Here is a 71,185-nt window from a genome sequence, read left to right on the forward strand (position 1 = left end):
ACGGACGGCACCTCCGCGTTCAACACACGTACGGAGCGATGACGTCTCCCACGCCTTGATCTAGCAAGGAGGAGGGAGAGGTTGCGGAAGAAGGCTCCAACAGCAGCACGACGGCGTGGTGGTGGTGGAGTGACAGTTCTCCGGCAGGGCTTCGCCAAGCACACGCGGAGGAGGAGAGGTGTTGGGAAGGGGAGGGGTTGCGCCTTGGATGTGGTGCTGCAGCCCTCCCCTCACCCCTCTATTTATAGGGAGAAGGGGGAAGGGGGACGGCCCCTCTAGATGAGATCTAGAGGGGGGCGGCGGCCAAAGGGGGGGAGGGAGCTTGCCCCCCAAGCAAGGGGGGCGCCCCCCCTTTAGGGTTCCCCCAAACCCTAGGCGCATGGGCCCTAGGGGGGTTGGCGCCCAGCCCACTAAGGGCTGGTTCCCTTCCACCTACAGCCCATAAGGCCCTCCGGGGCAGGTGGACCCTCCCGCTGGACCCCCGGAACCCCTCCGGTGGTCCCGGTACAATACCGGTATACCCCCGAATATTTCCAGTGACCGTATGGTGACTTCCCATATATAAATCTTTACCTCCGGACCATTCCGGAACTCCTCGTGACGTCCGGGATCTCATCCGGGACTCTGAACAACATTCGGTAATCACATACAAACCTTCCTTATAACCCTAGCGTCATCGAACCTTAAGTGTGTAGACCCTACAGGTTCGGGAATCATGCATACATGACCGAGACACCTCTCTAGCCAATAACCAACAGCGGGATCTGGATACCCATGTTGGCTCCCACATGTTCCACGATGATCTCATCGGATGAACCACGATGTCGAGGATTCAAGCAATCCCGTATACAATTCCCTTTATCAATCGGTACGTTACTTGCCCGAGATTCGATCGTCGGTATCCCAATACCTCGTTCAATCTCGTTACCGGCAAGTCACTTTACTCGTTCCGTAATGCATGATCCCGTGACTAACTAATTAGTCACATTGAGCTCATTATGATGATGCAATACCGAGTGGGCCCAGAGATACCTCTCCGTCATACGGAGTGACAAATCCCAGTCTCGATCCGAGCCAACCCAACAGACACTTTCGGAGATACCTGCAGTGCACCTTTATAGACACCCAGTTACGTTGTGACATTTGGTACACCCAAAGCATTCCTACGGTATCCGGGAGTTGCACGATCTCATGGTCTAAGGAAATGATACTTGACATTAGAAAAGCTTTAGCAAACGAACTACACGATCTAGTGCTATGCTTAGGATTGGGTCTTGTCCATCACATCATTCTCCTAATGATGTGATCCCGTCATCAATGACATCCAATGTCCATGGTCAGGAAACCGTAACCATCTATTGATCAACGAGCTAGTCAACTAGAGGCTCACTAGGGACATGTTATGGTCTATGTATTCACACATGTATTACGATTTCCGGATAACACAATTAAAGCATGAATAATAGACAATTATCATGAACAAGGAAATATAATAATAACCATTTTATTATTGCCTCTAGGGCATATTTCCAACAAAAGGCACATCTTCGGCCGTAAGGGCAGCTGCCTCTACGGCCAGGGCTTGAGGCCCTGCCGGGGGTTGTTGATCTCTGGCAGGCTTGGGACATCCGGCAACGTCCTTGCCGGCGGCTCCTGGGAGCTCGGCGGGAAAGTACTTGCCAGGGCCCGCCTTCCTTCGATTGTTCTGTCCTGCTGATGGCTCGACGGATGATTGAGTTAATTGAATCACAAAGGTACCTGGTTCCACAGGCAACTTCAGGGCAGCGTGCTTCGACAGGTCGTCAACAATGCTGTTCTCCGCTTGGGGGACATGCACTGCTTGCAATCCGTCAAAACGCTCTTCCAACTTCCTCACTTCATCCACGTAGGCTTCCATCAACGGGCTCTGGTAATCCTTGTTGACTTGCTTGACGACGAGCTGTGAATCACCTCTGACGATGAGCTTCCTGATTCCAAGGTCTGCCGCGATCCTGAGACCGGCAAGCAGTCCCTCATACTCCGCCGTGTTGTTCGTCGATTTTTCCCGGGGAAAGTGCATCTCGACTACGTACTTGAGGTGCTCTCCGGTGGGCGCGACGAGTAGTACGCCGACACCAGCACCTTGCAATGAGCAAGCTCCATCAAAGTACATAATCCAATCGCGGCACGTTTCCTTGCCGGGAAGGATGGTCTCTTGAACTTCTTCGTCGGGCGTTGCGGTCCATTCTGCTATGAACTTTGCCAAGGATCGGCTCTTGATCGTTGAAGTACTTTCAAACTTGAGGCCAAAGCTCGACAGCTCCAATGCCCACTCCACAATCCTCCCAGTTGCATCTGGGTTGTGCAAGATTCGTTGCAACGGGAGGCGGGTGACAACGGTGATCTCATGTGCTTGGAAATAGTGGCGCAGCTTTCTCGAGGCCATGAGGAGGCCGAAAAGTAGCTTCTGCATACCAGAATACCTTGACCTAGCCCCCTGCAAGAGGGAACTGGCAAAATAAACTGGGTGCTGCACCATCTTCTTCTTATGTTCAACTTCGCCCATCTGCGCAGACTTCGCCTCGCCGGGACCGGGCCTTGCCGGGGGTTCTGCCTTGCCGGCGTCAAGCCCCGCAGGGGAGGGCCCCGACCCATCATCTGACGGCTCCGCTGCTACTGCCGCTTCTCCCTCGAGTTCCCTCTGCACCACTAGCGCAGCACTGACCACTTGATTCGTTGCCGCTAAGTATAGCAGCAACGGCTCTTGTGGTTTAGGTGCGACTAGTATCGGCGTGGAGGAAAGGTACCTCTTCAAATCTTGCAGCGCTGCCTCTGCCTCCGGAGTCCATTTTACTGGACCCGCCTTTTCAAAACTTTGAAAAAGGGGAGGGTGCGCTCAGCAGATTTGGAGATGAACCTACTCAGGGCGGCAACGCAACCGGCAAGCCTACGGACGTCCCTGACTCGTTTCGGCGCCTCAATCTGCTCAATGGCCTTGATCTTGCCAGGATTTGCTTCGATTCCGCGTTGGGACACAAAGAACCAAGAAGTTTGCCAGACGGGACACCGAACACACACTTCTCTGGGTTAAGCTTGAGGTTGATCTTGCGCAGATTTGCAAATGTTTCTTCTAATCTTGTACGAGCGTGGCCCTGTCCTTGGTTTTGACCACTGTATCATCCATATAGGCTTCCATATTTGCATGCAGCCGGGGCTCAAAACCAATTTGGACCGCCCGGGCAAACGTCGAACCAGCGCTCTTCAACCCGAAAGGCATTCGTACAAAACAGTATGTACCACATGGGGTGATGAACGCGGTCTTCTCTTCGTCTTCCTTCATCATGAAGATCTGGTGGTATCCTGAATAGGCGTCGAGGAATGACAACATGTCACACCCGGCAGTGGAGTCTACAATCTGGTCGATGCGTGGCAGAGGGAAAGGATCCTTTGGACAGGCTTTATTGATATCTGTGTAGTCAATACATAGCCTCCACTTCCCATTCGCCTTGAGCACCACCATCCTTGATTGGCCAACCACGTGGGGTGGAGTACTCCTCTAACCAGGCATGTCGCCTCCAACTTCCCGATCTGTTCAGTGATGAACACTTGTCGCTCCAAAGCTTGCTTCCTGACCTTTTGCTTGATGGGCCGCGCGTGAGGACAGACAGCAAGATGGTGTTCAATCACCTCCCTGGGAACGCCGGGGATGTCAAATGCTTGCCATGCAAATACATCGACATTCGCCCGTAGGAAGGCGACGAGCGCGCTTTCCTATTTGCTGTCGAGGGTGGAGCTTATAGTGAAAGCCCCGCCCGTGTCGTCCTCCTTGACGGACACCTTCTTGGTTTCTGGTGGTGCAGCCTTGGACTTCTTGCTCTTGCCGGTAGAGCTCTCTGGCACATCCTCAATGGGAGCACAGCACTCCGAAGAGGTGCGCTTGCCGGAGTGGGTGCAAGAGGTCTTGTTGGCCTTCTTCCTTCCCGGGGCTCCAGCGGCACGAGCAAGTGCCTTGGCGGCAATTGCTGCAATGCCTCTCGGTAGAGTTGGTCGGCACAGATGAGCGCGTCTTTCTTTTCAGAGGGGACGGTGATGATGGTCAGCGGCCCCGGCATATTCAATGTGTTGTAGGCGTAGTGTGACGCCGCCATGAACTTGGCCAGCGTTGGGCGGCCAAGGATCTTGTTGTACGGCAAGGGGATCTCGGTGACATAAAAAACGATCTTCTCCGTCCTATAGTTCAGCTCGCTCCCAAACGTAACGGGTAGCGTGATTTTACCTTTCGGCTGACTCATTCCCGGGTTGACCCCTTGAAACGCGCCCGTCTCCTCGAGATCTCCATCAGGAATCTGTAACTTCTTGATCACAGCAGGCGAGATCAAATTCAGACCGGCCCCACCGTCAACCAACACTTTGGTCACCTTGAGGTTGCGTATTGTTGGTGAAACCGACAATGGCAAACACCCGACCGCAGTTGTGCGATCAGGGTGATCCTCGGTGTAAAAAATGATGGGCGTGCGGGACCACTTCAGTGGCTTCTGGGCATCGAACGATGGCTCTGCCGAAGTGACCTCACGCGCCCACTGCTTCAGTTGGCGGTGAGAGGTGTGTAGCGAGGCGCCACCGTCGACGCACATGGCCTCTGTAGCTTTCTGGAATTCGTGCTCGCCGGACTCGTCATCCTTGTCATGATCATCATCTTCTTCCTTCTTGTCGCGGCCCCGAGTAGGCCTCTCTTGTTGATTATCTTTACCGGGCGACCTCCTTGGCCGCCACGCTTCTTGCCGGACCCCTCAGCACCATCCTGACCCTTCTCCTTGTCCCGCCTTTCATATTCAGCTTTGTGCTCCTCTGCAAGCAGCTCAACCTGCCGGCAGTTCTGGAGGTCATGGCCCTTGGTGCGGTGGATCTTGCAGTACTGCTTGTTGGAGCCTCCTGGCTTGTCGGCGGCCGCCAAGGCCCGGCAGGCGGCGCACCCGGCAACCTCCTTGCCGGGGTCGTTAGCTTTGGCCTTCTTGGCGGCGCCGGGGTCGCCGGATCCCTCAACGGCAAGCACAGTCTTGCCCTTATGCTTCCTGTTGCGGCGCCGACCCTTCTTCGTCGGGGCGGCGGCGTCTTCGTTTGTTGAGTCGGTTTCCGCGCCGGCGTCCTCGCCGGGGTACTTCCTTCCTTCCTCAGCCCGAGCACATCTATCAGCCAGAACATAAAGTTCGGCTACATCCTTGACCTTGTTCATCGCCAGCTCTTCACGCATCTTGCGGTTGCATACGTTCTGATGGAACACACTGATGATAGCAGCAGGATGAACATCTGGGATGGTGTACTGCACGCGGCTTAATCTTTGTATGTACTTACATAGGGACTCACCATCCTTATGGGGGATGACATGCAAGTCACTTGCCTGGCTAGGAGCTTGGTGGCCTCCGGTAAAGGCGCCAACAAACTCGTGGCACAGATCCGACCAGGAAGAGATGGAATCCACTGGCAGGTGCATCAACCACGACATGACGTTGGGCTTAAGTGCCAACGGAAAGTAGTTGGCGAGCACCTTGTCGTCGTGAGCCCCAGCGGTTTGCATCGCGATGGTGTAGATGCTGAGGAATTCCGACGGGTAATTCTTGCCGTTGTACTTTTCCCCAACATCAGGCTTGAACGTGCGGTGGGAGGGCCACTGGAACTGCCGCAGCTCTCAGGTAAAGGCCGGACAACCCACCTCGTAAGGCAGGTCGCCAGGGCCCCCCGGCGCTGGGTGCTCCATAGCAGGCCCCGCACGCCGATCTGACGGATGGCGCGCCTCCCGCCATCGCTCGATGGTAGTTCGAGCGTCTTCCTGAGCTTGCTCTCGAAGAACTCGACGTTGGTCGCAGCGGGTTCGCGGGTCGGACGACGTTGTGGAAACGTTGTCACAGGCGTCAGCCCGACGGGTCGGTGGCTGCTGTCGTGGCCACGGGGGAGGAGAGTGCACCATGGTCGCAGCGTCTCCGGTCCCCCCACCGCCGGCATGCACCGGCTCGACAGAACGCCAGCGTGAGGGTCCCGCTGGGAGCTGCTCGTCTTTGTTGGCAAAGCTGACAAGGCTTCGGATGGTGGCCCTCCACTCGTCGAGCTTCTCCGCGACAGGGGGAAAGTCGAGGAGCAGTTGCACGCACGCCAGTGCTTCTGCTGGCATGAGCGGCGGCGAGAGCTGCGTAGACCGTGACGCGCTCCGACTTCTAACCAGGTTAGAAGGGGCTCTGTCACGGTCTCGCGGTCGCACGCCGCTTCCGCCGGCGTCCGGGCGCGCACGCCGGCCTGGTGTGTCCTGCGAGTGGCGCATAGGGCTCTTTCCACGGCGGTGCCCGAGGGCTCCGGCATCGCGGTGTCGCTCATCTCACGGGGGCTGGGAAGGCCGCGGCGCGGGTGCCAGCTGGGGTGCCGTAGAGGCTGCCGCGCCGCCCGTGGGTAGCACGGCTCCGCCCCCGGACCTAGCGGCGTGCGGCTCGTCGTCTCGGATTCGAACAACGCCGCTCGCCTGGCTCCGATCACCAGAGTGTCGTGGATGCTCGCGGGCCATGTCTCCGGCCCCATCCGTGGCCACCCGGTCACCTGCCCGCGCTGGCGCGGACGAGCCGGCTCCGGACGACCCGATCGCTGTGATCCCCTTTCTCTTGGGGGCCATGGTGATGATGAAGTCGATGCGCTGACCTTCAAACCGATTTTCACAGCTTGCGCCCCCTACCTGGCGCGCCAAAGATGTCGGTGGAAACGACACCTATGGGATCACGGGGAATCCCTTCTACGGTCGGCGGGCATGGGACTGTGGAAAGAACGGGTTTAAGAGATCAACACGGGAAATTTATCCAGGTTCGGGCCGCAAGTGATGCGTAATACCCTACTCCTGCTGGTTTGTGTTTATCTGGTGTTCTTGGACTAGCTACAAAGCATGCAGGGTCCAAAAAAGTCTGAATCCTCTCTCAGTACGCCGCGGGCCTCCTCTTATAGTCAAAGGGGTTGCCACAGTGGCACACAGGAGGTGGAAAGTTGTATAGTAGTCGAGTTTATCTCTGGCACCATAGGACAAAATGCATTAAATGCGCTACTTAGGTGTCCTCTTGCTTTGTCGGGGATGGCAACGAAGCCCGTCCTGTCCGTCGCCGCTTCGCCTTGCTCCGACACACGTCCAGGCCGACGAGGCATGCGGCGCCATGTAGGTTGGCAGGCTGGTGAGCTGGTGTGGTGGCAGGGTCTTCACGAAGATCTGCATGCCACCACGTAGGTGCTTGACTAGTTGGCTTAGGAGCCACGTACTGCCACGTGGGTACCTGCTTAGTTGGTGGGTCGGCCGCTGAGCTGGGGCGGTGACGGGGCGGCAAGGCCTTGCCGCAGTCTTGCTAATATTCCTGGCAAGGGTCTTGCTGGGGCCTTGTGGGCGCCCTCGGCAAGAGTCTTACCGGGGCCTCGTGGGTATCTTCGGCAGGAGCCTCGCCGGGGCCTCCTGGGCATCCTCGGCAAGGAGCCTCGCTGTTGTCTTGTTTTCTAGTACCTATCTAGGCCTCGCAGGCCCTTTGTCTTCACAAAGATCTGCATGCCACCATGGAGGCGCCTCCCGAGCCTTGGTTCCAATGTGGTTGATGGCGCCGGAACTTTTAGGCTCAAGGGTGGCGGCCTCGCTGGTGTTGGGCAAGTTGCCTTGGCAAGGCTCTTGCCGGGGCCGTGAAGGCCGCCCCGGCAAGGGCCTTGCCGAGGGAGTTTCACCTCGGCCCTCTGCTCTTCATGCTTCTGGTCTTGAGCACGGCTCTGGTAGTCTTGTGTCTTTGCTTCCTCTTCTGTCCCGCCAAGCGCGCCTGCGAGCGTGTGGCTACGACTGCCCGCGCACAAGTAAAGGGGTACAAAAAGGACCCATATTTTTGCACACCGACAAAGGTGATCCTATGTTTGAATTAAAACAACTGCCAGACTATGAAGAAGATATATCCTATTATTATTAGTGCTAACCTTTCAGAATATGAAGAAGAAAGATTATTGAAAGTTCTAAAGAAGCACCGGGCTGATATTGGATATACTCTTGATGATTTAAAGGGCATTGGTCCCACTCTATGTTAGCACAAAATTAATATGGAAACTGATGCTAAACCCGTTGTTGATCACCAACGTCGGTTGAATCCAAAAATGAAGGAAGTGGTAAGAACGTAAATCTTAAAACTTCTGGAAGCAGGTATGATCTATCCTATAGCTGATAGTAGATGGGTAAGTCCTCTTCATTGTGTTCCTAAGAAAGGAGGTATTACTGTTGTTCCTAATGATAAGAATGAACTCATTCCACAAAGAATTGTTACAAGCTATAGAATGGTAATTGACTTTAGAAAATTAAATAAAGCAACTAGAAAAGATCATTACCCTTTGCCTTGTATTGATCAAATGCTTGAAAGATTATCTAAGCGCACACACTTTTGCTTCCTTGATGGATATTCTGGCTTTTCACAAATACCTGTTTTTCAACCTGATCAAGAAAAGACCACTTTTACTTGTCCCTTTGGAACCTATGCTTATAGACGCATGCCTTTTGGTTTATGTAATGCACCTACTACCTTTCAAAGATGTATGACTGCTATATTCTCTGACTTTTGTGAAAAGATTGTTGAGGTTTTCATGAATGACTTTTCTGTTTATGGGAAGTCTTTTGATGATTGTTTAAGCAATCTTGAGCGAGTTTTGCAGAGATGTGAACAAACAAATCTTGTTTTGAATTGGGAGAAGTGCCACTTTATGGTTAATGAAGGCATTGTCCTGGGTCATAAAATTTCTGAAAGAGGTATCGAAGTGGACCATGCTAAGGTTGATGCCATTGAGAAAATGCCATGTCCTAAAGATATAAAAGGTATTCGTAGTTTCCTAGGTCATGCTGGTTTCTATAGGAGATTTATCAAAGACCTTTCTAAAATTTCTAGACCTCTTACTAATCTCTTGCAAAAGGATATTCCTTTTGTTTTTGATGATGATTGTTTAGAAGCCTTTGAAACACTCAAGAAAGCCTTAATTTCTTCACCTATTGTTCAACCACCTGATTGGAACTTGCCTTTTAAAATTATGTGTGATGCTAGTGATTATGCTGTTGGTGCTGTTCTAGGACAAAAAGTTGATTAGTAGTTGAATGCTATTCATTATGCTAGTAAAACTCTAGACAGTGATCAAAGAAATTATGCTACTACTGAAAAAGAATTCTTAACAATGGTGTTTGCTTGTGATAAATTTAGACCTTATATTGTTGATTCAAAAGTAACTGTTCACACAGACCATGCTGCTATTAAATATCTTATGGAAAAGAAAGATGCTAAACCTAGACTTATTTGATGGGTTCTCTTGTTGCAAGAATTTGATTTACATATCATCTATTTATATATAAAAAGTATTTGACGGGTTAACAAGAAAAAAGAAAATTACGCTATAAATTACCACAAAAATCAGAAACATCCAACCATTAATTCAATAGACAAACAAAACTATAGCCACTAGATTAGATTTAACTTAAAAATTACCCACCATTGCCATTATAATAGAACAATGCGTCCTTCCTCACCTCTAGGTTTTTTTTCCCTCAAACATAATCTATCCTATCGCGGCGAACGACCAAACTGAAGAAACAGGCTAAAATAAAATAACATGAAACCCTAGCTTGGCTGCACCATGGCTGCCAGCTCCTCTCAAGTCTAAAATCACGATGAAGGATTGGTAGGCACATGTCGTCCTCTCCGAGGTGGATCACGCAGCAGGGCTGGAAGGCACATGACGTCCCCTACATGGTGCACGTAGCAATATACATCACCGACAACGGCCCCGCGCGGAAATATGCATCGCCAGCAATGCCCCGAGCAATGGACGCGCGTTGATTGATAATCCCAATCTATCAAAGCCTATACTGATCATTTGCATGCACACCCTTTTGTTTTCATTCCCATGTCCTATGCACCGCTGATGGTCAATCTAATGACCCTTCCCATATTCTACACACCAATCTCACGATCCCAAAAAAAATACTCATGATAGGTTACTGACACCCATCACAGGGCAAGTCTCCAGCTTTTCTTTACTGATTCTTGTGGATTATGTAGATATTATTCCAAATTGATATGCACAGCCACAATGGCTTTCCCTAAAAAAAACTCTACGAGTGCCCCAATCTCCTCGACTGCGCCATCGGCTCCATCGAGCAAGCAGACCATCTCCAGTAAGTACCATCTGCAGAGATCATATAGAACTGATTTAAAGTTTAATCTTTTGCCAACAACAAGAACAGAAGCGAGAGTACAAATTTCTAGATGGTATTGATGTTTGTGCAGGGCAAATCAACAGAGAAAGCTACATGTAAGACTATACGAAAAGAAAAAAAATACAAAGGAAGAGCAATGCAGAACCAGCAGCACAAAAAAATCAGTAAGGTTGGTAAGACTACGAGGTAAGTAACAAGAAAACTCAATGACAGTATACCATTTGGACATTCATCAACCTGGTCTTCCTATTATGCCCGTGCACATGACTAAAAGTAACAGAAAGTGTACAACATAGAAAATTGAGGACACAGGAAAGGGCACCAGATATGTAAGTTCTATTAAGACAGTATGAATATGTAAATTGATGCTGAATTCAGAAAATTGAACAGGACACTGGAAAGGATGAATATGGAAATTCAGAATGTCGAAAACCCAAGCTACAAGTGTGAGTGGTGTGATGCAATTTTCTGGTAGAGCAAAACTTTAGGTAGAGCGAGAAGCATGTCATCTTTCGTACTATGCTGCCAACAAGGCAAGGTTGACTTGCCACCACTGAGAGAGCCGCCAGCTTACCCTACAAAATTGCTAAGGAAAAAAACTACATGCAAATATCATGTTGTACATCTCCATGTTTGTTTTCACATCAGTGGGAGAAAAGGTAGACACAAAAATAAACAATGGATGCAGACCTTATGTATTCAGAACGAATGGCCAAAAAGACCACCGAATATGTACTCTACGATCTTGAAGGTAAGGACAAACCACACAACGCGTTGTTGTACACCTATGCCACTACAAATGAGGTGAAAAAATAGGATTAATGATCAACATTAGAAGATAAAATGGAGCCAGCAGATCCTAAGGCTTAAAACTATGTTGGATAGAGATAATAGACTAGCAAAAAAACTCAAAATGGCAAGGGATAAATTCGAAGAAGGTGACTATCACAACATGAGATTAATATCACGCAACATGACATCTTCAATTGAAGTTGCAGCCTTGATTGTGAATGATACAACAGAGAATAGAAAATGATGGGATATCATTGTTCAGTATAGAGACACGTGGCCAAGAAGAATACCATAGAACCATTCAAAATTCATGGCTCTGCAGTGCCATTAATGCGCTCCTATGGAGAAGATGGGTACATAGGAAATGTACATTACATATGAAAGAAGGTGCAAAGGGCAAGAGAAAGCATGCAACAATGTTAGAATAATATGAGAATCATACACAACAACATACTAACCAATTGGAACACTTGATGGTGGGTGAAAAGCTTAAATTACAGTTAAATGTGGATGAGCTTGCATGAATTTTGCAGTACAGACTAGGTTCGATCAAAAGACATCAAGTAAACCTAAGAACGGAATTATGTGCTCGCTTGCAAGAGGCAATAGAAAGAGGAGATACAAGGGCTGAACAGGTGCGAAGGAGAATACTGTTAGGTTGATCTCTCCACCAATGGGCCCAACGGCTCATTGGGCCCTTGACCCATGCCCTGATCGGGGGCGTCCAGCCCAAGCAAGGCTGGTGGGCCCCTGTCGCACAGTGCTATAAAGAGGAGGTGGGGACCAAGGGCACGGGGTACGAGGATCGTCACCGCCACTGTTCCCCACTCCTAACCCTATCCGATCCAGAGGGAGGCACTGAAGCGATGGGAAGCTCCACCGCTGCCACTGCCCACACATCCCCCGTCGCCACCACCTCACCTCACTCTGCCATCACCGGCCACCGTCACCATGGTCGGCACCGGGAGCTCCTCGAGCCACAAGGAAAAGGTAATACCTATCATCACTGTTGCCGGAATCCTAGCCTACACGATCTCGTGATTCTATCAATGGTATCAGCCAGAGATTGGTTTAGGATTTTTGGCACAGAAAAGAAAAGGAAATCCCCTCCTCCCCAAGAACCCTAAAAAGGCAGAGAAAAGCAAACAAAAGAACACAAAAGTACACCAGAGAAGGCCTTGGGCGGCCGGCAAAGTGCGCCGCCACTCGGCCGCGCCTGTTCCTCTTGATCCCCACACGCATCGGCAAGCCGAGGTGCAGGGACGAAGAACCAACCCCACACGGGGCAAAGGGCACCACCACCAAGCCGTTTGACGGCGGCGCGTTCACCCTCGAGGTGCTCGCGCACGCCGGCAAAGGGGTCAGCGGGGGCGCCGCATCGAAAGGCCGCGACACCTCTCTGCTCTCCCTCTCTCGCGCATATAGGAGGTTAGTGGATGGGTAAAATCAAGAAGAGGGAAAGAAAGAATCGCGACAGCGGTGGCCGTCGCCGGCGACTGCGCGTGGCGCGGTGGCCCGACGACCCGTACAGAGGCCGCCGTCGCGAGCGAGAGGGAGAGGCGAGGGGGAGCAGAGGAGGCGCAGCCGTCGCTCTCTCTCTCTCTCTCTGCGGAAGAAAGAACAAGAAAGGGAAAAAGGGGTGAGGAGCTCGTGGCGGTGGCGTCGCGCGCCGTCGCGCCGTCATCGGCGGGCCGCTCCACTCGCGCCGTTTTCGGGAGAGAAAGACAGGAGGGCAACAGAGTGAGGGGAGCTAGGGTTCGCGAGGCCCGTGCGGGCGGTTTTTGTTCGCGCGAGAGCCGCGGAGAACCGATCGATCGAATCGGACGGCCGGGAGCAAGTGAGCACGCGCTAACGGGCCGTGGGCCGGTTTCTCACCGCGGTTGACAGGCGGCGCTCGCCAGCCGGCTGTGGGCCAAGAGCAGCAGGCCGCAGAGCGACGCGCTGAGCGGGCTGTGGGCCGCCGGCGTGAAAGAAACGGCCCACGCAGAGTTTTCTCTGATAATTTTTACAGAGCACAATTTTGATGTTTTTTGTTCAGTTTTTGGGCAAATTTTCACCCAGTTTTTCTATTCAAATTGATCCAACGAAAGATTTGCTTAGAAAATAAGAAAGTGACAGAAGTGCTTCTGAAAAGTAAAAAGTTCATGGATTTTTTATTCATGTTTGTTCGCTGCAAATAAAAAAATATATAATAAAAGCGCTCTTTTAAAAGTGAATAGAACTAAAGTAAAAGATTAAATTGTTACTTCTCTAATGCAATTTTGAATCAACTGGTTAAAATTGCTTAGAGAGTAAAAGAGTACAGAATTATTTCTGAATAGAATATTGTAAAGTTTCCGCTGCAAAGTAAAAGTTTTATCCTCCAATTAAATTGGAACCAACGAGAAAATTTTTAATTGGAAGAACAGTTTTTTGAGAGAAGTTTTTTCACTTGTGGGTGAAATCAGATGCAAATAGCTCTGCTATGACAGTAGAAAGATATTAGATTAAAGTTTAATTATGGTACTGTTATTTTCTGACCAACGTTGATGATGACAATATTATAATTCAATGAGTCTTATAGTTAAAAGTTCAAATCTCTGATATGTTTTGTATCAAAGTGACAAATTTTCAAAAGCATTTGATAAAGACTGAGAAATGTATATTGTTAGTTTTCCGCTGCAATAAAGTTGATAATGATGACTATTTTCTTAGCAAAGTTGCTTAATAGAAATTTTATCATCACATTATTTACGAGTTATATGTGTTATTTCCATTTCTGCCCAACGGTGATATGGAATTAATGTAGAAGGATGATGTTTTGTTCTAATTCTGCCCAACGGTGATTTAGAATATAAAAGAAAGTTTTAAAAGTTTAATGTGCATATTTTTTTAACCAGATCAACATGGGGTTATTTGTATGCTCATTATTGTTGATTATTGGCTAATTTTTTCTCAGACTAAAAGTTTTCCATGCCTTCATTCGTGAAAGCAAATGCCTGGGTACTTGTGACCCGAAAGATGACCAAGAAAGGTCATAATGTGAGGGAGTATGTTCTCTCGAAAGAATGGCTTCAAAAGAATAATTCTTGGATATTAATATCCAAGAAAAGAAAAGAGATAGATCATTGAGAGTCTTGGTTGACGAATGTCTTTCATGTACTCTCTATGAAGAAGATTTTTCAGTCAACATGATTTGAGATGAAACAAGCAACATGCGTGTTTAATTTGACCAACGTCGGATCAAGCATGTGTGTCAAAGAGCATTCGGATTTATTTATAAATTTGATGATTGAATATGCAGTCAAAAGAGCCAATTCTGGCATTTATGTCCCTTACAGGGAATTATCCGCATGGCGGGAAAAAATGATTATGATAAAACCTGCATGGCAGGAAAAGTCTGGGAAAATCCCTGCGTAACCCGTATGGCGGCAGAAATTTTCTCAGAATTATCCTGTATGACAGGAGAAAGACATGATGACTCATGTGATTTTAATGTGTCCCACTCTGGAAGAAAAGTATGGAGTAGCTATTATGCTTTCCTAGTATCGACCATACATCTTATGTGTAACGGTCATTAAGCACTCAATAACTCCGAAGAGAATAAAAGTTACAGACGAACCTAAAGATAAGAATGATATGCAAGTGTGACTTGCAAAAGTACTAATGATAAAGAACTGTGTTGAGTTTCTGAAATGGAATAAGGAAAAAGTACTCCCATACCAGTTAACAGATAACTTCAGTACATATGAAGTAATCAGATAAATGAAGTAGATACTCAAAGTTTCCTCAATTCACAAGAGTTGTGAATGGTTTTTCGAAATAGTGGCAGAAAAGTTCTTGCCACATTCCGAGGGGGAGAAAGAAATATGAGATATCCATTAATGAAGAATGTGATCGTCTGGGGGAGTACGATGATCATCATAATACCCCTCAAGGAAAGAAAACTAAGGAATACTAAGACAGTGCTTAAAGTGCCATAAAAAGAAAGTTTTAACAGAATAAACCCAAATAATAAAGTTTAAAGATACGACATTCTTAGTGAAGATGGAGTAATCTGGGGGAGCATGGTATGAAGATACCTAAGACTCAAATAGATTGTATCTGGGGGAGCATGTTGTATGACCTATACAACACCCGTTGTTAGCTCTATAAAGGAGGAATAATTAAACATGGATCTTGTGATAAAGGTCCCTGTAAAACCTATTGCCTCTTGGAAGTGAAAGACTACAATTAATTTGCCTCTTGGCAATGACAGAGCAACAACAACCCCATATGAAAGAAGTGCCAGTACCTGAGACACAGATGGTCTCAAGGAATGAGAAAATCAGATACTTCTGATTACTATAAAGTCTATGTTAGTGAAATTCAAATGGAGGTTGATCCCACCTCATTTAAAGCGCTCAATCGAGTTTTGAGAAGTGTCTGCTTATCTAAATGATAAGAGACTATGTGAGATGAAATGAAATTGGTGAATTCTGACGATGTTCGGGACTCATGAGTAATTTCCAATGGAGCCAAAACAGTAGGCTGTAAAGAGTCTACAAGGACAATGTGACTCCAAAGGAAATATGTAAAGGTGTAAAACACGACTAAAATCGAAAGGTTTTTTGCGCATTTTACACTGAATAGATTACAATGAGTGTTGGTAGCACATCATGATCTGAGTTACATCAGATGAAAGATATTATGATCTGAGTTACATCAGATGAAAGTAAAGAACACAGGGGATACTGCCTGAAGAAGTCTTTTATGGACTAAAGCAATCAAATGTTGTTTTGGGTTAAAGAAAATGAGAGGACAATTGTGTTTGTATAAAGTTATAGAATGGGAATTTCATTTCCTATATCTTGTACATGCGGATAACATTCTGCTTGTTAGTAGTGATGTTAATTCGACTGCAGGAGGAAAAGAAGTTCTTGTCCTTAAAGTTTAAAAGAATGTCTCTCGTTATAAGGATCGAGATTCACCGAGAAAAGAATAAAAGGGGTATTAGGTGTGTCGCATGGGCATGCTAAGGAAAGTTTCTAAAGTATGCATGCGAGAAAACCTACGCCTGTTCTTATAGTAAAGGGTAATGATTTTGGGAACTTTAGTGTTCCAAAAGTCAATACGAAATAGACCAAATGAATATGGTACCATATGCTTCAGCTGTTGGAAGCTTAATGAATGCAAAAGTATAACATTATCGTGACACAGTTCACGTAACCGGGTTGTGTTGGTAATGTCCAGTCCAGATATAGATCACTGGAATGGATTCAAGGATATCGTCCTCATGCTGAAAGAAATAAGTGCTCTCAAAAGATTGTGAGTACAAAGACAGGACTTGTTGAGGATATAGACCTTAGAGTCACCCGCGAGGAGGGGCCGGGTTACTCATATGGTCATTGCCAGAAGCCTGGCGCCAAGCTTGAAGACGGTGGGCTAAAGATGGGCTTAAGACCCGGATATGGCTTAAGGCCCGTAGTTGCAATCATTGTTATGGTAGAACTTGTAGTGTAAGGCAAGAATAGTTGAGAGTCCGAGCCGGACACTCTTATGAGCCGGCCAGGACTCTGAGAGCTGCAGGGCGTCAGCCTCCGTATATAAAGGGACGACCCGGCAGCGGTTTAAGGCAGAGAACAATCTCATCGAGAGCCGGGCATAACAGTTTAGCTCCCTGGTGATCGTAACCCTAATCAATACCACCTCAAACTGGAAGTAGGCTTTTACCTTCACCGTAAGGGGCCGAACCAGTATAAACCCTCGTGTTCCTTGTCCCGCATTAACCCCTTCAAGCTTCCTAGCTGCGATGGCTCCACGACTAAGTCCTAACTCAAGGACATCTGTCGTGACAATTCCACGACAGTTGGTGCCCACCGTGGGGCCAGCGCACGGTGGATTTGAGTTCTTGAAGGGCAGCTTCGAAGGGCTCAAGGGATACGCTGTGGGCCGGATGACCAAGAGTCGTCGCAGCAAGCTCTATATCGACGATGCAAACTGGGGCCCCGACGCCGGCTCAATTGAGTACGGGTACCGGGTCCCCTTCGGCGGAATTCATGTTTTCTTTGGCAAGATTGGTGAGCCGGGCCCTGAGCCGGATCTTTGTGCCGATCTTATCGAGACGGCTCAACGTGCACGACCCGCCCAGGCCCGGCCTGCCTTACGGCACGCTTTTGTGGGATGTATCCATGGAGGGCCCTCTGATCAATCTGGATCTGGTGATGAGGCGGCCGCCGGCTCTGACGGCGAGTCGTCCACCGATGAGTCAAACTCGTTGTATCAACTCCAAGATGGCAGGCTCATGGGTTGTTCCGATGGTGACAGTATTCCGGACCCGTTTGAGCCGCCAAGTCAGGTTGGAGTCTTTATGGCCGGTGCGCAGCCTGTTCAGAACCCCGCTGCTGGAGCGGGAAACCCGGTGCCTTCTCCGGATCAGGTACTAATGGATCTTACGGACAAGATGACGGCGCTGTTAACCGCTACGGTTGACCCGGCAGATCAAGCTCAGCATGATGCGGCGGTGGCGCAGTTAAAATTGGATCTAGTGAAAGCCAAGGAGGATCTGGCAGTAGAGGGGATCAGGATGGCTGCGGAAAGGGCGGCTCTCGACGCCCAAACCCAGTTGATTCAAGCGCAGTCCTTCCGGCTAACGATGGATCAAAACGCGTCCAATGAGGTCCTGAGAAGGAGGCATCAAAAGGCCCAATCTCGACTCCCTCCGGTTTACAATCCGCGAAACCTCTTCAACACGCCAGGTGCAGGGTCTAGTAACCCGCCAGGGGTCATAGTGCCCGGGTCTGGGACCCCTATTCAGCCACAAGTGATGGGGCCTCCCCAGGTGCCCCCTGCCCCGCCTCAGTACGTACCAACACCCTCGGGTCATTATAATAACCCGCTGGAGAACATGGTCGCCGCGGCGGCACGGCTGGCGGCTCTCCCAGTTGACGGCGACTCTCCGACGGCTATTGAAACCCGTCGGGTCAGGGAACTCCTTCAGACAGCACTGGCGCAGCAAGAGGCGTATTCCTACAGCCGAGACAGGATCCACTCGACCCCTCGTCCAGGCCGGAGCCCGAGTTACAGCAGACACATGGTCTCAGCGACCGGTTCAAGTAACGTCCGACGCCATGACCCGCCCCCTGGCCATGGCCCGGTTCATAACGGAGCCTTTCACGCAGCAGACCAGGACAGAGCGCGGCAAGAGGCGGAGCAGGTGCCTCAATTGACGGCTTACCCCCGGCTTATCCGACGACTTCCGTCGACGTGGGTATCCCTACCATGACTGGGGGTGTCCCTTGTTTAGTACCAGCTATCCGCAATGAGCGTCTACCCAAGGACTTCAAAGGCCCTAGGAAGGTGCCTAATTACACAGCAGACTTACAGACTGCAGCCTGGATCGAGAGTTATGAGATGGCTATGGAGCTGCTGGAGGTCAGTGAGGCGGCCATGGCTAAGTATTTCACCATGATGTTAGATGGGACTGCCCGCACTTGGTTGAAAGGGCTACCACCAAATTCCATTGGGTCTTGGGCTGAGCTGAAAGCCCGGTTCATCCAAAACTTCAAGGACACCTGTAGGTAGTCTATGTCAATTGTGGATTTAACTAACTGCAAGCAGCAGGAGGGTGAGTCCATGACACATTGGGTTCGCCGGGTTAAGGAGATAATACATTCCTCGGATAAGATGGACGCCGGCTCTGCAGTCTTAATGTTGGAGCAGAATTGTCGTTTTGTGCCCCTAAAGATGAAACTCGGGCGGCTTAAGCGCGACTGCAATGATATGGGTACACTGATGGCGGCTCTTGTCAAGTACGCCGATTCTGATGGTACCAAGGACCCCGCTTCAGATGATGAAAGGACAGGGAAGGAAAAGAAGAACGGCAATGGCAAGGGTCCTCAGCATAACCCGGGGAACCAAGGAGGAGGCAAGCGCAAGGCCGACGGCGGCCTAGAGTTCGTGGCCAACGCCAGCTCACAAGGGAATAACCAGCGACGTAAGGGGAGGCCCCCCTCCCCGAGGCGGCGGGTCAGGCCCGACGCTGGAGCAGCTGTTGAATGAGCCTTGTCCAAGGCATGGCTCTAGAGAGAAGCCAGCGACTCATCTATGGAAGGACTGTGCAAAATAATGAAGGCCTTTAAGAATTACAATGGCCCGGGCGGCGGCTCAGGCGCCGGCGGTTTTCATGGCCCGGGCGGCGGCTCAAATTCCAATCCTCCGAACGGTCAAGGGGGCTTTAATCAGCAGTCTGGCCAGGGTCACCAACAGCAGCAGGGGGGTTATCAGACCAATCCCAAGCAGCTTAGCGGTGGACAGTACCATGTATTCACCACCAGTCTGTGTAAGCGAGACCAGAAGCTTCATAAGAGGGCCGTGAATGCTGTCGAGCCGGCGGTTCCACGCTACTTGCGGTGGTCTGAGCAGCCTATAGTGTGGAGTAGAGAGGATCACCCACCCCGGGTAGACAATCCAGGTCACTTGGCCTTAGTGGTGGCTCCTTAGGTGGGAGGATATAAGTTCACTAAGGTGCTCATAGATGGAGGCAGCAGCATCAACATCCTCTATTATGAGACTTTTCGCCGTATGGGATTGGTTGATAAGAACCTCAGCCAGTCAAACACTATCTTCCATGGTGTGGTACCTGGTTGGCTTATCCAGTCGGCAAGATCGAGTTGGAAGTGGCCTTCGGAGATGAAAACAACTACAGGGTGGAAAAATTGACCTTTGAGGTGGTCAAGATAAGAAGTCCGTACCACGCTATATTTGGGCGGCCGGCTTACGCCAAATTCATGGCACGGCCGTGTTATGTTTACTTGCAGCTCAAGATGCCGGGTCATAATGGGACCATTACGGTTCACGGCAGCCGGAAGGTGGCCTTGGAATGTGAGGAAGGCGATGCAGCTTATGCAGAATCTGTTTGCGCAACAGAGGAGTTGAAGTTTTACAAGGACAATGTTGACCCCACTGATATGACCTCTTTGAAAAAGCCGACTACGGAGCATGAGCCGGCAATGAAATTTAAGTCGGCTGATGAGACTAAACTCGTTGATTTCACTCCAGGAGATTCATCTCAGCAGTTTAGCATCAGTGCCAACCTGGATCCAAAATAGGAAAGCACGCTCATCGAGTTCATCCGTGAGAATAGGGACATCTTCGCATGGAAACCTTCGGACATGCCAGGTGTACCTAGAGAACTCGCTGAGCACACTCTCAATGTTGATCCGAAATTTAAGCCGGTCAGGCAGTTCCTTCGGCGGTTCAATGAGGAGCGGCGGAAAGCTATTGGTGAAGAGGTGGCCCGGCTCTTGGCGGCCGGGTTTATTGTTGAAGTCTTTCACCCGGAGTGGTTGGCAACCCGGTGCTCGTGCTCAAGAAGAACGGCACTTGGCGGATGTGTGTGGATTATACGGACTTAAACAAGGCATGTCCGGCTGATCCTTTTGCCCTTCCCCGTATTGATCAAATTATTGATGCTACGGCAGGTTGTGCGCGCCTAAGTTTCTTGGATGCTTATTCCGGATATCATCAGATTAAAATGGCAGTTAAGGACCAGGAGAAGACGGCGTTCATCACTCCCTTTGGAGCCTTCTGCTATGTGTCTATGCCCTTTGGACTCAAGTGTGCACAGGCGACTTACCAGCGTTGTGTACAGAACTGCCTTCATAAACAGATTGGGCGCAATGTTCACGCTTATGTGGACGATATTGTGGTCAAGTCCATAAAGGAGGAAACCCTGATAGATGATTTAAGGGAAACCTTTGATAATCTCCGGGTCTACAAGATGATGCTTAACCCGGCCAAGTGTGTTTTTGGTGTTCCTGCGGGCAAACTTTTGGGTTTCTTGGTTTCTGACAGAGGCATTGAAGCTAACCCGGAGAAGATCAAAGCCATCACCTCCCTAGCTAAGCCGGCGTGTATAAATGATGTTCAGCGCTTGGCGGGTCGCATCGCTGCTTTAAGCCGGTTTATAAGCCGTTTGGGTGAGAAGGCCATGCCATTATATTAGTTGATGAAGAAAACTGATAACTTTGTCTGGAATGATGCAGCTAATACCGCTTTTGAGGATTTGAAGAAGCAGTTGGCAGAGCCCCCAGTCCTTGCTGCTCCGGTTGATAAGGAGCCCTTATTACTGTACGTGGCGGCGAACACATGAGCCGTCAGTGTGGCTGTGGTGGTGGAACGCAAGGAAGAGGGTAAGGAGCATCCGGTTCAGCGGCCGGTTTATTATGTCAGCGAAGTGCTTATCGAGTCCAAACAGCGGTATCCGCATTGGCAGAAGCTTGTTTATGGTGTGTTCATGGCAAGCCGGAAGCTTAAGCATTATTTCCAGGGCCATCCCATAACCGTGGTCAGTTCTGCCCCTCTTGGTGATATCATTCAAAATAGAGAGGCCACAGGGAGAGTGGCTAAGTGGGCTATCGAGCTCGGACCTCATGGTCTCAAATATGTGCCACGCACTGCTGTTAAATCTCAGGCCTTGGTGGATTTCATCAATGATTGGACAGAGTCACAAGTGCCCGAGCAAAAGCCGGATAACACATATTGGACTATTCACTTCGATGGGTCCAGGCAGTTGGAGGGCTCGGGGGCTGGAGTTGTATTGGCTTCCCCTCAAGGTGACAAGTTCCATTATGTGCTACAATTGATGTTTCCTTGCACTAACAATGCGGCTGAGTACGAGGCCTTGCTCCACGGTCTTCGGATGGCTAAGGAGATGAGCTTGAGCCGGGTCAGGTGTTTCGGTGACTCAGACTTGGTGGCTCAACAAGTATTAGGCAAGTGGGACTCTAAGGACCCTCTCATGGCGGCTTATCGCCGCGAAGTTGATGCCATTGCTGGGCACTTTCAGGGCTACCAAGTAGAGCACATTGATCGCAGGAAGAACGAGGCGTCTGATGCTTTAAGCCGGCTAGGCTCTCAGCGAAAGCCGGTGCCGCCTAATACTTTCTTGGATGTCCTGTATAATCCTTCTGTTAAGCTGCCTACAGAGGAAAACTTGGCTGTCCCCGACCCGGAGGCACGACTGGTGGCGGCTCTCCATATCATACCAGACTGGACAATGCCCTATCTGGCTTACATGACCCGGGGCGAGTTACCTGCGGATGAAACTTTGGCCAGGCAAATAACCCGGCGGGCTAAGTCAATGATCGTTATTAATGGTGAGTTGCACCACCGCAGTGTTACGGGAGCGTTTCAGCGTTGTGTTTCCCCTGAGGAAGGTCAAGAGATCTTGCGTGAGATCCATGAAGGGGATTGCGGCCATCACGCCGGCTCAAAGTCTCTTGTGGCCAAGGCTTTTCGTCATGGTTTTTATTGGTTGACGGCTCATGCTGATGCAGAGGACTTGGTCAGTAAGTGTGACGGTTGCCAAAGGTTCTCGCGACGAGTTCATGTACCGGCTCAAGAGCTGAGGATGATCCCAATTACTTGGCCCTTTGCGGTCTGGGGGCTTGATATGGTTGGGCCTTTCAAAAGGTCCAAGGATAAGAAGACCCACCTTTTGGTGGCAGTTGACAAGTTTACCAAGTGGGTTGAAGCGGAGCCAGTTAGCAAGTGCGATGCAGCCACGGCGGTTCAGTTTATGAAAAAGGTGATCTTTCGTTTTGGTTTTCCGCACAGCATTATCACTGACAATGGCACCAATCTCTCCAAAGGCACCATGGACGAGTTTTGTCAACGAGAGCATATCTGACTTGATGTTTCCTCAGTGGCTCATCCTCAATCCAATGGTCAAGCTGAGAGAGCTAATCAGGAGATTCTGAAGGGTATCAAGCCCCGGCTTTTGGTCTCTTTGCAACGGACGCCGGGTTGTTGGGTGGAGGAGTTGCCCTCCGTGTTATGGAGCATCAACACTACTCCTAACAGGTCTACAGGTTTTACGCCTTTTTTCATGGTTTATGGGGCAGAAGCAGTCCTCCCCAGTGACATCCGTCATGACTCACCTCGAGTGGCGGCTTATGTTGAGACGGATAATGAACAGGCACACCAAGATGCTCTTGACTTGTTGGACGAACAGCGTGATGTGGCAGCAGCCCGTTCGGCAATTTACCAACAAGACCTGCGCCGTTATCATAGCCGCCGGGTTAAATCCCGGGTCTTCCAGGAAGGCGATCTCGTGCTCCGGCTCGTCCAGGATCAAACAGATACACACAAGCTGTCCCCGCCTTGGGAAGGGCCCTTTGTGGTCAGCAAGAACTTGCACAACGGGTCATATTACCTCATTGACATACGGGAGCGCAAAGATTCACGTAAGTCGGAGGAAGAGACCCGTCGGCCGTGGAACATAGCTCAGCTTCGGCCTTACTACACTTGAGCAACCGGCTCTCGTAATGTACATATTTCTCTCAGTCATGTATATATTATGATAAGCAATAAAGCAGGACTTCTGTCCTTTTTCCTCCTCCAAAGATGTACGTGTTGTTTTTCATTACAAGATTACATGATAACTTAAAGGAGGATCCAGCTTATGATCGTGTTCGAATCTAGCTATGAGCAATAAGGTCACTTGGGGGCTTCCTGTTCAAACATGGGTCGTATTCGAACCAAAGAGAACATAGCTGTCGATACCCATTTGATTGGCAAAGTGCCGAGCTCATTGGGAGGTTTCCTTTGGTCATATTTGAATCATAGTTTAACCCCTCTGAGAACTGACGTGGATCGTATTCGAATCAGCGTCGTTAAACAATTCTTAAAATCACTTGGGGGCTTCCTGTTCAAACATGGGTCGTATTCGAACCGAAGAGAACATAGCTGTCGGTACCCTCTTGATTGGCATCGCCACACCCACTGGGGGCTATATGATCGCATTCGAATCCTAGCATAACCCCTTTGGGCCGGGTCTCTGGTCGTATTCGAACCAGAAGCCCCTAAGTTCCTCTGCTTTATAGCAAGTTCCGTCTGTTTATTTCCAAGTGTGTACGGCCGGGTCTCATTTTGCTGGCTTAACTTTGGTTTACAGTATTAGCTGAACACACTGGGTGTTTTAAAGCTAGGTAAACCGGAATTGCGGTGTCAACCTTCCTACCCGGGTTATCTAAGCCGGCAGTATGCTTGCAGGCCGCTGAGTATGTTATTACGGCTGTATTTAGGATATTATTGAAGACCAGTCCTTTTTTGATTCATATTCCGGGTCATCTAAAAAACCTATGCTTCTCAGGGTGGTAAGCCACCTCAAGGCTTGTGATTTGTCTTTCTCTGCAGGATAGTTACAGGCAACTATTTTGAGAGTAAGGAAAACAAATGATTAATTGTGACCCGGAGAAACATAAAGGAGACAATTTCAGCAGACTTCAGCATTCAAGGCGTGCACGATGGCATGACAAAGATAAAGTACTGGTTCTACTCTATTACAAGACTCATTGAGTCCAAAAGGATGAGGCATTGTTTGCTAAGCCGCCAGCCGAGTTACGACGCTTGTTGAGTTGAAGTCTCCGGCTCGTTCCTATCTTCTCCTCCGGCTGATCCCAAGACCTGGAAGGTTGATGACTTCTAGTCGATGCCGCTGAGAGCTTCGAATTGGGCTTCCTCGTCAATTAACCCCGCCGGGTCAATCTCCGGGGCGAAGGTGTGCTGACGAGCCGGCGGGATCAAGTTGAGGGCTTCATAGCGCGGAGTAGGGATCCTCTGATTTTCTGTATCGTAGCCCGGCTGGTACTTAGTCAGATCTGTATCATTGCCAATCAGAGTGGCCACCGGGCGTACGGCCTTCACGCAAGCTGCGAAGTCTTTCTGATCGAAAGCGGAGCCGTCTTCCTTCAGGCTTGGATAGCCAAGGGCGATGTCCGCCGGGTCTAACTCCGGCAGGAACGCCTTGGCCCGGCTCAGCGCGGCGATCGCTCCGGCTCTTGCAGAGGCCCGTCGCAGCTCTTTGATCCGTTGAGGCAGTACAGCGAGCCGGCGAAGGACTTCTGCCAGGTGAGTCGGCACCTCGTTGGATAGGGCCACCACAGCTAAGGCACGCTGTGACCCGGTGTAGAGCTGCTCCACCAGGGTATACACGGCCTTCAGCTTGGTTACCACGCTCTGGTTGAGGTTGGCACTTCTGGGACCTGTTTAACAGAATCAGATAAGCCGCCGACAAGGATGAATTATGAGATATAACATTTCTAAACTTGATGAAAGCCGGTGAGGCGACTTACCGAAGATTGCGGCCACCATCTGGGACACCTGGCGCTTTAGGCCAGAGAGCTCGGCGGTCTTCTCGGAGAGAGTCTTCTCCGCCTGTTCAGCCCGGTTCACCAATGCGGCCTTCTCTTCGGCCCACGCCTTTCGCTCAGCGTCAAACTCCGTCTTCAGCTTCTCTTGAGCGGCGATGCTAGACACAAATTTGGCATTTGCCTTCCGGGTCTCCATCTCTTGCATCTTCAGCCGATTCTTGAGATCAGCCATGTCAGCCTCTAGCTTCTTGCCAGCAGCCTGCATACATTTCCGGGTTATGACATGAACAGTTACTATATAAATTTCAAGTCCCAAGCGTTTTCCAAGCAAAGACACTTGGCACTTGGGGGCTAATGCATATTGAATGTTTTTATCTACAAATGGCCGGTTCAATTGGGTAAGCCGGAACCTAAGTCTACAACATATTCAGTCATAAGTCGTCGACTTGGGGGCTAGCATGGTAAAGGTAACTATGCAGTAAGTACTAGGACAGCAGAATGATACCTCAGATTTCTGCTGGATCTGGTTCACCATGGCAACCTCTGCGTCCCGGCTCTTGTGCACTTGGATGATGTAGCCAGAGACGAGCTCTCCAATGCTCAGGTTGGTGTGGTCGGAGAGGTCCAGGTTCACCCGGTGGGCCTGCAGCAACTCCCCCTTAGCGGAGCACTTAGCCAGTGCGGTAGGTCTCCCCGGCTCAACAAATTCTGTCCAGGTGATTACCACGTCCGGATCATTTGCTGGTTGAGCCGAGCCGGAGGCCTCCGGGTTAGCAGACGTTTCGGCAGCTGCCTTGTTAGTTGGAGCGGCGGCTTCGGGAGCGGAGGCAGCTGGCGGTTCTTGATCTGCTGCCTCCGGCTCAGGCAACTCCGGCTCTTCGATTGGCTTGGCTTTCTTCGCCCTCTTGGTGAGTTTGGCTTGGGCACTGAAAGGACAGAAGCGTTAAGCACAAAAAGGGTAAGTAAAGACAAGTATAACATGAGATGGTTGTCATTACCCGGGCGCGGTCTTGAAAGCCGGAAGACTCGACTGCATAGAGTCGCCCGAAGAGGGGGGGTCTCCTGATAATTTGAGTCAGAAGAATTGAGTGGCTGACGGATAACACCCGCCAACGGATGAAAAGGGTACAAGTGGGAAATAACCTCAGTTCGGCGCTTCCTCGATGCGTCAGGTAGCCCGAAGGAGAGGTCGATGTCCTTGTTGGTCCGGGTGTGACGCCGGCTCTCATGAACCTGTCGCTTCAAAATAAATTGAGGATCTTGATAAGCTAAAGGATGTGAAAAGCTTACTTTCCGGGTTACCCTTCGGACTTTCAGCCTTGGCAAGGGCTCCGAGTCGGAGGAAAGTGACATTACCTCTTCAACAACCGGGTTACTGGCTCCGGTGTCATCCTGTTGATGAACAAGTGTTGGTAAGGCGGACAAGAAATAAACAATAAACACAACAAAGAGCTTACAGGTTCAGGGGTTACCTCTGACTCGGAGCTGTCGCTTAATTGCATCAGCTCCGAAGCAGTTGGCCTACTCCCCTTCTTGCGGGGAGCGGTTTTCTTGGCGGCTTTCTTCGCCTTTCTGGCCTTCTTGGCCGCTTCGTGGTCATATTTGACCCGCCAGAACTTGTCATCATCCTGAAAGAGTACAATGAGGTTTTCTTAAAAATGATTCAGATGAAAGTTATGTACAGATAAGATGCTCAGATCAGCGGCTTACCGCTGGGGCTGGGTTGGTCTTGCAGAAGGGGGCTAACCCGGTCCTTCCGCAGTCTGCCAGGCTCTCGTTCAAGAGAGCCTTGGTCATCTCTTCTGCAACGTCTTCAGGAAGATCATTGCGGCTGTGTCTCTGAGGGTCGTCCTTTCGGCCCGTGTATTCACACATTAAGCTGGGGCGGCGGCTCAATGGGATCACCCGCCACGAGATCCAGACCCGGACCAGATCGATTCCATTCAGACCATTGCTCAGGAGAGCTTTGATCTTGTTGATAGTGGGGAGCAGAGGTTGGCGCTCCGCTTGAGTCAGCTTGTCTGACAGTGGGTGAGTCGGCTCCAGACGTGAGGGGCGAAAGCCGGGCAACGGACTTTCATCAGCCGGCGACGTGTCTTGGCAGTAAAACCACGTCAGATTCCAGTCCTTGGGGTGGCTGGGCGGCTCTGCGTAAGGGAAAAGGCAGTCCCTTCGCCGCTGAATGGAGATGCCACCTAGCTCTAGACTTGGCCCATTGGCGCACTCATTCTGACGGTTCAAGTAAAAAAGCTCTCTGAAGAGCAGCAGACTAGGTTCTTCTCCAAGGTAAACCTCGCAGAACACTTGGAAGTTGCAGATATTGGACACTGAGTTGGGTCCTATGTCCTGCGGCCGCAGATCGAAGAAATTCAGAACGTCTCTGAAAAACTTTGAACCGGGCGGTGCGAAGCCCCGGCTCATATGATCCGCAAAAATCACTACCTCCCCGTCCTTTTGGCTGTGGTGTCTCTTCTGATGGGTCAGGGGCACGGTAGGACATGATGTCCTTCTTGGGCAGATATCCAGACTTAACAAAATCCGCTAGGGTCTCATTGGTGACATTGGACCTCATCCAGTTGCAAGTAATGGAGGCTTTGGGAGCTTTGGGAGGCATGGTGAAAGTCGGCAGTCTATGATAAAAGGAAAAAACGTCCGGGTTAATTATGAGCCGGAAGAAATCTACAGTTCAATGTCAAGGTGGCGGCTTATGAAGGGGACTAATGGTATACACTTAAGTGCATCGGGCTATTTAAGCCGCCAAGGGATAGAGAGTAATTTGATTGTCTACAGGCCTTATCACAGCTAAGCCGGAAATTTTATGGCGCATGGTTTTCTTTAAGCCGGAAGGTTCTATGGCGCGTGGTTTCTTTAAACCGGAACTGTAAACCGCCGAGATTCAATGATTGCAGTTTTTTACTAAGTGTGGTAAAATGGGTTTCACACATCGCAGTAAAAAATTTGGATCAAAATGGTCGGGCAAAAGGAAAGTTTTTAGACCTAGAAACAGACGCGAGGAGGTTCTTGAGCTTGAACAAGGCTCTTAGGCAGTAAAAAGAGGGATATTTGCATGTGAAATGGGTCTTCAACGTCTACCGCAGTAAGTCTATACAGAGCTAAGATCAAAAAGGGGCAGTAAAATTCAAATCTACTGAGAGCCGCGATGAACTACGAAGAACAGAGGAAGAACTATGAAGCCCTAGTGCGGATCTGCCCTATGGAGTGGCGAGGACTCACCGGAGCTGAAGAGGAGCGGAGGTTGCCGCCGTTTGTCTGGACCGAGTCAGGGTGATGCAGCGGCCAAGGTTGACGAAGTCCGGGGGCGCGACGGCGGTGGCAGTAGCAGAGCTCGGGCAGGGAAGCAGTAGCGCGAGGAAGAAGATGAAGGAGAGAGAAGTGGCTGAAAGCCCGTCGGGCCGGCCTATTTATAAGGCGAGTTCATAAGTGGGCGCGAGAATCAAGGAGACCACGGCGTGGTTATCTCCCCACGAAACGCCTCGATTTTCGGGATGACAGTAAAGAAAAAGATCCGTAGCGGATCTGGCGGAGTAAAAAACGGGCTTAATGGAAGATGACGTCATGGCGGATTACCCGGAGCCTAGAGGATGATGTCACGCCGGGTTATGGCCTTCACGCAATTGTAAGCCGGCGATTTTCTGTCGAAAGGATTGAAGATTGACATGAGCCGGCTCAAATCAATCTGGGGCCTAATGTTGAGGATATAGACCTTAGAGTCACCCGCCAGGAGGGGCCGGGTTACTCATATGGTCATTGCCAGAAGCCTGGCGCCAAGCTTGAAGACGGTGGGCCAAAGATGGGCTTAAGACCCGGATATGGCTTAAGGCCCGTAGTTGCAATCATTGTTATGGTAGAACTTGTAGTGTAAGGCAAGAATAGTTGAGAGTCTGAGCCGGACACTCTTATGAGCCAGCCGGGACTCTGAGAGCTGCAGGGCGTCAGCCTCCCTATATAAAGGGACGACCCGGCAGCGGTTTAAGGCAGAGAACAATCTCATCAAGAGCCGGGCATAACAGTTTAGCTCCCTGGTGATCGTAACCCTAATCAATACCACCTCAAACTGGACGTAGGCTTTTACCTTCACCGTAAGGGGCCGAACCAGTATAAACCCTCGTGTTCCTTGTCCCGCATTAACCCCTTCAAGCTTCCTAGCTGCGATGGCTCCACGACTAAGTCCTAACTCAAGGACATCTGTCGTGACAATTCCACGACAGTTGGTGCCCACCGTGGGGCCAGCGCACGGTGGATTTGAGTTCTTGAAGGGCAGCTTCGAAGGGCTCAAGGGATACGCTGTGGGCCGGATGACCAAGAGTCGTCGCAGCAAGCTCTATATCGACGATGCAAACTGGGGCCCCGACGCCGGCTCAATTGAGTACGGGTACCGGGTCCCCTTCGGCGGAATTCATGTTTTCTTTGGCAAGATTGGTGAGCCGGGCCCTGAGCCGGATCTTTGTGCCGATCTTATCGAGACGGCTCAACGTGCACGACCCCTTCAAGCTTCCTAGCTGTGATGGCTCCACGACTAAGTCCTAACTCAAGGACATCTGCCGTGACAATTCCACGACAGGACTCGTGAAATATACAGCGAAATCCACAATTGTCGCTGACTTTCACACTTGGATTTTTTGTGTGGAAAAACTCTAAAGAATGAATCAATTATCATTAATATGATGTAAAGATAATGTACAACATGATATGAGGCTGAGGGACAGGCAAAAAGGTTAAAGAAACAAGTACCCGGAATTGATAATGGTTGACAACAACGATAACCATTTTAAGTTTTTCGCTCCTATGACAACGAGTCAAGTGTTGATGCCAAACACACTGACACAGAGTTATGCGTTGTAAAGGAGAAAGTCCGGAATCATGTAGAAATGCTTGAAGCATAAAAGCAACAGACAAGTGTTTGCAGATCTGCTTATTAAAGGCTTGCCGCCCAGTGTGTTCGGAGAACACACAGTCGACATGGGTTTTATGGTATAGTCTAAGATTTCCGGACAATAAAAGGGCCCAAGGTTAAAGAATCTGTTTCAAAACAGAGGAGTGTGTTGTAGGTGTTGATTCTATCGGGAATGAACCGTGATGATGAGACATGCTCTACATGCAAATCTGTGATGGAACAAGTACTTTGAAAAGAGTTATTTCAAAGTATAAAGTTAAAAGTATAATGATGAGATCAAGGGGGAGAATGTTAGGTTGATCTCTCCACCAATGGGCCCAACGGCTCATTGGGCCCTTGACCCACGCCCTGATCGGGGGCGTCCAGCCCAAGCAAGGCTGGTGGGCCCCTGTCGCACAGTGCTATAAAGAGGAGGTGGGGACCAGGGGCACGGGGTACGAGGTTCGTCACCGCCACTGTTCCCCACTCCTAACCCTATCCGATCCAGAGGGAGGCACTGAAGCGATGGGAAGCTCCACCGCTGCCACTGCCCACACATCCCTCGTCGCCACCACCTCACCTCACTCTGCCATCACCGGCCACCGTCACCATGGCCGGCACCGGGAGTTCCTCGAGCCACAAGGAAAAGGTAATACCTCATCACTGTTGCCGGAATCCTAGCCTACACGATCTCGTGATTCTATCAAATACTACTACCATGCGCCATCCAACTTCATAAATAGCCTAAGACACAAAAAAAATAAACTATCAAAATGCTATGGTAATATATGGGTGGTTGGATACACAGAATTATTTGTGACATTCATGTGCAACGCGGCTTGGCTGGAGAATCAATCTATGCTACAAGAAGTAGGCTAAGCAACATAAGAAATACCTGATATTGTCGATAGAATTTCTACATAAAGCTCAAGGACTTCATAAGAGACATGAGAGAAAGGGAATACTTTGGAAAAAACACTCGCAATTGATAACCTACTGACTTTATCACATTTCTTATTTTCTTTTCTATAGCAAATGAACTAACAATGAGGATGATGTGGTCAAGAACATAAGCTACACTGAAATATTCTAAAGGTAGGAACTAAAATCACACTTACAGTTGCTACTAGCCTTTTTAGGTAACCATAAGTGGATAGAAAATTAGTACACTGCAAACTGTATTCAAAATAAAAATGGCTTTTGTATGCTAATATGGCAGAAGCCGCAGGACGAATATGAACTACTACTGCCAGAAGTACTGGAAACATGCATCAACATTTGATGGAAATAGCTCAATAATAAAAACTGTGGGCACTATATATTATCTGATATTTGAAGCTTATTCTATTGAACATGCCAATAGTGACAACATCCACGCATCATTATAGTTCACATGTAGAATGCAATGGCACCTATTTCATATTCACTTATTAAACTTAATTATATCTTTGGGAAATAGTGCAGCAATAGCTAATCTCAAATAACTAATTACTTATTAAATTTGTTGAATATGAATGGGAGCAGGAGGGGCCTACACTGCCAATACCGGTCCCAAATACGGGAAAAGTGGACGGCATATATAGATTTACATCTTTAACTAACAAGTTGTGCCTTAATTTCACTATATTTGTTCAGCCATACACCTGTAGAAAAAGGATAAGAAACAGGAAAAAAAGAGTGAGAGGCAGCAAAAGGGAGAAGGGAGGAACCACAGGTGGAAGAATGAGCCGCCGAAGTCAGGCTACCACTATCGAGGATGAAGATTATCTGCCGGGCCTCCTCCAACCCGCAACTTCCAATCTACTCCTGCTATCCCTACATCGCCGTTGACCGGCCTGAGATATTGAGCAAAAGTACAGGGAGCCAAATCGAGTCGAGCTGCAGAGGTGCGTGCAGGTGGTGCGAGCAAGGCCAGCAAGGAATTTAACATGGAGGAATCAAGTCCGCGGCGCAAGAACTCATCGGCAGAAGTAGATTTGGAGCGAGTAGATAAAAGAAGGAAATGAAAAGGGGATCAGGTAAGAGCCGCGTATGAGTGTGTCAAGGTGTGAGTGTGAGAGAATAAAAAACAAAATTTTAATGGGTGAGTGCGATAGAATAAAGGAAAAGGTTTAAAATCAACCGGATGATCCCACGCGAAATAAGCCTCGTCCAGCTTTCGACACGCGTCCTTTCTGGCTGGCCCCACGCGCCGCTTACCGTCCGCCTTATCTCCACCCACGAAGCCACAGCCATGCATTATCAGCGTGTATCGTCGTCTTCCTCACGCTTGCTCTCTTTCCCCCTCCTGCAGATCCCCTCTCTGTCCTTAGCAAATCGACAACCACACTTGCCACAAGCTCTGCTCCCCCTTCTACCGCTGCCCGCTGTTGCAGAGCAAAAGGGGAACAGCCAATGACTAGTAGCACGGCGTCGACCTGCAGCTTCCCGCGCGCCGCCTTATTGCTGCCGGTGTTGCAAAGTGCGGCGGTGATGCGTCGCCGGTGCTCCGGTGGAGCGCCCGGTGTTGCATAAGAGCGCCGATGCAGCGGCCTCCCGAAGCTGCAATGGAGCATCTCCGTCAGTACTCCGGTGACGCAACGGTGACCGCCGCGAGGAGCCGACGAGGGGCGCTGCAACTCCGGTCCTGTTGCCTTGAAGACGTTGGGAGTACCTCCGGAGCTGCAATGGAGCAACGTCGGGTCGCCGGAAACATGAGCGGAGATGTAATGGAGCTTCGCCGGATGCCGTCGGTGCTGCGTTGGAGCTCCGTCGGGGCTACAATCGAGCTTCGTCGGACGACTTTGGTGCTGCATTGGAGCTCCGTCGGGGCTGCAATGGAGCTGTCGCCGACGGCTCACGGTGCTGCCTTGCAGCGCTCTCCGACTACTGTCGAAGCTACAGTGCAGCGCTTGGTGCTCCAATGGAGCTCTCGCCGGCGGCTGCAGGTGCTACGTTGAAGCGCTCACCGGCGGGCTTGAAGCGGCAGTGCAGCGCTCGGTGCTCCAATGGAGCTCTCGCCGGCAGCTCCCGGTGTTGCATTGCTGGGCTCGGCGGCGGCTCCCGGAGCTACGATGCAAAGCCGGTGGCAGCTCCGTTGTTGCAATGCTAAGCTTGCCGGCGGTGGCCATGGTGCTTTTGCAACTTCGGCGCGTTCCTGTCTTGCTACGGCTAGACGAAGATAGAAGCAAGGGGTTGGCTGATGCGGTGTGCGGAGTAGGATGGTGTGCGTTGACATTTTTCAATGGCTGAGATGAACAGCTCGGACGGCTGGTGACCCGGCTGATTTCTCTAGAATAAATGTGTGGACACGAGGCTATGTACATGTACGCTTTTTTTTGAGAACGCTATGCACATGTACGTGAGCCTGTTGGGCTTCTACTAGAAAAAATACATTTTTCAGAAACAACATAAAAAATTTCTACTCCCTTCGTAAACTAATATAAGAGTGCTAATCAGATATATTTGCGTACAATAATGCGTCCCTAAAAATAACATAAAAAGTAACATTTCGTACTAATCACCTACATTTGCGTACAATAACACATCCCTAAAAAATAACACATATGTCTGCTGAGACTAAATTATGCAATTTTCTATGCTGCAAAAATATAATAAATTCAAAAATATATAGTACATGATTATTAAAAAATCAAACCGGCACGAACCATTGTTATTTGGACAATGCATAAGAAACTGCCATTTCATGTCAAGCCGACACAACTATTAACACGATTGTGCAACTGCATCCAGCAAATCCGTGGGTTAAAGCGAGGTGCTCATGAAGATTTCAACAAAAAAATTGCACCCAACAATTTCTCAAACATACTCCCTCCGTTTCAAAATAAGCGACTCGACTTTGTACTAACTTTACATGAAAACCAACAAAATATGTCTAAGGATAAAATCATATTTACAATCAACAATTGACATACAAACGGTGAGAAACGACTTCTTAGTTATTAAGTACTTTGCTAGTTGATAGAAAAGGAGTTGAGAACCCAGTAGCTGATAACTTGTCTAGACTTGAAAATGTGCTTGATGACCCACTACCTATTGATGATAGTTTTCCTGACGAGCAGTTAGCTGCAATAAATGTTTCTCATAGTACTCCTTGGTATGCTGATTATGCTAACTACATTGTTGCTAAATATTTACCACCTAGCTTTACATACCAACAAAAGAAAAAATCCGTCTATGATTTAAGACATTACTTTTGGGATGACCCACATCTTTACAAAGGAGTAGATGGTATTATTAGACGTTGTGTACCTGAGCATGAACAGGGACAAATCCTACGGAAATGTCACTCCGATGCTTATGGAGGGCATCATGCTGGAGATAGAACTACTCACAAGGTATTGCAGTCTGAATTTATTGGCCTACACTCTCCAAGGATGCCCGTAAGTTCGTCTCATCTTGTGATGAATGTCAAAGAATAGGTAATATCGGTAAGCGTCAAGAAATGCCTATGAATTATTCACTTGCTGTCGAACCATTTGATGTATGGGGATTTGATTACATAGGACATTTTCCTTCCTCTAATAGGTATACACATATTTTGGTTGCTGTTGATTATATTATCAAATGGGTAGAAGCTATTCCAACCAGTAGTGCTGATCACAACACCTCTATTAAAATGCTTAAGGAAGTTATTTTCCCAAGGTTTGGAGTCCCTAGATATTTAATGACTAATGGTGGTTCACACTTTATTCATGGTGCTTTCCGTAAGATGCTTGCCAAGTATGATGTTAACCATAGAATTGCATCACCCTATCATCCTCAGTCTAGTGGTCAAGTTGAACTTAGCAATAGAGAAATAAAATCAATTTTGCAAAAGACTGTTAACAGGTCCAGAAAAGATTGGTCTAAGAAATTAGATGATGCACTTTGGGCTTATAGAACAGCATATAAAAATCCTATGGGTATGTCTCCATATAAAATGGTTTATGGAAAGGCTTGTCATTTGCCTCTTGAGTTAGAACATAAAGCATATTGGGCAGTTAAAGAGCTCAACTATGATTTAAAACTTGCTGGTGAAAAGAGGTTATTTGATATTAGCTCTTTAGATGAATGGAGAACCCAAGCTTATGAAAATGCAAAATTATTTAAAGAAAAAATTCAAAGATGGCATGACAAAATAATTCAAAAGCGTGAGTTCAAAGTTGGAGAATATGCTCTTTTGTACAACTCTCGTTTTAGATTCTTTGCAGGAAAACTACTCTCAAAATGGGAAGGCCCATATGTCATCGAGGAGGTTTACCGGACTGGAGCCATCAAAATAAATAATTCTGAAGGTACTAACCCGTAGGTTGTCAATGGGCAACGAATAAAGCATTATATCTCAGGTACGCCCATTAATGTTGAAAGTAATATTATCCAAACTTTGACACCGGAAGAGCACATAAAAGCGTCCTTCCGGAACACTCCAGAATCGTGAAAATAAGGAGGTACGTGATACGGTAAGTAAACGGACTCCGAAAAATCCGCAAAAATATTTTTTATCAGTTTTGGAATATTTAAGAATTTTAGGAATAAAGAAACTTCCAGGAAGCGTACCCTGGGGGGCACAATACACCAGGGCGCGACAGGCTTGATTGGCGCGCCCAGGTGGGTTGTCCCCACCTAGGGCACCTTCCGTACTCTGTTTTTCTTCTCTATGCTTGTCCTCCAAGATAAAAAAATATATATACTTCCCCAACCTGTTGATCACCGTATCGCGAAGAAATCCTCGGTTCCCTTTTCTTGCTGTTTTTGGTCAGATTTATCAAGACAGGCATCATGTCTTCTTGCTCCTCCAACAACATGGAAGAAGATGCTTGGCTGATGAAGATCGAGACAAAGCGGGAGGAGCCTACGGACGCCATCAAGGGAGACAAGGGCAAGAAAGCTACCTTAGATCCATCCCTGGTGGCAGCACAAGAGTTGCTGGTCGAGGAGGAGGAAGAGGATATCCTTAAGCCCTACCTTACTCATCTTACTCCCGCTGAGATTGAAGCTTTTCACGTCATTGAAATAGTTCGCATAGAGAATAAGTATCTCACTCGCGAAAATATTCTGCATCAAGAGCATATCATCCATCTCCGGAGCGTCATCCGTCGGTTGGAGAACCTCTTGATCCTTAAGGATAGGATCGCTTCATCACCACCATCATCTTCTTCACCACCAAAAGAGAACTGAGCATCGGGTATGGGCACTCCCCTTGGCTTCCGCCAAGCTTGGGGAGGTGCCCCGGTATCGTATCATCCCACTATCTTATTGCTTTTACTTATTTTAGTTCGATCTTTTGCATTAGATGAATAAAAGTTTAGTTCGATCCTTTCTTTTTTGAGAGTTTGCTTAGTGATCTATCCTTGTAATCGTGTGCAAGTTACATAATAAAGTTTAGTGTGAGTTTTTGCTTTCTTTACTTTCATGTTGCAAATAAAAGAAAAGAAATAAAGAAAGGAAAAGAGAAAGGAAATAAATCAATAAGATTATATATTAATCCTATGGTAGGTGATGGCACCACATAAGGAAAAGTATAACTAGAAAATTTTATTAGAGATTGACAAACAAGCATTAGTAATGATGCAACTCATGAAAGAATTAATAAGGGAAGATAAGATTCACATTTAAATATACTGTCCTAGAAATCTTTTGTGATTGTGAGCCCTCATCAAAATATTATATGCCAAAATTGTTGACGTTGGACAAGGAAGACAACTTAATGGATATGGTTGTTTATATTCTCATAGAATTCATATTGTCATAGATCCTTTAACATGTTATGCTTGCCCCCTATCTTTGCTAGCCAAAAATTCCGCACTAAGTAGAGATACTACTTGTGCATCCAAAAACCCTTAAACCCAAATCTTATTTTCAAGTGTCCACCATACCTACCTAGGGATTGAACAAGATCCCTCAAGTAAGTTGTCATCGGTGCAAAAAGGCAATAAAAATTGCTTCTAAAAGTGTGAGATCATTTGGTGTAAGAGAAAATTGAGCGTTGTACGAACTTGGATGACAAAGAATAAAAACGACAGACTGCATAATAAAGGTTGTCATCTTAAGGGGCAATACAACATGTCGTTCTCTTGCACTAAGGGATTGAGCATACAAGCAAATAAGCGCATGGCAACCTCTGCTTCCCTCTGCGAAGGGCCTATCTTTTACTTTTATGTATTTACTTTTATGCAAAGAGTCAAAGTTTTCCTTCTATTCCTTTTATTTTTCTCCTTTGGCAAGCAACATGTGGTGAGGAAAGATCTAGGCACATATGTCCAGTTGAATATAGATAGCATGAGTTATTATTGTTGACATCACCCTTGAGGTGAGTATGTTGGGAGGCAAAACTATAAGCCCATATCTTTCTATGTGTCCGGTTAAAATGTTTTGCTCATGGGTACGAGGTGAGTGTTAGAAATCATAGAATACTATAGGATAGTTGAGTATGTGTACTTGCCTAAAGGCTCCGATACGTGACCCTTCCTGAAAAGATGCTGAAGTGTAGTTGCAAAGTTGACTGAGAACATAGTTTGTTGGTTTCTAATAGAGTTTTTGCTTTATACTTCGATTGTGTGATGAACTATTACTTATTCATGAGAAGTATATGATAAAAGTTCTATGATAAAAGTCCTATGTTTAATTTTGTTGCTGTTATAATAATCAACATGATGCTTCTATGTCCGTATTTTCTTTTTATCGACACCTCTCTCTCAAAGCATGTGGACATGTTTTTCGATTTCGGTTTTCGCTTGAGGACAAGCGAGGTCTAAGCTTGGGGGAGTTGATACGTCCATTTTGCATCATGTTTTCTTACTTTTATTTATAATGTTTTATCCATAATAATGCTTTTTGGAGTAATTCTAATGCCTTTTCTCTCATAATTTGCAAGGTACACACCAAGAGGGAGAATTCCGGCGGCTGGAAATCTAGACCTGAAAAAGCTACGTCACGCTACCTATTCTGCACAACTCCAAATGAGCTAAAACTTCATGGGGATTTTTATGGAATATATAAGAATTATTGGAGCAAATAACTACCAGAGGGGGGCCAAAAGGTGGGCACAACCCACCTGGGGGGTTGTGGCCTCCTTGGCCCACCTCCGGTGCCCATCTTCTGGTATATAAGTCATTTTGACCTAGAAAAATAAGAAGAGGACTTTCGGGACGAAGCGCCGCCGCCTCGAGGCGGAACTTGGGCAGGAGCACTTTTGCCCTCCGGCGGAGCGATTCCGCCGGGGGAACTTCCCTCCCGGAGGGGGAAATCATCATCCTCATCATCACCAACATCTCTCCCATCTTGGGGAGGGCAATCTCCATCAACATCTTCAATAGCACCATCTCATCTCAAACCCTAGTTCATCTCTTGTGTTCAATCTTGTTACCGGAACTATAGATTGGTGCTTGTGGGTGACTAGTAGTGTTGATTACATCTTGTAGTTGATTACTATATGGTTTATTTGGTGGAAGATTATATGTTCAGATCCAATATGCTATTTAATACTCCTCTGATCATGAGCATGTTTATCATTTGTGAGTAGTCACTTTTGTTCTCGAGGTCACGGGATAAATCATGTTGCAAGTAACCATGTGAATTTGATATGTGTTCGATATTTTGATAGTATGTATGTTGTGATTCCCTTAGTGGTGTCATGTGAACATCGACTACATGACACTTCACCATATTTGGGCCTAAGGGAATGCATTGTGGAGTAGCAATCAGATGGTGGGTTGCGAGAGTGACAGAAACTTAAACCCCAGTTTATGCGCTATTCCGTAAGGGACCGATTGGATCCCAAAGTTTAATGCTATGGTTAGAATTTATTCTTAATACTTTTCGCGTAGTTGCGGATGCTTGCGCGGGGGGGGGGGGGTTAATCATAAGTAGGAGGTTTGTTCAAGTAAGAACAACACCTAAGCACCGGTCCACCCACATATCAAATTATCAAAGTAGCGAACAGAAATCGAACCAATATGATGAAAGTGACTAGATGAAATTCCCATGTACCCTCAAGAACGCTTTGCTTATCATAAGAGACCCTTTAGGCCTGTCCTCTGCCTCAAAAGGATTGGGCTACCTTGCTGCACTTTTGTTACTACTATCGTTACTTGTTCGTTACAAATTACCTTGCTATCAAACTACTCTGTTACTTACAATTTTAGCACTTGCAGACATTACCTTACTGAAAACTACTTGTCATTTCCTTCTGCTCCTCGTTGGGTTCGACACTCTTACTTATCGAAAAGAGCTACAATTGATCCCCTATACTTGTGGGTTATCAAGCACAACCCACCAGGGCGCGCCAGGAGGCCCAGGCGCGCTCTGGTGGGTTGTGCCCACCTCGGGTGCTCCCCGGACCGCCTCTTTGCTCTATAAATACCCCAATATTTCAGAAACCCTAGGGGAGTCGACGAAAATCAATTCCAGCCGCCGCAGAGTCCAGAACCACCAGATCCAATCTAGGCACCATCACGGATGGGGTTCACCACCTCCATTGGTGTCTCTCCGATGATGCGTGAGTAGTTCTTTGTAGACCTTCGGGTCTATAGTTAGTAGCTAGATGGCTTCCTCTCTCTCGCTGAATTCTCAATACAATGGTCTCTTGGAGATCCATATGATGTAACTCTTTTTGCGGTGTGTTTCTTGGGATCAGATGAACTTTGAGTTTATGATCATATCTATCTTTTTATATCCATGGAAGTATTTGAGTTTCTTTGATCTCTTTTATGCATGATTGCTTATAGCCTCGTATTTTCTTCTCCGATATTTGGTTTTTGTTTGTCCAACTTGATCTATTTATCTTGCAATGGGAAGAGGTGCTTTGTAGTGGGTTCGATCTTACGGTGCTTGATCCCAGTGACAGAAGGGGAACCGACATGTATGTATCGTTGCTACTAAGGATAAAACGATGGGGTCTATCTCTACATAGATAGATCTTGTCTACATCATGTCATCGTTCTTATTGCATTACTCCGTTTCTCCATGAACTTAATACACTAGATGCATGCTGGATAGCGGTCGATGTGTGGAGTAATAGTAGTAGATGCAGGTAGGAGTCGGTCTACTAATCTTGGATGTGATGCCTATGTAATGATCATTGCGTGGATATCGTCATGTGGAGGGAACTTCTGATCCCTAGTGGTGCCCATATTTAAATGACAGATATCCTCTTCCCTACCCTAGGCGCCGCCACGCCAGGCGACTAGGGAGGCGATTTTCTTCCTCCGATCTCAGTCGGCCAGGGCGTTGGCCCCCTCTTCCTCCGGCTGCTCCGGCGACAGGAGGAAGGGGGGACCCGTTCCTCCGCTCTGTAGTTAGGTTTTGGATTTGTGGGTCGTGGTGCGCCATTGGGGTGGTGGGAGCGGCGCCTGGACGAATAAATCCACCTCATCTTCACTCCCACACCGGCGGTGCCCTTCATGGCGGCGTCTCTGAGTTGATGGCATTGTGTGTTTTCTGATCCTTCAGATTGGTTGTGTTAGGGTTCATGGATGGTGTCGGCGAGGCGGCGGCGACGACTCCATCAGGTGTGTCTCTCCCTCTGCTCTGTCCCCGTTGCTGTGGCGTTGTCTCCGACGTCATGGTGGAGCAGGGAGGTTTTGTCGTCCAGGAGTACGCACGGACGGTTGTCTGCGCAAGTGACAGCTGGAAGATGGTGCATCCCGTGATGGGTTTGTGGTTGGTGGCTGACCGTTCTGGTTTCCTCCTTTGACGTCGTTGTCGTGCGGGGGTGTCAGATCTAGAGTTCAATGGTGTGTCCGGGGACATGTTGCGCCGGTCTGATTCTTTCAACGGCAATGGTTTTGCTTCTGGCAAACTACTTTCAAGGTCCGTAAAGCCGCTGATCAGCAATGGAGCTGCGTCGAGCTCGGGTGAAGAGGTGATCTGTTTTCTTTTCCTTTGGTGGCCGTTTTAGTGGTGTCGAAGGAGAGGAACATGCGTTGGTATTCTACATAGGATTATCCTATCTTTTCAGTCTTGTAATGTCGGTGCTTACGTGCCTTGTAACCGGATCTTTATTTTATAAATGAGACACGTATTACCATGCAAAAAAAGATATCATCATGAGTATTTGAAGTTCTATCAATTGCCCAACATTAATTTGTTTACCCACTGTTTGCTATTTTTCTCGAGAGAAGCCACTAGTGAAATCTACGGCCCCGTGTCTCTTTCTCATATTATTTGCCTTTGTGATCTATTTTATTTGCCTTTTATTTTCACATATACTAACCAAAAATACAAAAATACCTTGCTACGCTTTATTCTTATTTATTTTATTTGGCGTTCGATCTATCAATCTACTATAATTTACTCACGTTCGTTTGCCTATCTTGAGGCGTCGCTACCGGAAAGGGATTGACAACCCCTTTTACACGTCGGGTTGCGAGTAGTTGTTATTTGTGTGCAGGTGCTGTTTACGTTGTGTTGCTTGGTTCTCCTACTGGTTCGATAACCTTGGTCTCATAACTGAGGGAAATACCTACTGCCGCTGTGCTCCATCATCCCTTCCTCTTTGGGAAAATACCGACGTAGCTTCAAGCCGCATCAAACTTCCTTAAGATAAATACTGCTGAATCTTCATTCTCATACTACTATCACTGTTTCTTGCCCCTAATTCAAGTGGAGTTGTTACCAAATTTGTCTACAATGCAATAGTTGACATAGACAGTATTTCCCAATATGATTGGTGTCTGCTATGTTTGAGCTACATGGTTTATTCAATAAATAAAGAAAAACTAAACAACACAAGCACCAAAAAGTTCATTCCTGGAGGAAGCAAATTACTTATGGTGGTAAGCATATTTCCCACGACAAAATTTCTTTAACTTTTCTTTTTCTATGTACCATTCAATTTTTCTTTGTCTCTGATTAACACTTTTCATTTTTACCTAATCTGTCTGAATTTTGTTTTCAATGTCAGATATCCTATTTTGAGTTCCTCATAATAAGTGAGTTCAAGTTGCCAAGCATTGAACCAAGACTACCACTATGGTCGACAACCATGCTAAATTCATACATGGCACTCGATGTGCTCCATGGCGAAAGTAACGGATATGGCAGACTACTGGTATATGGCCTTGTTCTTCATAGATATTACTATTGCACATTACATAGTTCTATTCCCTGTCTTTAATTTTCATTTTATAGTTCTGGTACTTCTTCAAAGTGCAGTGAAACATTATATAAATATTAAACATCCTCTTCTTACCCAACAGATAAAGCACATCTCCTCTACTCCATTCACTGATTCAGTTTTCATTGAACTCCCTGAAGAGATATCACAATATATTGAATCCAAATTCACAGATATTAGTCTGACACAAGTTCTCTTGCTGGTTTTCATCTTTTTACGGAGCAACAAGAAATTGACATTCTCATTTTTTAAAAGTTTGTTTAACAAGACATACTCTCTCATTTTAACAGGACAAGATAATTCTTCAAATGCAAGCTCAAAAATTCTACAAGAATATCATTCAGAACTCAGCATCTACTCTGAATACCTATGTAGATGATATGCATTCTTCATTCCTCAAGACCTGGACATCTTCCAACAGCCCAAACCTCCAATTTAAATCAGCAGTTTCAGAGAACACATTCAAAGTTCCCAAGACTGAACAATTGTTTGCTATAGAATCACCTCCAAATTTCCCAATGCTAAATGTCCCAACAATCGTTGATGAAGATAAACAAGTCACCATCAATGAAATTCTTCAGGAATTGGTCAATGATTTCACTCAGTCTGTGAACGTAACAAGCTCTAATTTCTCTCTATCTTTTAATGGTAATCTACCATCTTTCAAAGAGCTTGCTTGTCCGAAATTATTTGTGAAGACATCAAGTCGGAGAACAACACCTCCCACTGACGTTTCAGCACTGTTGCATCGTAAGTTTTTCTTTCATAGCTCTTCTAAGCATCTTTTTTTCTTTGCACCCAAATAGATCATGAAATAAATAATCACAACTTTTTTTTTCTGGAGGATACTTGTTTGAATCAAAACCCCCAAACCAAAGAGTAGAAGAAACAAAAATTTTGCTTACCATTGTTCAGATTCTTATTACCAGGAGAGCATTTGGAAGGTCATTTCTCTTACAAAACTTCATTTTATCCAAAGTAATTTTTCCAGACATGTAGATGAACTGAGCTGTTAACATTTCTTATTCTTAATGTTCTCTTCACTTTTTTTTCAACCAGATTTCATTGATGCTGATCTGGATAAATGCTCGTTGCTTGATGAAAATTTACTTGCAGCTCACAATACTTTCAACAATACAATGCATGGCAATTCAAATGGAGAGGCTGGTACAGGCACTCAATATGAAGGCTCCGATTCTCCTTCATTTGATGCAATTACCAATTCAATTGAGATAGTTCAGAATGTTCCATTTGCATCTCGTGCCTCTAATGAGTTCAGCCTGCCAGAAAATCAGTATAGCATGCATTGCAATAGTCATGCCAACCCCAATGTTCCTGGAACTGAGAGCCCAATAAGGATAATGGATTTCCTATCACCGAGACTCTACCCAAACGATATTGCCACACCTATTGAAGATCCTTTGCTAGTTCAAGCACTCGAACAACATGAAGCACATTCCAGTAAGTTTTCAAAACCAGAAACTTCAACTTGGCAACAACGTGTGAACAATTCTTTCAAATCTTCGACACTAGTAATTCAAGAACCCCAAAAGGCTGGTAAGCAGGTCATCTTTTCAGACGGAATAGAGAATGATTTCTACCAAACATTGGTTGGACTTCTTCCCAAATTAACTTACAGGTATGTACAAAAAGCATATGAATTTTTATGTGATATGTTCTACATAATTCGAACATAAACAGTTTTTATATGCGATCCATACTATTTTCTCATGATTTATTTTTCACTTTTCTTCATGATGTTCTTCTGCCATGAACAACCAAAGGATATTTGAGATTGAAGAAGTTTGGGTGGATTAGAAAACTATAACTCTATCATTCAAGCCCGGTGGCTGGATAAACCCTCAATTTGTTGGCTGTTTTTCAAAACTAAAGAACAAAAACCAGCTGGACCGAGGAAGAAAAGGCCTCCTATGAAACAGCGAAATAGTGGAGCACATAGTTAGCATTGACGACATGGTCAGCCTATATTTTGAATTCTTCTCCTCAGTTTTCGTTTTCACATCATCGATATTTCCTTTTATTAACTATCAATCATTTTCTAGGAAACAAACATGCAGGAGAAGCTAATGAACCCAATGCTAAATCATTCAGATCCTGCAAACCAACTAATCTTATAGGAAAGTAATGTTGGCTTCAGTTTATTGAATGCTTCCTCGGTAAGACAAGTTCTGTTGTACAAACTGCTCTTATAGATTTTTCTTCTTTAAAGAGGTTACACTAATAGATTGTAACTTTCCACAATTCCCTAGGTAAAAATGCCCGTATTCAAGGAAAAACAATAGATTTTAATCATTGCTAACTTCAGAGCCAAATTTTTTGATATCATGAACCCGTACTACAGTGGTGATACATTTCTACCAACAATTAGTGCTGTTATCTACAACTTCAAGGTTTTGTTTGCTGCTACATACGGAAATTCTAGTTCTTTTAGCATATGAAATTTTGAATCAAGATTTGTACCAGCTCCCAAGGTCAATTTCAGGTGGGTTTTCCATGGAAATCTCCCATTTTAGAAGATTTGTACCAGTCACCAGCAACTTTTTGGTTCTTTCTCCTAAAAAAGCAGATTAAAAGTATTTTAAATTCACAATAATTTCCATCCTAAGTATGGAACTGATTGTGGTATTATTTTTCGTTCACATGTATGACTCAGGAATTTTCCTTCTTCAGTATGTTAGCAAGTACAAAGGTCTCGGTTTGGAGGGTTTCTCTAATGTAAGCGATAGACATATGTTTCCTTTTTTGGTCATTAATTGGAACATATTAGGAATTAAACAACACTTTCTCTAAAATACTGTAGGATGATTTACATGCTCTACTTCAACAATTCCTTTTTGAGATTGTAACTTGCAAGGACAATGAAATTCAGCTCCCGTTAGTAACTTCTTTCCTGCAGAGACATGTAAGTTCTCTATTTATTTGTCTCCCAATGACAGAAAATAGATGTTTTTTTCTTAGAGCCTGCTCTTTCATACCGAACAGTGAAATTATTTTCTTCTAATCCCGCATATGTTTCAACAGGGTTTCCGCATATTCCAGTGAAGCTTTGAAGGCCAATCTTTACTCGTTCTGCATATGACAGCAACCTCAGGTAACTTCTGAAATCAGCATGTATTTCCAATTAACATGTTTATTCTTTCTATTCTCAAAGGTCTCATTATTCTTATTAGTTAGTGTAACATGGTTCACCCAAAAGAATCCCAATGATGAAATGTTCTGCACCTGTATTTCCAATTAACATATTTCTTCTTTCTATTCTAAAACGCAAAGAAGCTAATACGATGCCCGGCCCGACGCATCCTTCGGGTTCAAAACTCAGGCCCAGGCCTGGCCAGCGAGCAAGACCGGGCCGGGTATCTATAGGTGCCTCCTATATGACGCGTCGGTCCCTCGCAAGTGACATAGCATGTACCCCCTCGTGCACTGCTGTTTCTATGGGCCGACACGTACCCCCTTAATTTAATATTGTCAGCCTTTTATGAAATGATGAACATTTTTTAAATACGTAAACATTTTTTCCTGAAATCATGATTTGTTTTTACAAATTCGTGAACATTCTCTTAAACCATGAACATTTTTTAAAATTGTGAATATTTTCCAAAACTCATGAACATTTTCTTCAAAATCATGAACGGTTTCTAAAATTCGTGAACATTTTTAAAAAATTTGTGAATATTTTCTTAAATAATGAACATCTGTGCGAATTCGTGAAGATTTTTTTGAAATCATGAAAAAAAATTAAATTCAAGACCATTTTTTGAAAACATGATTTTTTTTACAAAATCATGATTCTTTTTTGAATTCGAGAATATTATTCGAAATTACGAACCTTTTTGGAATCATGACCATGTTTTAAATTCATGAACATTTTAAAATTTCATGAATTTTTTTTACAAATTCGTGAACATTCTCTTAAACCGTGAATATTTTTTGAACTCCAAAACATTGTTTGAAATCATGAATATTTTTAAAAATTCATGATTGTTTTATTCAAAATTAGCAACTTTTTCTCAAATTTATAATTTTTTGATATCCCAAATTATTAAAAAGGGACAAAAACAAACGAAAAAGAAGGAAAAAAACAGATGCCATTCCGGGCCGGCCTAGAAGGGGGCGGAGGAGACCGGGGGTGCGTGCTCGCTTCGTTGGCAGCGCGTTATGCACCCAATAGGAGGTCCTTCAGCACTGTGGAAAGAAACTGACACCACGAGCACGCAGCTCGTGAAAAACAACGCAAAAATGGCTATTGGCCAAGAATCGATCCCACGTCACCGCTCTTCGGTATAGTCTGGCCAACGACTCAGCCATCTAACTGCTAGTAACTAATCTCAGCACGGAGCAATTAAGAACACAAGTAGTAGATGCACTATTCAATTTGAGTTTTTAATTATTTTAAAATAATTTTACATATTTTAAAATTTAAACAACGTTCCCAAACATGAAAAAAAAGTTTGCGTATTCCAAAAAAAAGTTCACCAAAACCAAAAAAGTTCACGAATTCAAAAGAAGTTCATTTTAAAAAAAAGCTAAACACATATGAATAACTCAAAAACAATTTATAAATTTGAAAAAAAGCACTAAAATGGAAAATTTTACGAGTTTGAAGAAAGTTCATTCAATATAAAAAAAATTCATTCAATTTGAAAAAAGTTCATCAAACTGGAAAAAAGTTATTCAATTATGAAAAAAGTTCATTCAATTAGAAAAACTTTCATCGAATTTGTAAAAAGTTCATCCATTTTGAAAAAAAGCTCATTGAGTTGAAAAAAAGTTGATCGAATTAGAAAAAAAAAGCTCTTCAAATTTAAAAAATAGTTCATCAAAAAATGAAAACAGTTCATTGATTTGAAGAAACAAGTATATTGAATGTGAAATAAACTTCATTGATTTGAGAAAGAGCTCACAAATTTGAATTTCTTTCATGGAATAAGTAAGAAAGAAAAAAAGAAACAATAGAAAAAGAAAAAGAAAAAGGAAAGAATGAAGAAGAAAGAACAGGAAAAGATGTAACTTATTAGTTCTGGTTCGGTGGCTGATTGGTTAGCGCAGTAACCTCAAAACAACAGGTCGCTGGTTCGATTTTCTCTGCAGCATGTTTTGGGGGCCTGCTATTTCTCGCCTTCAGCGAGCCAGGGCGCTGCGCCCCCTTCTCAGGGCGTCCTAGACGGGCTGGCCCTGCCGCGGAGAGCCACTGCCTATTTTTTTTTCTTTTTTCTATTATCATTTTCTGCTTTATTTTTGTACTTTTGTTTATACTTTCAGATATTCTACATATATATGATTTTCAAAAACACATTTGGAAAAATGTTGAATAACTATTAAAAATGTTGACCAAGAATTAGAAAAATGTTGAATAAGTATTAAAAATGCTGAATAATTTGAAAAAGGTTGAGTAGGTATTAAAAAATATTGAATGGGTATATGAATAAAGTTGAATAATTATTCTAAAATGTTGAACAATAATTTGAAAAATATCAAACAAGTATTTGAAAAATGTTGAATAAGTATTGAAAATGTTGAACAATTATTTGAAAAATGTTGAATAGGTATTAGAAAATGTTGAACGAGTATATGAAAAATGTTGAGCAAGTTTTTAAAAATGTTGCATAACTATTAAAATGTTGAACAAGTTTTTGAAAATTGTTGAATAAGCGTTCGGACAATGTTGAATGTGTATACAAAAAATGTTGATCACTTCTTAAAAAATATTTTTGGCATATATGCAAATGTAGAGTGAAAACAAAAACAATCAAAAAAGATAAAAGAGAGAAATAACAGAGAAAAAGAGAAAAAATGAAAAAAAAAGACCCAGGGAATAACTAGTGAAAACCCCGGCTTGTTTCGAGTTAAGAAACTATGCCCTTCTCATTTGACACCAAGGCGCGCCTAGCACATTTCGCACCTCTTGTGAAGTTCGAATCTTGGCTGCTCCATTTCTCCTGCACCTTTTTCTTCATTGACTGCCACCGAGTGGGCCGGCCCAATTACTAGACTCCTTCAGCTCATTGACAGCCAGTAAATGGGCCGGCCCAATTAGCAGACTCCTAAAGCGACATCTCCTGCGCGATCGCTTAATGCGATAAGTAGCATTCGCGGCGCTGGCGAACCTGCCAGCGCTGGCGGCCGGCCCATGAGCGAGGCAGGACGCCCCAGTTTTATTATTTCAGTTTCTGTTTTTGTTTTCTCAGTTTTTGTTTTTTTCTTTAATTAATACGGAATTTCGAAAAAATATCAAAATTCAAGAAAATTTCTAATTCTGAAAATGTTCATGGAGCCCAAAATGTCCTTGAATTCAAATAATGTTCATGAATTTGAAATAAATGTTCAAAAAATCAAATAAAAGTTCGCTGATTCAAAATCTATCGGAACTCAAAAAATGTTCATTGAAAACTAAAAATGTTCCTGTATTTAAAAAATTGTTCCCAAATTTTCAAAAAATGTTCATAATTACACAAATGTTCAGAATTAAAAAAAGTTTTGATGAATATTTTTCATATTTTCATGAAGAAAACTTGATTTTTTGATAAACAAGTTTTAATATTCATCAGATGATTTTTTTTAATTTGAGGAACATTTTTAGAAATTGATGACCAAGTTTTGAAATAAGGATCATGGTTGTTTCGCTGTTGCTTAGTTGTTTTCTTCTCTTTTCTGTTCCTTTTCTGATTCTTTTTTTTTTTCTATTTCTGTGTCTATTTCTTTTCTTTTCCTTTTCGTTTTTCATCTTTTCCATTTTATTGTTCTTTTATCTATATTATACAAAGTTTGTTGCGTGTTACAAAAAATGTTCATCGTACATTATGCAAATGTTCACATTGTTTTTACAAAAGTTCATCATGCATTATGAAAATGTTCATTGTATATTAGAAATTGTTCAAGGAATATATAATCACTGTATTTTTGAACTTTGTGTATTAAAAAATTCAGCTTATGTTATAAAATGTTCAATTCGTATTATTATTTTTTCAATGCTTATATTAAAAACATTCATATTATAATAATAAAAAGTTCATCATGTATTATTTAAAATGTTCACCGTATTTTGAGAAAAACATTCAACATATATTAAACAACGTTCAATGGGTATTTTTCAAAAAAAGAAGTACAATACTTAAAAAGTCGCGCCGCAAATGTATCACTAGGACTCATTAGGACGAGCGGTTAGTAACACTCTTTTAGGAGAGGGAGCTCGCGAGTCCGAGCTCTAGCTCGCCCGTTACTTTTTGGCAATTTTTTTACGCGGTTGGAACTCCGTTACCTCCGAATGGGCCGGCCCATTCGCCCCTGCCTTCAACAAAGGTTGACAACTTGCTGCACGCGGGCATCGAGCAGGAGGTCTCCCTCTGCCGCCGTGTCGGCCAGGAGCACCGAGGGCGAGTGACGGCCTGGCGACGAGAAGGGGATCGATGGGATAGGGGTCGGCTAGTCCTATTTGGCTCGTGGCACCATCTTCCGTGCGCAGGTACTTAGTATAGGCCACCCCATGCTGGTTTTATCCTACCGGTTCAGGGAAGGTCCTTCCCTGAACAGGTTTATTCCTTTTTCTTTCCTTTATCTTTTTATTTTGGAAATGATTCCCTTCAACCAGCCGATCTTATGCGAACGTCCACCATCTCCATGTCCGTTGGATGGGCTCCGTCAGACAGTCATGAGCCAACCCCTCCATGTCCACGCTGCAACTTGTCCATTGTTTCAGAAAGTGTTTCGGGTGGCTCTCTGTTGGTTTGGAAATATTTGGGAATTCATGGAGTTGGAATTAGGTCAATTGGAGTTGCGTGGGACCACCATGAGCTTAGGGGCGCGCCTGGTGAGCTTGTCGCTCTCCCGTAGATCTTCTGGCCTCCTCCTGGACCTTCTAGGGTTCCTTCTGGTTCAGAAAAAATCATAGTAAACTTTCATCGTGCTTGGACTTTGTTTGGTATTGATTTTCTGAAAAGCCAAAAACAAGCAAAAAAACAGCAACTGAGTTAATAGGTTAGTCCCCAAAAATTATATAAAGTTACATATAAAGTATCTAAGATTGGTAATATAATAACATGAAACAATCACAAATTATAGATACGTTGGAGATGTATCAGTGGCGGGTCCTTCGTAGAGGTTTTACTAAGTAGCCGCGGAGTAACAACTTGATGCTGTTGTTAAGTTGTCCCTGGTGGGCCTTTGACGGTGCCTTACGAATGTGCAAGACGTAGCTAGGCCACTTTTCGATTGAGCCGAGCAGTGTGCCCACTTATTATGCTCCGCAACCCCCCTGGAATTTTAAGTGCAAAGTTATGTACTTGATAACCCACAAGTATAGGGGATCAGTTGTAGCCTCTCTCGATAAGTAAGAGTGTCGAAGCCAACGAGGAGCTAAAGGTAGAACAAATATTCCCTCAAGTTCTATCGACCACCGATACAACTCTACGCACGCTTAACGTTTGCTTTACCTAGAACAAGTATGAAACTAGAAGTACTTTGTAGGTGTTGTTGGATATGTTTGCAAGATAATAAAGAGCACGTAAATAAAAGATAGGGGCTATTTAGATAAAGAAACAACTAAGTTAGTTTTAGTAGAGAGCTTTTTGTCACAAGAAAGTTATTTGTCCCTAGGCAATCGATAACTAGACCGGTGAAAGCACAAGGGCTCCCTGGGTGATTTTGGTAATTAATGTCAACATATCTTTTGTTGGACGAATTTTTTCATCTAGTATATTTCAGAAACTTCAACAAAGGCGTGGCATGGATAAGAGGATGTGTAACCCCTTCAAGAAGCTAAGGACAAAGATTGGCAAAAGCTCAAGACTCTACATTTTCATTTTTAGTGGTCCAAGATCACATTGAGTCATAGGAAAAGCCAATACTATTAAAAAGGGATGAGGTGTTGCTGAATGGCTTGCTTGCTCAAAGTGCTTAGTGATATGCTCCAAAGCCCTCAACCACTTTCTCATTTCCACATATGTCCTAAACCTAAAGTCGAACTCGGCCCTACCGAGATGAGCGATCGGTCCCACCGAGTTTGCTTGACCAACTCTCTGTTTGCCTATTACCGAAATCGTTCCCACTGAGTTCATGTGATCGGTCTCACCGAGATTAAGTTATGCCCTAACCCTAACATATCGATCCCACCGAGTTGATCATGTCGGTCCCACCGAAAAGCCTAATGTTCACATTTTGAACTGAATCGGTCTGACCGAGTTTCACTATTCGGTCTCACCGAGTTTGGTAAATTGTGTGTAACGGTTAGATTTTGTATGGAGGCTATATATACCCCTCCACCCATTCTCCATTCGTGGAGAGAGCCATCAGAACGTGCCTACACTTCCGACATTCATTTTTTGAGAGAGAACCACCTACTCATGTGTTGAGAGCAAGACATTCCAATCCAACCACAAGAATCTTGATCTCTAGCTTCCCCAAGTTGCTTTCCACTCAAATCATCTTTCCACCATATCCAAATCTATGTGAGAGAGTTGAGTGTTGGGGAGACTATCATTTGAAGCACAAGAGCAAGGAGTTCATCATCAACACACCATCTATTACCTTTTGGAGAGTGGTGTCTCCTAGATTGGTTAGGTGTCACTTGGGAGCCTCCGTCAAGATTGTGGAGTTGAACCAAGGAGTTTGTAAGGGCAAGGAGATCGCCTACTTCGTGAAGATCTATCCAAGTGAGGCAAATCCTTCGTGGGCGTTGGCCATGGTGGGATAGACAAGGTTGCTTCTTCGTGGACCCTTCATGGGTGGAGCCCTCCGTGGACTCGCACAACCATTACCCTTCATGGGTTGAAGTCTCCACCAATGTGGATGTACGATAGCACCACCTGTCGGAACCACGCCAAAAATCTCCGTGTCTCCAATTGCGTGCACACTCCAATCCCATCCCTTTACTTTCTTGCAAGTTGCATGCTTTACTTTCCGCTGCTCATATACTCTTGCCATGCTTGCTTGAAATGTATTGTGAATGTTTAAACTTGTTCTAAAACTTCACCTTAACTTAAAGAACTTAAAAACTGCTACTTTTCTTTGTTGAGGGTCTAATCACCCCCCTCTAGACACCTCTTCTCGATCCTTTCAATTGGTACCAGAGCATTGGTCTCCATTGCTTCGGTTTAATCACCATTGGAGAAACATGGATGAGTCTACGTTGGGGAGTTTTAGACATAGAGTGCCTATACTTGATGGAGAGTTCTTTCATGCTTGGAAAAATGAGATGCTTGAGATTTTCAATGAATATCACTTGAATAAGTACATTACTAGCCCTTGTGCTCCCCTTGTTGATCCTTCGCCCCTTGTTGGTCCTTTGTATCCTACCCCCGATGAGTCTCTTGACATGATCCGCAATCTTATTACTAGAGGTTTGCCTAGAAACTTGATTGTTTGCTTGCCTACTCTTGATTGTGCTTACACCATATGGAAATTTCTTGAGGAACGATTTCCAATCTATTCCTTGCAAAATCTAGATGTGATTCTTCATAAGTCTATTGCCCTAAGTAAGATGAATTCCAATGATCCTAAGTTTGGTGATTGTCTATTTGAGCTTCATGACCTTATGCGTGCCAAAGGAGATGTTGGAATCATTAGCAACATCATTTCCGAAGTCATTAGAATTCACAAAGATGAACATTGTCATGATCATATATCTAATGAATCACTCTCTCTAGGAAATGATCAATCACAAGACGATGTTGAACATGGATACTATGATGAGGATGATGATAGTGACTTTGATCTCCATGAGTCTATGAGACACTTTGGTCTTATGGCTAATCTTCGCGGCTACATGGCTGGAGGAAAGGAATGGGTTCCTGATAGTGGATGTACCGATCACATGACCGAAGACAAGGATATGTTTCGTGAGCTTGCTAAAAACGACGGCCCTCGAAAGTATGTCACTTTTGGTGATAACTCAAAGGGTAAGCTGGTTGGCCTTGGTAAGGTGGCCATCTCACATGACAGCTCCATCCAAAATGTTATGCTCGTTGAATCTCTTGGCTACAATTTACTTTCCGTATCTAGACTAGCTGACTTCGGCTTCAATGTTCTATTTACTGAAGTAGATTGCCAAGTGTTTCGAAGAGATAATCATCAAATGGTCTTTACCGGTATACGTAGAGGTGATCTATACATTGTTGATTTCACTAAAAAGGCTCAACCTAGAACTTGCTTAATTGCTAAATCTTCTAAAGGTTGGTTGTGGCATAGAAGGTTAGGTCATGTGGGCATGCGGAATCTTGATAAACTTATTAAAGGTGATCATATCCTTGGAGTAAAAGACGTTATATTTGACAAGGATAGATTGTGCAGTGCTTGTCAAGCAGGAAAACAGGTTGGAGGGAGCCACCCCGTGAAGAACATCATGACCATGAGAAGACCGCTCGAGCTACTTCATATGGATCTCTTCGGTCCAAACGCCTATAAAAGTCTCGGTGGAAACTCATTTGGTTTAGTCATAGTTGATAATTTTTCATACGTGGGTGTTCTTTCTTGATGATAAATCACAAGTCCAAAAGATCTTCAAGAACTTCGCTAGGAAGGCCCAAAATAAATTTGAAGTGAAGATCAAGAAGGTTCGCAGCGACAACGGAACGGAGTTCAAGAACGCCAATGTGGACACCTTTCTTAATGAAGAAGGGATTTCACATGAGTTCTCGGCTACGTACATGCCTAAAAAAATGGAGTTGTTGAGAGGAAGAACCGGACTCTTATTGAGATGGCAAGAACGATGCTTGATGAGTACAAGACGCCAAAACACTTTTGGGCGGAAGCGGTTGAGATAGCTTGTCATGCAACAAATCATCTATATCTTCACAAGCTACTCGGCAAGACGACATACGAGCTTCTCACCGGTAACAAACCCCAAGTTGGATACTTTCGAGTATTCGGCTCAAAGTGCTATATTCTTGATAAGCATCGTCGTTCTAAATTTGCTCCTAAATCTCACGAGGGTTTCCTACTCGGTTATGGCTCAAACTCTCACACTTACCGTGTCTACAACAATTTCACCCGAAAGGTTGAAGAGACTGTGGATGTGAAGTTTGATGAATCTAACGGCTTGCAAGTAGAGCAATTGCCAATTGATCTAGGAGACAAAGACCCTTCGAAGCTATCCAAGACTTGTCTATTGGCAAGATTCATCCAACGGAGGTGAAGGAGAGTACCTCGTCCGTCCAAGTGGAAGCTTCTACCACGCGAAAAGGTGAACCAAAAGTTGACTCGGAGGCATCCACAAGTGGGACACACCAAGATGAAGAGAACGAAGAAGTACACCAAGATTAACCTCATCAACCTCCCTCTCCACCTCCACAAGAGAACAACAACACCAACAACGAAGAAGGCCAAGAGGAAGAACAAGATGATGAAGAAGATGTTCCACCCCGACCCAAAAAAAAGCTCTCACGAGTTAGAGCAAGAGTGTCGGGTGTGTCATGCGACATATGCCAAAGGATGGCTTATCATGGAGGAGGCTAATAATACGTCGCCGGTGCCAGGAAACGGGATAAGGCGCAAACATGCCCGCCGGTGAATCTTACCCAGGTTGGGGGCTCTCCTAGGAGATAAAACCCCTACTCCTGCTCTGCGGGGTCTCCGCATGATCACTCAAGCAACAAAGGTGGCTACACGCTTGCTCCTTGAGCTGTTTTCTCTAGAGGGGGAAGAAGAATAAGGCTAGCCCTAACTTCCTCTCTCTATATGTGTGTGGATGGACTAAAGTCTGAACCCTTTAAATGGGTGCCCTGGGGGGTTTATATAGGCCTACCCCCCAGGGGTACAAAGGTAATCTGGCCGGGTGTAGGACCCGACTGTCAGTGTCTATGGTCGCCGGCTTCTCCGCCGGCCCGCCGCCTCGTGGGACCTGCCGGCTGTCTCGTACTTGGCCGACAGGCCGTGCCCGCCGTTGACGGGTCCTGCCGGCTGCTTAGTACTGTGGCTATGCCACTCATGATGTGTGCTTTATCGGGGGGGGGGGGGGAGGGGGGTGTGGCTACAGTACCGCCACCTGGCGGGCGATCACTGTAGCCATTCCCCATCTCTTCTGATTAATGGCGCACGAACTTTGAGGAAGGGAGAGGGCCGCCTGCTGAGAGTCGGCCTCCCCTCGTGCCGACTGGTCCAAGCTCGCCGCCCTGTGGCTTCTCACGGATAGGTAGGGCCCGCCGCCTGGGGCCGTACCGACAACCCGTAGTGGGAGCATAGCCTTCTCTGCCATGGGTGATGTCATGGGCTGCATGGCAACAGTGCCGCGCTGGGCGGGGGATGTCCGCCCAGTACGATGCACTGTAGCCACGCTCCGCCCTGGATTTGGGGGTGGCTGACAGCACTGTAGCCACGCCCCATCTCGTCGTCATGATGTGGTGCAAACTTTGAGGGCGCTTGGGGCCACCTGCTTGGAGCCGGCCTCTCTGGAGTCCGCCTGCTAGGAGCCGGCCCACCTCGGGGCCGTCTTCTGGGCCTTGCCGTCTTCTGGCAGCCGGCCGCTTGGACCAGCCGGCCGCGAGAAGGTGGCGCTTTAGTCTTTGATTCTTGAGGGGCGCAGCCAGCCCCGATGTCTTGAAATACCATGGGAGGCTGACGAGGCTACCCGTGGTCATTTACTCCGGCAGTAGGCCCTGAAGCTGGTGGGGCGCCGTGGCTGAAAGAGGCGAGGGGCCTCAGCAACTTCCTACTCCGAGTGGTCCACTGATCTTGCTTCGTCCGTCTTCCGAAGCGCCATCTGTCAGGAGCCGGATATGACCAGGCGGGTCGTTTGGTGGTTTTTCGAAAGGGATATTTAAATTAGTGCCCCTGGTTCCTTAGTTGTGCTCACTTTTCCCCACGCTCCAAACTTTTGCTCACTTTTCCCCTCTTCCTTAGCTGAAACTCTCACAAATGCTCATAGCGGGCGTTTGCCGTCTTGACCGTCCATTGACCGTTAATTGCTGACGAGTGGGGCCGAGTCTTCGTCTGACTGTTGCTTGCTGATGGGTGGGACCGCAAGGAGACACGTATTGGGCAGCTTGTCTGAATGTGAAACATCCCAATCTAGATAGGCCGCACTGCACCGCGCCGCCCCTCCCCCTCCGCTGGCGTCGTGCCGCGTCCACCACAGTTGTTTCCTCCACCCTATGCCCCTATTCAGTTCGTCGGCGACGCCGCGTCTCCGCCAGATATAGCCCACCTCCCCACCTGGGATTACATAGCGATGTTGAGTGAGGATGGCCGGAATGCAGTCGACCGTGGAGAGGATTGGGCGGAATCTGCGGCAGATAATTCATGGATTAAACCTGGGTAAGCATTGTTTCCCCTCGAATTGACGTTCTAAGTCGTATTGTAGGCCGTATTTGACTTCTGTTTGCTTGAATCGTTTGAATTTGTGCTCGATTTTACCCGGCTAACTGAAGCCTTTGTTTCCTCAACAAAATAGGATTGATCCCGCGCTGGCTTTCCGGCTGGCGATTAGAATGGAAACTAGTGTGCTGCGTGGTACTAAACCGCATTTGATTTCATCATTTTTCTATCCCAAAGTGGTAGAAACCAGCATATCTTTCAAAGATTTGCGAGCTGAGCTCCGAAACACCTATCCCTGGAGTGATGCCGATGCTGTTGAACTGAATTACTTCAGCAGTGACGAGCAAAGATTTCTCCCACTAACTTGCGACGATCATATGCCGTTGCTTTTTGCTGGGATTGCTGGCTGCCGATTTGGTAAACTCCAAATCGATGTGCTTCAGCCACGCACAGAATGGGTGAAGGGGAAGGGAGTTCAGACATCATCTGTCTGTGCTAATAGCCAGCACCCCGGCACTCCTTGTAGGTCGACACCAAGTAAAGCAAGTGGTTCATGGAGCCAGAACATGCCTGCTGCCAATTCTGGTTCCGATTCAGCTGCTGCTTCTCGTGTACCTTCTGCAGTTGGTGTAGAAGAAGATGCAGAACCTGACGAGGCAGTGCCTACAAATGATGATGAAGACGAGATGATGTTTCCTGAACTGGTCGATGTAGCCAGTCAGCAAGCAGTGGATGACGAATATATGGAGGAGCCCATCAGCCAAGCTAGGTTTGATGACACTGACGATGAAGAGAAGGTGGAGAACATGGAGAGCTTAATCGAGGATGAATACGATGGTGATGACATGCCAACAATTGAGTGGAACAGGGAAAAACCTGAGCTTAGTGTAGGTACCATTTTCCAATCAATGGTGGACTGTCGGAATGCAGTGACAACATGGTGCATTATATCTGAAAACACCTATAAGATTAAAAGGAGTGAGCCAGCAAGGTTCACAATATTTTGTCCATATCCTAGGTGTAGGTGGAAGTTGCATGCATCTCGTATGATCAAGAGCAAATATATTCAGGTAATCCAAGTTCAGTTAGTAATTTAGTTTCAGATCGTTGAGTAAGGTTTCTCAACTGTTTTTTACCCTTTTATTTTGTTTCAGATAAAGAAAAACCCACACAAGCACACATGTCCACCTGGAGGGGGAGGGGGGAAGGCCAAAACCAAGCTAGCAAAAACTAGGTGGGTGGCAGATGCTATATTGGATTGGCTGAGAGAAGAACCTGGACTTGGTCCAACAGCACTCCATGGGAAGCTTTTTGAGAAGTACAAGATAGAAATTCCTTACATGAGAATTTTCAATGCTAGGGAAAGGGCTCTTGACAGAATTAATGGTCAATGGAATGACAGTTTTCAGCTGCTTTACACTTTCAAAGCTGAAGTGGAGATGGCAAGTCCAGGGAGTGTTGTAGAGATTGACAAGCATACAGTTCCATTCAAAATAAAAGGGAAGTCATTTCAGAAGGAGTGCTTCAGAAGGGCTTTTGTTTGTTTCAAGGCTTGCTGGCAGGAGTTTCTAGATGGTTGCAGGCCCTATTTGGCTGTAGATGCTACACATTTGACTGGAAGATGGAGAGGACAGCTAGTAGCAGCTTCTGCAGTTGATGGACACAACTGGCTATTCCCAGTTGCATTTGGTGTGGTGGAGGAAGAGTCTGAGGAAAGTTGGGTCTGGTTTCTGCAGCAGTTGCGCAACATTATAGGCACACCCCCAGGTTTAGCTATACACACAGATGCTTGCAAGGGTTTAGAGAGTGCAGTGGAAATTGTATTCCCTGGAGTGGAGCATAGGGAATGTATGCGACACCTAGCGCATAATTTCAAAAAGAAGTTCAAAGGTAAAGTTTATGATGAGAACTTATGGCCAGCATCATACACATGCAGCAAAAGGAAGCATGAACACCATTTGAGAGTGTTGTATGCTCAAAATCCTCTTGTGAAGGAGTACATGGATGCACATCATGGTAAGGTGTGGTCAAGAAGCCAATTCAACGAAATCTGCAAAGTAGATTATGTGACCAGTAACCTTGCAGAATGCTTCAATTCAAAGTTCAAGTCAGTGAAAGGGCTCTTGTTGTGGCAAGCATTTGACAAGATGAGGCAAATGATCATGATAAAGATGGCTCTTCGCAAAAGAATTGCAGAAACACAATATGTTGGTCATCAAATGCTCCCATCACTGATTAAGGCATTGCACTTGAAGGCAAGAGGACTGAAGATGAAATGTATTCGATCTGGTACATATGAGGGAGAGGTTACATATACTGACACTAAAAATAGGGTATGGAGGTATCCTGTGAACCTAAGTACTAGAGAATGTACTTGTAGGCAATGGCAGATCCGTGGGAAGCCATGCATACATGCCCTACATCTGATGACCGTTATCGGGGGTGCAGATGGTGAAGTTGATCAATATTGCTCTGAGTATTTCTTTGTTGCCAAATTTATGTCTGCTTATGCTGACAATGTGCCTGCACTATTGGGGAAAGATCAATGGAACATAGTAGATCCAGGGTTCAAACTCCACGCTCCTGTCATTACTAGACCACCAGGAAGACCAAGGAACCAGAGGATTAGAGCAGGTGAGGAGGGTCGTCTACCAAAGAAGCGTGCTTGCAAAAAATGTGGAGTTCTGGGGCATATTGCTAGGCTTTGTACCAATGCAGTGGATGCATCATTTGGAGAGGAGGAAAGATGGACAGCAGCCAATGCTGAGGAGAATGCAGCAGCAATGGAGACTGAAGATGCAGTGGAGAATGCAGCAGCAATTGAAGCAGTGGAGAATGCAGCAGCAAATGAAGCATCTTGGTATGTGTTTGCACCCTTTGTAGAATGCAGCTACCCTTTTGTTTGCATTTGTTGTCTTTTTTGCCTATGGCTTATAATTTTATTTACCAGCTCTAGGGAGAAAAGGCCAAGAGATGAAGAAGCAGAAGATTTTGAAACCATGGCCTTTGATGGTTTTGAAGCTATAAGAGAGGAAGAGGAGGGGGTAATTTTTCCAACTGTGCCTTTAAAGATTATTGAACCCATAGATGACCGTCAAATGGTCGTCAAGTGCTCGGCGAGTGGAACTACTCCATCAACACCTCCACGGGGAAAACCCCAAGTAAAGCCCAAGATCAAAAGGAACAAGAGTCTGAAAGAAAAGAGCATCTCAACTAGGGAAACCAGGAGCAAGACGGTGAAGCCAGCTGCAAACACAAGGAGCAAGTCGAAAATTTGAATTAAGTTGTTGGGAAATGTTTGTGTTGTCAATTTGAGGGCGAGTCGATCGCTTAAAACTTGGTAGATTTGTATTAAGATGTTGGCATCTTAAAACTTGGTATATTTGAGCTACTGTGAAAACTTATCAGTTGTAATAAGGGATCCCTTGTAATAATGTTGCTTCTACTTTGGTTTCTTATTTGTGTCAGAATTCAAATTTCCATCAAAATTTGAATTTAAATCAATATTTTAATTTGGGCCAAAATTTGGATTTGAGCCAAAGTTGAGAGTTGAACATTGGAGGTTCATTGCTCTGTGTGGTGTATTTGATCGAGCATTTGAAGCCCAATATTCGTAGGTGAACAGTCCGAATGAGAAATGTGCTAGAAACAAGCTCGAAAGCTAGGGTAAACAACCCTATTTGAAATCAAGTTTTTTTTACCTTGGCTAAATGAGGCATATATATTTTTATGAACACTTGTTCCATATATATATGGTAAAAACGAAGTCTCACTATTTATTGATTAATATTCATATTACTACATTTTTTTTGAAAAAATATGCTTTTAATTCAAAACCGTGAAATAACACGTTTTAGATATGAAAATGAAAAAGTAAGTTCAGATCCTTCTTATTCACTCGAAAATGAAGCTATGGAGATTTTTTCTGATTTTTTTGATTTTTTTTCAAACCCTAAACCCTCTCTCCCTATTATACGAACTCTGAACATGTTCATAGGTGATAGCTCATTTGTGTGAAGCCTTTTTTCATGAAAATGACCTACACCAAGTTTATATTTTTTTCTCATAACCTTGTCACATATGACGGCTATGTGCACAAGAATTACAACATTTTGAGTTTTTTTGAATTTTTTAAAAACATTTGAACTTCATTTTGACAGATCACTTCAAAAAATGATTTTTCAAAAAAATGCCCCTATACCGAGTTTATATTTTTTTATGGTAACTAGGTCTCATAAACGGACGAACTACGTTTGTTTTATATTTTTGCGATTTTTTCTAATTTAGTTATGGCCATTTGAAATCTGGTCAAACCCTAATAACCCCGTTGACTCGCTCATAACCCCGCAGAAATGCTCCAAACCCTAGCGTCGAACGTCCGTCGTCGGATCCTACCAAGCGCCAAACACCACCCGTCAGATGTGGGCAGGCATGCGCGATCCGCGTGATGCATCCTGATTGGCTACTGCACTGTCCTTCTCGGGTTTTTACGATCTGCCCCACTTTACATATGAAATTGTATTTTTCGCACATGACCACCACATGTCAGTGTTAAGAGTTGGTTCAAATATTCAAACTACAAAATACAATGTGGCAAATCGTCAATATAGCTTCCCCTTCTCCTCTTCTCCATCTGACAGACAAAGGCATCGAGCAGATAGGGCAATTCCTCTGTTTCTTTCCCCATCTTCTCGTTCTTCTTCCTCTCGAGCAATTCCTCTGTTTCTTTCCCCATCTTCTCGTTCTTCTTCCTCTCGAGCAATTCCTCTGTTTCTTCCTCTCGGGCGATATGTCGACCTCCTCGTCAGCCCCCCGTTCCACGTGGCCGGTGTATGGTCTAGTGCCGATGACTCGATGCACTGACTGCCCACGGACTGCGCCACTGAAGCGGTTGACTTCGAAGAAGGAGAAGAATGGGAACTTTGGGCGCGAGTTCGTCAAATGCGAGAGCAAGCCGGAGGGGCAGGTTAGATCTGAGTTTTCCTTGCATCCTTTATCTCTAATTTCTCAAAAAATCTATCACATTTCATTTTCAGATCGTGAAGAAATGCCACCATTTCGAGTGGATGGATGATTACATCCAGAGGCTTCAAGGGTTGGGCTTGCTGGATTCGAGGGGGAATGCAATCCGCGAGTTCAATCTGCCCCATGACAGTGCCGCTCCGGCAGCAGCAGCGCGTCCGGAATACCCGACGGTGGTAGATGTCGAACTGAAGACGGAATTGAAGAAGATGAACAAGAACTTCAAGCAGCTGATTGAGTTGAAGAAGCAATCCAATCTGATAGCTTTAGGAATACTTGCTCTAGGAATTTTTTACTTGATGGCCATCTCTCGTTAGAGATGTTTGTCTACTGTTGTTGCCACTGTTTAGCAATCCAAGTCTGTTTATCTCAAATGCAACTCTGTTTAGTGCAACTGTCGATCTCTGAATGTATGCAGTTTATTGTTAAGTTTCGACACTTTCAGTTTCGGCAGAAACAAGTACCAGTTCAGTGATAGGATTATTTTGTTAGCAAATAACCTTGAGTGTTGGATCATACCCTAGCTCGTCAGATGACAGTAAGCAGTACTTGAGCAGCACAAGGGATATACATCAAGTTCATCTCTTCTCTCTCGCACTTGCCAAACTTTTGTCCTCGAGTTCGTCAGTTCTGCTAGAAACCTAGTTCGCGGGCCCAAAGAGAATCAAGCTGCAATAGGCCCACAAAGGATAAATGAGGCCCAGAAACAAGCGATGTTTCTTTTTTTAGGAACGATTGCTTTGCCCTTTTTTGTTTCTGATTGCTTTTTTCATTAATTTGATTGCCCAATCTCTTCTATCTCATTGAGGATTTTTTTGCTTTCCTTTATGGGTCCCTTCATTTTTTAGAATCAAAGTATTTGCAAACCGCAGTATTATTATGCCTAGAGAACCAATACTTCATGATTGGAAAAAGAGGTCCAACCCTCTTTTTTATATACTTCAAACATAGTGTAGTTTTCTACATATTAAAGTATATAAAACTACACTTTTGACTAAAGCCAAACATCTCAATATTTCTGAAAACCAAAGTATTCTTGGAATACCTAAAAAATACAGAGCTCTCAAACCAAAGCCGTGTACAAATGTACAATATGTTCTTATTTTTAGAAGGCATCTATGAACACATCATTTTTAGTTAGTTTGGTTAATTTTCCCCACGCCAATTAGCCGTGTCTAAACTTGGGACAAACAAAATACAAAGGGAAATACAAACATAACAAAGCATTAATATAAAACACATAAATTAACTTAGATAGTAGGGTTGCTAGGGCAACAAACATAACAAAACATTAATATAACACACATAAATAGATAGGGTTGCTAGGGCAACATAAGTTCCCAAGTTCTTACATAGCTAGGTCGGGCAACACGCACACCAAACTCACACTCACACTACATAGTAGATAGGGATAGGGTAGCTAGGGCAACACGCACACCGCCGGCTTCACCGTCTTCTTCGCCGTCGGCTTCAGTACTCCTCCTCCTCAAGGCCGTTGTCGCCGACGTAGTACGGGAGGCTGTGCATGCGGTTGCGAGCGGGGAAGACGCTCTCGAAGTCCGTGAAGATGTTATGGGTGGTGAATGCGATGAACTCGCACCCACACCAATACACCTTGACGAGCAGGTAGTAGGCATCGAACCTGTTGGTGAAGTGGACAACGAGCCCTACCACTGGAGCGTTGGCGTGGGGACGCTGCTCCACGAGGTTGAACATGGGCGGCGAGCCCGACGGGAGGTGGTGGAAGCCCGCACGGAGGAACCCCCGTGCAAGCTCAGTGCTACCCCTCCAGCGTGAGATCGCCCACACGCGGAGCGATGCCTCGACGACGACGTTGGCGGGGTATCGCCGTTCCGGCACGGTGGGCGGCGCTTGGAATGTCGGCCCGTTGTACTGCATCTTGAAACGCTTCGCTGAGTGGAACGGCTTTGGCTTTTGGGGGAAGAAGAGAAGTGGGAGGCGCAGATGGATCTGTAGAAGAAGAGGCAATGACGGGCAGTTTAAATAGCCAGGAGAGACGAAGTGGGTACACGCGCAAACGGCGTAGATCGTGACTCAGTGCGTGCGTGAACCGATGCGATCATAAATGTGTGAACGTGAATCCATGCGAACGTGCTTTGCGTGCTCTGCGTTGGCGGCTGCCTGCCTCCCCCTTCTGCGTGCTCTGCGTTGGCGGCTGCCTGCCTCCCCCTTCTGCGTGCTCTGCGTTGGCGGCTGCCTGCCTCCCACAACTGAATCGAGCGGCACTCATGCGGCGTGAACCGATGCCTCGACATAGACGCGAGCGTGCGTGCAGCCTGCCCCTTCTGCCACCGGCACGTATGCCTGCGACGCGTGAAACGACGCTGCGGAGCGACTAAATCCACCGGCAACCGGGCGGCAAGGATCGATGCGTGCGTCTCGGCGTGCATGCATGCGTTTAGGTCTAGGTCACTAGATGCGTGCGTGGCGGTGTTCACATGCATAGCAGGCTAAATCGATGCCAAAGCCGGGCATGCATAGCAGGCTACATCCATCGATAGAAGGCTTTTTTAATTTATTCCCAACAAACTAACGGCCCGTCCTATGAACACAAACACGGCCCAACCAGCGAAGCCACAACCACAGTCAACAGAGTCCAACGTGGCCCCACAAGTCAGTTAACGGCCAAGACGGCAAACGTCTGTTATGAACATTTGTGAGATTTTCAGTTAAGGGAGTGGGGAAAAGTGAGAAAAAGTTTGAAGCGTGGGGAAAACTGAGCACAACTAAGGAATTGGGGGCACAGATGGAATAAGCCCTTTTCGAAATGTCGTGGCAGGAATTGGGTGGCGCGCCAGCCAGGCGCCAGGCTCGCCGCCAGCCACATGCGCGCCACGTGGCGCCAGCCGTCCGAGCCGCCTGCCAGCCCACACGCGTGATGGGACATCGCAGCAGGCCGGGGCCCACCACTACCGGGCCTCCGCACGCGCGCGGATCCGCTGCGACCGAGGCAAATAGTTGGGATTCCACAACGCAGTAACTTCGCGCCGTTACTGCGTGTTAAACGCGGGGTCGTGGGGACGTGGGCACAGTTAATCCCACGACCCCCACGCCCCGTCCCCTCGGCTTCGCAGCCAGGGGCTATAAGTAGGGGGGAGGAGGGGAGCGGCACTAGCACGCGCACCCTCCTCTCCCTTCACCATCTTCTTCCTCTCCTTCCCTTCTGTCGCCGCCGCACTCCACAACTTGCCGAAGTGCTGCCGCGGCCCGTCGTCACCAAGCCCAGCCTTTCCGCCGCGCCGTCGCCTCGTCGGACCTGAGCCTCCATGGCGCGAGAGCGAGCCGGCGACTGGGATGGCTCGAATGTCATCGAGGACCACATCACCTTCCTCCGCAATACGCGGCGGCTGCTCGGCGAAGGCTACGTCCGGGCGCGTGTTCCGCCCGTGAAGGAGATCTCGCCGGCGCCGGAGGAAGGTGAGCGCGTCATCTTTCGGTCGCACTTCCTCTGGGGCTTCGGCCTACCGGTGAGCGGCTTCCTCTGCTCTTTCCTCCAGTTCTACCATCTTCAGCCGCACCACCTCACACCGAACACGGTGGTGCTGCTGTCGGCCTTCGTCACGCTCTGTGAAGGTTACCTCGGTGTTCTCCCCACCCTCGAGCTCTGGGGAGAATTCTTCCACACCAAACTCAGCGTCTCCGCCAAGAACGAGGCAGCTCAGTGTGGCGCCCGAGTGCCGGGAACCGCTTCCCATCCATCACCTTGACCCAATCAGTCAAGCTGTGGCAAAAGTCGTATTTTTATGTCAAGAACGTCAACCCGGCGATCGACTTCATCCACCTGCCGGCCTGCCGGCTGAGCCCCGCACCAACTGGGCCTTCAAGCCGATGACGCTGTCGGCCGCCTCCGCCGTCGCCCGGCTCTAGGAGATGATGGAATCGGAGGGCCTCAAGGCCTCCGATCTGCTGACCGCCTTCGTGGAGCGCCGGGTTCTCCCTCTTCAAGGCCGGCCTCATCTGATCAGCCGGATGAGCGGGCATCGAAACCCGTGCCGACTGAGCACCAGGGAGATGCCGGCCACAGAGATGGTCCGCCTGGTGAATGAGATCGTGAACTGCAAACTCTCGGAGTCAGAGTGGCAGTTCGCAAGCGGCCGTATACCTGCGCGCACCCGCCGCCTGCGGTAAGTTTCTCGAGTCTTGGTCTTTTCTTCGTCCGCCGGGTTCTTCTTTGCGGACTGACCAGCCGGCCATGACACAGCTCCTCACGACCCAGCTGGCAGCCGACGCCCTGGCGCAGGGCCAGGAGTACCTGCCGGACCGGGCGGTGAGCGATGCGGACGACCTCGATCTGGGGGCGACCGCCATGGAGGAAGACGACCCACAGGCAGTGGCGATGGAGCAGGCGGCTCTGGAGGAGGAGGCGGCAGTCTTGAGGACTGGCCAGACGATGACGAGGAGGAGCACGTGTAGCGCCGCCCGCCAGTTGCCAACAGGGCGGGGGCGAGTTCTTCGGCAGCGCGGACTGCACCGGGCGGCGCATAAAAATGCCGAGCCGACACACATCCGCAAGGCGGCCGGCCGAAGAAACCCAAGGGCCCGGCCGCAGCGACCAGGCGGGAGGAGGCCGCCACGAAGGCGGCTCAGTTCCAGAGGGCCCCGAAGCAGCCGCCGACGGTGTCTGCGTAAGTGCTTGTCCTTCCTTGTGTTTTCCTTTGTCTTTTTTGCAAACTCCTTCTAAGTTTTTCTTATCTTGCTTGAACAAAGCCCCGCTCTCTCTTGAGCGGTCGGCCTCCGCCTCCATCATCGGAGGGACGGAGGGCTCCACCAACACCCGCCGCATAGACCCGCTCGCCGACCTTCAGGAGGCGACGGCGAAGAACGTGCGGGAGGCGCGCGAGGAGCAGTAGGAGGCGGAGCGATAGAGGGAGGCAGCCAGGGCGGCGCAGAAGGAGGCGGACGAGGCGGCTAAGGCCCAGGCGGATGCCGCAGCCAAGGCGCGGGCGGACGCGGCCGCCAAGGCACAAGTGGAGGGAGCCGCGGGTGGTGAGGCTCCACAGCTCGTCATCCCCCTGCGCTCTGCGCCGCCGGCACCAGAGATCCCGGCACCGACTGGAGGGGCCGGCAATGATCAACCGGTCATGGAGAGGGAAGGGGGCGATGCCACCACCGTGAGGACGGAGGTGCCTCAGCAAGCGCCGACTGCCGAGATCCCAGGCAGTCGGCCCGTCGTGCCGCCAACGCCTCGAGTCGGCGGCGAGCTGGTGGTGGGGGCGAGTCCCGTTGTCCGCACTCCGACACGCCGGCGTGTGGCGAAGGTGACTTCAGCGCCGCAGCCTCAGGAGGCCGGAGCCTCAAGCTCGTCGGCCCCAGAGGCGGAGGCCACCAGTGCCGTCCTGCGAGAGTGGACGTCTGGGGGTGGGACGGGCATCCTGAACAAGGCTGCGCAAGAGGTCCAGTCTCTGCTTCAGGCCCAAGGCGCCGCCCTCCAGAACTACACGCGGACATTCCTGGCGTCGCGAGCCGCCGTCCGGGTATGTTCCTTGATCGCTTGTAGTTTTCTTGAATTCTTCTATGGGGGCGCGCCAGTCCACCCACTGTGTGTAGCCTCTGAGTTTCGGGCCGGCTGCTGAGCAGGCGTCTCGGAACTTAAAGGTAAGTTCCGAGTGCTAACCCCTTCTTTTCTTCTGTTGTCTTTGTTGCAGGATTATCACAACATCCGTACGGCCGCCTACAACTTCCAGGTCCAGGAGCTGGCCAAGCGGACCACTGACTTGGCCGACAACCAGAGTAAGCACTCCACTCTTTGTTCTCGCGGGGGCGCGCCAGCGCACCCGCGGGGTGTAGCCCCCGAGATTCGGGCCGACTGCTGAGCAGTCGGGTCGGATCTTCCGGCGACCACCTTTCTTTTTTCTTTCATTGAATTTCTCAATCCTTAGTCTCGCGGGGGCGTGCAGCGCACCCGGGGTTTAGCCCCCGAGATTTGGGCCGACTGCTGAGCAGTCGGGTCGGATCTTCCGGCAACTGCTTTTTTCTTGTTGGTTTACTGATCTTTTTTCTTTCTTGTCTTCTGTAGGGGCCAACGCCACCCTACGTTAGCAAGTGGGCGAGGCTCAGACCGCACTGCACACCGAGGAGGAGGAGCGCTGCAAGGTGGAGCAAGAGCGCGACTGCCTGGCCAAGTGGCTGGCTGACCAGGCGGACAAGCACCAGGCGGAGCTGCAGAAGCTCAAGAACGCGGAGGAGGCCCTTCAGGCCGAGTTTGAGACTCAGCGCTCGAACTGGGTCGAGAAGGAGAGGGCCTTGTCGGACGGCTACGGCGAGATTGATGATCTGCTTGATGGTGAGTCGTCCTTCTCTTTCTTCTTTCCGCCGACTTGTCATTTGAGCCGGCTTCCTGCTTCATGCTTCTTTTTCTTCTTGTGCAGAGTATTTCCCCGGTTACTCTGTCGCCACTAGCCAAGCCATCGAGGCTCGTCGTGATGAGCGGAGGCAGGCTGGTGCCACGATCGTGCCCAACGCCCCCCGGACCCTCACCGAGCAGCTGCTTGCCATCCCAGCTCGTCTCCAGCCAGCGCATCGGGCTCTCCGCCGTCTTCAGCGCGCCGGAGCCCAGGTGGTCGCCGCCCTCTCGCCTGGTACTCCTGTTCTACGCATCGTCAACCGGACCTCCGACTGGTTGGAGGTGGCCATTGGCCGCATCGAGGCGTGGAAGGGCTCCTCCACCCGGGCGGGTGCACGGCGAGCCTTGGAGTTCGTCAAGGGGTGGTACCCCGGGCTGAACTTGGATCAGCTAGCCACTCTCCATGCTAAAGCCGGTGAGGAGTTGGAGGCGGTGGCGCCCGTGCTCTATCATCGCGCCGCAGCGATCACCGAGTACACGGACACCAGCGTTTTCCTCCCCGAGCTGGATGAGGCGGGCGCCGAGGTGTCGCCCAACTGGTTTGGGCTGAACCCAGAAGGCGGCGAGGACTCGATGGAGGAGATCTCCTCCAGCGATGAGGGCGAGGAGGAGGAGGATGAGGACGGCGAGGACGACGCGCCGGATGGTGACGACGATGGCCGGCCTCAGCCTGACCAAGTTTTAACCAATGACCAGCACACCGGCGAGACGACAGCTGCCGATGCTGAGCAGGCTGAAACCCACCAGGCGGCCGCTCCACCACCGGGAGCCTCGACCTCCGCCGCCCCTCCTATCCGGCTGCTTCTCCTCTGGCCTAGGCGGCCAAGTTATCTTTACGTTTCCTGTTTTGTAACCTCTTGAACAAAAATTGTTAAGTTCGCGCAATTCGACCCGCTGGGGGTGTATTCAAACTCCGTTGAATGCTAGTCGAGGGCCTTTTTGCTATGTAAATTGTCTTTGCCAATTTCCGACCCTTCTTGCTTTTCTACTCCTTTGGCCTTTTCCTTTTCCGCCTTCCCTTGGCTGCCGTCTTGCCAGCCAGACAGCCGCTCTGCGGTCTGTGGCTGGGTCAAGTACTTGGCCGTTTTGGGAAGGCAAGTACTTTAGCCATTGGTAGAGTGTAGCAAATTAAGTTAGAAACCGGCTGGCCGGCTGCTCAGCAGCCGGTCGGCGAGGCGAGGAGCCGGCTTGGCCTATGCAAATACGTTAGTCCTTAGACATTTTTCGTGTGGGCACCGTTTCTTGCCTTTAACTCTTGCCGTCCGGACAGTCGCTCTGCGAGTTGCGGCTTGTAGCAAGAGAGAGCTTAGGTGCCGACAGACTACTTGTCCGACTGTAGGTAGCATTGACATAGTACAAGGCGACAAGCTCCCGGGCCGACTCGTCGAACCCGGCGCCAGGTAGTATAATGAAATAACACATTCATAGGCATATAAATTATCATATAGATAAAAAGGGTAGCCCCCGAGTGCTCCTCGAGGGACCCGATGTCTTAGTGCTTAATGCAAAGGTAGTGTGGTACATACTGAATCAACTGTAAAATCTTCAAAGGAGATTTGCGTTCCATGGGCGCTCCGTTTCCTTGCCTGAATCGTCTCTCTTGCGTGCTCTGGGCTTCTGCGCGTCGATGAGGTAGTAGGAGTCATTGCCCAATGCTTTGCTGATGATAAAGGGCCCAAGGGGCCGAGATCTTGTGCTGGCTGGCTGCTCGCTGGATCAGCCGGAGCACAAGGTCTCCCTCTTGGAAAGATCTTGGCTTGACCTTCCAACTATGGTAGCGGCGCAGACTCTGCTGGTAGATGGCGGACGGGCTGAGTGCCAACAGCCGATCCTCTTCCAGCAGATCGACACCGTCTTCTCGTGCTTCCTTTGCCTCTGCTTCCGTGTACATGGTGACGCGAGGTGAGTCAAACTGAATGTCAGTTGGGATGACGGCCTCGACACCGTACACGAGAAAGAATGGAGTGAAGCCGGTTGATTTGTTCGGAGTGGTGCGGAGGCTCCAGAGGACGGCCGGCAGCTCATCGATCCAGCAGCTGACCGACCACTCCAGTGGCTCGACCAGTAGGGGCTTGATGCCGGAGAGGATGAGGCCGTTTGCTCGCTCGACTTGGCCGTTTGACTACGGACGGACGCTAAGTCCAGTCTGATGCCCTGCGTCGCGCAGAAACGGGCCAAGGCTCCCTTGGCAAAGTTCGTGCCATTGTCGGTTATGATGCTGTGAGGCACACCGTATCGGAAGGTGATATCTATGATGAAGGTCACAACAGTAAGACCGTTTAACTTCTTGATTGGCTTTGCTTCAATCCACTTGGTGAATTTTTCCACGGCAATGAGCAGATGAGTCATGCCGCCGCGTGCTGTCTTGAATGGTCCCACCATGTCCAACCCCCACACGACGAAGGGCCAAGTGAGGGGGATGGTCTTGAGTGCGGAAGCTGGAAGATGTTGCTTGGAGCTGAACTTCCGGCACCCTTTGCAATGCTTAACCAACTCCTTGGCGTCTTCCAAAGTAGTCGGCCAGAAGTAACCATGGCGGAAAGCTTTGGCGACAAGGGATCTGGAGGCCGCGTGGTGGCCACATTCGCCTTGGTGGATATCTTTTTTTTGAATATTTACTGTGAGGTAAAGCCCCACAACCCTTTATTAAAGAAAGCACAACTGTACAAACAAATTACAGACTATACAAGGAAAAAACAAAAAGAGTCTACCTATGGCTAAACATCCCTACCTGCTTTACAACAAAGAATCAACCCAAGCCAAGAGTTTTGGTTTAATACAATCCTTCACCCTATGAGCAAGCAAAGAAATATCATGGATGAATTTACACTTCCAAGCACTGAAAGTAGCTCTCTCAGCTCTGAAGGTTCTGCCATTTCTTAAAATCCAAATATTCCAGGCTGCTGTTAGCATAACTTCAAAGAAGAAAGGGTGCCTGAAGCTGGACCTAGCATGTATGATACATTGCAGAATATCTGAGCCTCCAGAACAATCAATGCCCAAGTAACTCCAGACTCTACAGCTGAAGGTGCAGTTAAAAAACAGATGGATTCTATCCTCATACACCAGCTCACTGCAAATGAGACAGAGATTGTCATCCTGGTTTGAGCGCCAGTGTCTCCTAACCAGCATATCCTTGGTGTTTAGTCTGTCAAAGAATAACAGCCACCCGAACACCTTGATCTTCATGGTGCACCTACTCTGCCATAGCCATTTGCAAGGTTGTATTGTAGGCAGGTGTGAGTGCATGACCGTGTAGAAACTTTTGGTAGTGTATCCTCCTGATTTACTAGGCCATATCCAAACATCAGGTATAGTGGGGTCTCTGTCTAACTGCATGATCCAACCTTCCAGCATGTGTAACTCAGCAGCAGCCTCATGAGAAAGAGGCAAATAAAACATAGAGTAGAGATCC

At 47.2% G+C, this 71,185-nt stretch overlaps 2 protein-coding genes and 1 long non-coding RNA gene across 7 annotated transcripts; 1 reads left to right on the plus strand and 2 right to left on the minus strand.

The window, feature by feature from the left end:
• Nucleotides 1–10,000: 10,000 nt before the first annotated feature.
• LOC141023297 (uncharacterized) lies at nucleotides 10,001–31,641 on the minus strand. The gene is made up of 2 exons (XR_012184191.1): nucleotides 31,558–31,641; nucleotides 10,001–10,191 (listed from the first exon to the last, which is right to left on the minus strand). It is a non-coding gene; the product is annotated as an uncharacterized lncRNA (long non-coding RNA).
• On the minus strand, nucleotides 24,200–31,564 carry LOC141023296 (uncharacterized). 4 transcript variants are annotated; one of them, XM_073499897.1, is made up of 9 exons: nucleotides 26,839–31,564; nucleotides 26,601–26,756; nucleotides 26,485–26,520; nucleotides 26,272–26,361; nucleotides 26,127–26,190; nucleotides 25,853–26,054; nucleotides 25,634–25,771; nucleotides 25,111–25,387; nucleotides 24,200–25,020 (listed from the first exon to the last, which is right to left on the minus strand). In XM_073499897.1, exons 5-9 carry the CDS (start codon nucleotides 26,162–26,164, stop codon nucleotides 24,461–24,463), a joined length of 1,215 nt encoding a protein of 404 aa, XP_073355998.1. In that variant the 5' UTR covers nucleotides 26,165–26,190; nucleotides 26,272–26,361; nucleotides 26,485–26,520; nucleotides 26,601–26,756; nucleotides 26,839–31,564; the 3' UTR covers nucleotides 24,200–24,460. The 4 variants fall into 4 exon arrangements, with proteins under 4 accessions (XP_073355998.1, XP_073355999.1, XP_073355996.1 ...); XM_073499898.1 differs by having other exon boundaries at nucleotides 26,272–26,367; XM_073499895.1 differs by having other exon boundaries at nucleotides 25,634–26,054.
• Nucleotides 31,642–56,849: 25,208 nt separating the features above from the next.
• Nucleotides 56,850–61,810, plus strand: LOC120963866 (uncharacterized). Of its 2 annotated transcripts, XM_073499899.1 has the most exons (3): nucleotides 56,850–59,244; nucleotides 59,335–61,350; nucleotides 61,421–61,810. In XM_073499899.1, exons 1-2 carry the CDS (start codon nucleotides 57,725–57,727, stop codon nucleotides 59,660–59,662), a joined length of 1,848 nt encoding a protein of 615 aa, XP_073356000.1. In that variant the 5' UTR covers nucleotides 56,850–57,724; the 3' UTR covers nucleotides 59,663–61,350; nucleotides 61,421–61,810. The 2 variants fall into 2 exon arrangements, with proteins under 2 accessions (XP_073356000.1, XP_045084058.2); XM_045228123.2 differs by having other exon boundaries at nucleotides 56,850–61,350.
• Nucleotides 61,811–71,185: the final 9,375 nt, after the last annotated feature.

This window comes from Aegilops tauschii, chromosome 5 (genome assembly GCF_002575655.3).
Source record: "Aegilops tauschii subsp. strangulata cultivar AL8/78 chromosome 5, Aet v6.0, whole genome shotgun sequence".
NCBI classification, from domain to species: Eukaryota; Viridiplantae; Streptophyta; class Magnoliopsida; order Poales; family Poaceae; genus Aegilops; species Aegilops tauschii.

Excerpts from the sequence above, each read along its gene's own strand:
- LOC141023296 (XM_073499895.1), bottom strand. The coding sequence starts at position 26,164 with ATGCAGTCGAGTCTTCCGGCTTTCAAGACCGCGCCCGG. Across the intron at positions 25,388-25,633 it reads AGATCCAGCAGAAATCTGAG|GCTGCTGGCAAGAAGCTAGA; the intron begins GTATCATTCTGC and ends AAATGTATGCAG. Across the intron at positions 25,021-25,110 it reads GATGGTGGCCGCAATCTTCG|GTCCCAGAAGTGCCAACCTC; the intron begins GTAAGTCGCCTC and ends TCTGTTAAACAG.
- LOC120963866 (XM_045228123.2), top strand. The coding sequence starts at position 57,725 with ATGAGAATTTTCAATGCTAGGGAAAGGGCTCTTGACAGAATTAATGGT.